The sequence below is a fragment of the Strigops habroptila genome, chromosome 1 (assembly GCF_004027225.2).
Source record: "Strigops habroptila isolate Jane chromosome 1, bStrHab1.2.pri, whole genome shotgun sequence".
Lineage (NCBI taxonomy): Eukaryota > Metazoa > Chordata > Aves > Psittaciformes > Psittacidae > Strigops > Strigops habroptila.
In genome coordinates this window covers 123,764,743-123,827,629 of record NC_044277.2, presented here as the reverse complement: position 1 = coordinate 123,827,629, position 62,887 = coordinate 123,764,743, and the positions used below count along the sequence as shown (strand labels likewise).

Below are 62,887 nucleotides of genomic sequence, written 5' to 3'. Positions count from 1 at the left end.
GCAAATACAGGAGCCATCTACAGAGCAGAACTTGCCATTATATTCCAATGTCATCCCTTATAAAAAAATAATTGCATGACAAAACATCAGCTTAACACTACTCATGGGTCTGGCTGCAGGTGACATACCCATTTCCCACATACCACTCCACACTCATGTTATACATCCTGCTGCTGTTCACTCTCCAAAGCATGCGGAGGAAACTGCCCTACACAAATGAGACTGGGCTCAGGCTGCTGAGCTCCCAGTGCTATGCCTCTAGACTTTCACATTTACCTGACATTTCGCATTGGAATAAGATAATTGAGACTTGCCCCCAGGTAACTTTTTTGATCCACATCAGCTGAGCCATAAATATAAAATAAGAAACATGCATCACTGTCTCGAAAAGCTGTATTCTCAGTTCACTGCTTCCCCATCTGATTCCTCTCAGTCCTGCTCCCTGTCCCACACAGCCAGGGCTTGCTGGCACATTTAGGTGACTGAAAGCACATCAGGAACTTCTCTACTTTCAGGTGCACACTATTTCCAGGCAACCTACCACGTCATTACAGCATGACACTGTTAAACATACACCAAACTTAAAGGAGCAGAAAATAGAGCCCTGGTTTTCTATCTGCCTGAGGACATCCACACACAGGTGGAGACAATGGCATGTACGCTGGTGGGATAGATGTGGGAGCTGACTGTAATCTGGACTCCAGCAAGTCTCTTCTGTCTCATTTTTCCCTCTCAGACAGGGGAGGTAATGCTATTCATTATCTCATTTCACCTGAGGAAAAATGTTATCAGGGTTGGTAAGGCACTTACATACCGCAGAGACTAGAAAATTCCCACTCCTGCAACAGATCATGAAGAAATGACTGACTCTACTTGTTGTACCGAATGCAGTAGCTAAGGGAGAGGATCACTAATTTAAAAATTACAGTGAAAGTACTGACCTATCTCACTTCCTAAGCATGCCTTGGATATCAGCGCCAACACAAACGTTCCAATTAAAAACTTAAAAAAAATAAAAAGGTGGTTGATGATGTAATTAGAACCTGTGTTACAACACACTTCCAGAAGGGAGATGAATGAAGACTTTCTGAATATCATACATTTGGATAAATTCAAGGTTTGCTGTATTTAGAGTGCCACTACCTTAAATAGTCTTTACTTTTTCATGTAACTGTGCATGAGCTCACATATCTTTTCTTGCCTAGAGCAGATCCAAGCATGGGAGCAGTCAGGTGCAGCGGAAGTTTTGCAGCAGGGCTCAAGGAACCAGAGCTTTATCTGTACGGTGAATCACAGAATCATAGAATGGTAGGTTGGAAGGGACTTTAAAGCTCGTCTAGTTCCAGCCCCACTTCTATGGGCAGGGACACCTTCCACTAGACCAGGTTGCTCAAAGCCCCATCCAACCTGTCCAAAATATCAAACTTTGCAACAGCTGAAAATTTAAGCAAGAAAACCTGCTAGTGTTCATGAATAATGATTACTCTTCAGCAGGGTTATTTTGCAATCGTGTTAATAACCTATTTGTTCTAACTGTTCTTAGTATAGTATCATCACAAAACTCTCTTGGTGTGCTCAGTGTGGAAAGTCAGTTGAGATGCTATAATGATGTCGAAATGAAATGCTGTCAGCGCAAATCCATAAAATGACATAACGGTGTCAGAAATGAAAGGGAATCATATCAGAGTGTGTTCCAGCACCACTCAAAAACTTGTGAGAGGAAAGGGTGTCACAATTTGGGGGCAATGTTTGTTATGACAGAATCGCTCAAACAGCTTAAAAGGGAAACTGCGTTTGCCAGCCGCATCACTTTTTAATCCAACAAATTTATCAAGAAATTCTGCTAATTTCCTCTATAAATTTCTCTGTGAGCAGAACGGTGCTTTGTGTTGCATAAAGTGGTTTTTAAGTAGTCACAACTGCAGGTTTCTTTTCTGAAACAGAATAGGAAGGTTCATTGCATTGTTTGCTTAAATAAACAGTCATTTCTCTTTTGAGAGACAGAAAAACAAAGCACTTCTCATCCAGTTATCCTCCTTAAGGAAGCCCACATCCCCATGCCTGTAATACCATCCTAAAGAAGGGACTCTCTAGGCATCACAGGTAGGACAGATCCCTGTACCTATTTTTTCTACTTTGTAATGCTTGCAAGTGTCTAGAAATTCCCACACCCTCGGAAGAAGGATCTGTATTTCACAGCTGTTCACCTCCCTACCCTGTAATATCATGCTCAGCCACAAAACTTGAGGCAGAAGAAGAAGAAGGAGGGGTGGGGAGCTGGCTTCCAAGGTGCCCTATGTTCAGTGACTTGGCTGAGCATCGGTCTGCCCATGGGAGATGGTGAGTGGTTGCCTTTGCTTTGCTTGCTGGTTTTTTTCCTCTTTCTTTCACCTACTAAACTGTCTTAATCTTGATCCAGGAGTTTTCTTGTTTTGCTTTTCCTATTTCTCCCACCATCCCATTGGGGCTGCAGGGGAAGAGAGGTGAACTGGCCAGCTGAGTGAAACACAGACCTCTCAAGCTTCAGAAATACTTTTCATTTACCTTATTAAGTCTGTGACACAGGCTTTCTAAGATATCTCTAAGATATCTCATAACCAAAACTATTTCTAAATACTTCTTATTTAAAGTATTAGTTTTAATTTTTAAGTATTTAAAATTTAAAGTATTTGAATTTTAAGTCCTGTTTAAAGCCAAGTGCTGTGGGAGACGTAGCAAAGGGTGAAATAGCATGCTGCAAGAGCAAGCAGCCAGCCTCATCTGCTGCAGCACACAGACATAAAACTTCAGCTGGTGGTTCCTATCCCCACCCCATTCGGCAACTAAGCTAAAGCACATCACGGTAAGCTGAGAATTTGCAAAGCCTTGGCGTTGACCTGAGTTGGCTTCCGGGGAAGCCCGTGGTAAACCTCCTCCAGCACCAGTGGGAGCAGCCCAATTCCAAAACACTTGATTTGCTGATGGTAATGAATTTGCCATGACCTTTACTATACTGTCTGAGGCTTAATTAACTTCGTTACTAAAAGGAGTGGTATCACTACTGTTGGGAGCACTCTGACTTCAGCTTCTCCAGGAACCACGCTACACTTGTCCCTGTGTTAGAATACCCATCCATAGTGTTAGGAGTGGCAGCAGTGCCAGGGCATGCTCTGGTTACCTACCAGTTTGAAGAGTCAAGCATTAAACTCATGGCGTATGCGCACACACACACAGAGCAAAACCACCTTTATCTGCTGGTTCTTGGTGGATCTCCTGCATGGATTACATGCAGTTACATGCAAAATATTCAGATTGTATTATAGATGGTCTGGAAAGTGCTCCTGAAAGTCAAATTAGTACAGCTTGCAGTGCTTATATTAGCATCTACTTATATCCTAAATACTTGAGTTTGACAGTATTCTTGGTAGAAGCAATAAATCAGGTATGGAGGCACACAGCTGCCTCATAGTGTCTCTCCTAGGAGAGACACATCCATCTTTCTCCACCTCAGCAATGGAGGCTGAGGGTGCTGGCCTAGATTTGAGGCAAGCTGCAAAGATTACATTAGTGGAGCTTGCCGACCAGATTGTGTCTGATGTTCTTGGGTAGAATCTTCAAACAAGACAAAAGAGGTTGCCTAACATTTCAGTTGATGAGAAGAATTTTTCTAAGTGCCTATCTGCTGCAGGGGCTTACACTACATTTGCCAGTGCTTGATGCAAAAAACAAAGTAGGTTCTGATTGTTTCTTTTCAGTCAAAGTTGTGTCTTAACAAAAACTGGAAATTTGGTTACTCAGAAATATTCCATTGCTTGATTTGAGAGGTTTTTATCTTCAACTGCCCATACTGAAAACAAAAAGAAAAAAAAAAGACAAAATAGTATAGAAGTCTAAAACCCATGCTGATGTTTTACAACACAGTTGGTTTTTGCAATCATGATTGCAAAATTTCTTTCATTTCCTTTGTATAAAACCAAAGACCTTAAAGAAACACTCAAAGCTGAAGTAAAATATTTAATTTCAGGTCAAGAAAAATGTATGTTTTACATGACCTGAAAAATTTGTCAGAATTTCTGATTTCTACAACATTCAGAATAATTATTAAGTAATCATTCAAAATAAGTTTTCAAAAGATCCATCAGACTTTTCACTGAAATAAAATCCTACATAAAATGCCTGCAGTTTTTGAAAAGTGGCTACTTCATGTCAGCAATGGCTGAAAATTGGAAAGCAATATTGCTAATTTCAAGGAAAAGGTATTTTTCTGCAATGATTTTCCAACTTATTTTTGCTGTAGGAATGATGGCAAGAAAAATTTCAATTTCATTTCTAAATAGATATTTAAGCAGATTAAAACTCCTCAGGAAATCTCTGAAGGTGCTGCTGATTTCAACTAAATAACATTCTTTGGATATTTGCAGTTTTGACAAAATATTTCCGTTCGACTAAGAATAATAGCTCATTAAGCTTTCATTCCTGTAAAACATGCTCCCCGAAGTAGTAAAGAAAGTAGAAAATCACGTTTCACATTGTGGTAAAATGGGGATATGTTTTAAAGTCTTTCAATTAAAATTTGTATTTCTTCAAGGAAGGTTGAATATTCTTTTTTTCCCTGTATAAACAGGATTTTCACTGAAAGGAACTCTCCAAGATCTTCTGTACATTCATACATTTAAAAAGTAAGTCTATTACTATGTCAAATGTGTCTCACTGGAAAAAGCTATTGACTTTTCCATTCTATTGCTTTAATTTTCCACTACTCTTGTGCGTTGGAATACTCCAGGTGGGTGCTGCGTGTGCTTCTGATTATGCTGTGTTACACAGCAGGGAAACCTCTTATCTCAGACTGGTTGCCTGGTTGAGAAAAAAACACATTTAAGGTAGTAAACACAGCTGTGGAAGAAGTATTTTCTATTTCCTTGCTGTTTGTTTTAATGTACTAAAATGACATAATTATGGAAGTTTGCAAAAATGCCAAAATGTAAAAACACAGTAATAATTCGGTCTATGTGTTTCTATTATAGTCTATATGTCTTCAGATATAGCTTTAAACAGTCCAAGAAAATCTTTAGAAATGTCTTTTCTGCTTTATGCTCTGGTTTGCCCTGATAAATAAAATACAAAATTTCAGAGAAAAGGAATTTAAAAGTAATCTCGTGGTTATGCTGGTATTAAGAAGTGTTCAAATCTTGTTCTTGCCATTTTTCATGCCAGCTTGGAACTCTTGGCTTGAAGATTTGTGTTTCTATTGTTTTCTTTTTGACTCTGTGCAAACACTTTAAAGATAGGAAATTTGCAGATCTGTGAAAAGAAAAGGAAAAAAACTAAAAAAGAATAGAGGTTTTGTAAATCTAACCACTGCAACTTCATTTGAAGAAAATGAAATCTGAACTCTGAAAGAGGACAATGCCTTTTCTTTTTTTCTTTTTTCTTCTTTTTTTTTCCCCATCTTGCAAAGAAATAGAGTAATGCAATCCCTTTTATTTCCTATTTAAATGAGGCTGAAGCGTTTTCATCTGTGGCATGTAAAGTCTGCTTTGCAAAGAATAAATTCGGTGCACACACATTGTTAAGTACTTGCTGAGAGCACCAGGCTTATATTGGTTGAGCAAACAGCACTATATTATTACAATTATAGAAACAAAATGTGCAGAAATATGTGATTGTCACTTTTTTATGACTCTATTAATTTCTGAGTCCTAGTGGGAAAAGATTAAATGTGAAGCCCTCAATAAGGAGCTCTGCTCCATTCGAGCTGCAGCTGCTCTCCGTCGCCTATTATTTCACCAAAAGAAGAGCCAGATTTTGATATTGATCCTCAGTCCAAACTCTGCCCACAAACTCCCGAAGCCATCTCCCCTGAAATCCTATGTAAGGTAACACTAACGATGTCCTGGCCACTTCGGTCTATGGAAGATTTCGTCTTTTATATCACAACGTGTAAGCCAATAAAGGGCTGCATAAAGTTCTTTTGACTGTGGCTGGAAAGACTTGCATTGGCACCATCACGCCTTCGGATCACATTGTACCATCCTTTCACTCTGTCCACAACTATTATTTTGTTGCCCAGAATTGTTGTAATATGACTGCCTCCCTTCATAATCTCTGCATTTTATCTAGCTTCTTTTCCAAAGCCAGAGAGGATAATTGTCATTTCTTGTACAACACAGCAAAAAGGCTGAGGACAGGCTTCGGGGTGATGGCTTCCTCTGACCTCCAGTCTACGCGTACCTTCTCCAGTCTCTAAGTATGTTGAGGAAAACAGCAACAGCAAGCATGACAAGGATTTCTGATCTGCCCAAATTCAGTAACAAGCACCAGAGGAAGAAAAGTTTTTATGCCCAGCCCAACAGAGCAGAGTCCTCCAGCAAAGTGGGCTGGAGAGGGAGGAGGGCAGGTGAAAGTGTCTAAAGTACGGGCATCAAAATGGGTAGGCTAATCCGAAGCTACAGCTCTGTGGTTCCAAGTATTGAACCCGGAGAGAGAGCATGAGCTCACAAAACATCCCCGTACCCCCACTGAATTCAATGGGGACCCTGTCTATTTGTTTTAGCAGGATCTGGATCATGTTGGTGGTTTGTAGCAGGTGTGTTCTCCATGGAGATCAGAGAAAAGGAAGAAGGAGCCATGCACACCTCATTGAAAGAGCTCTAGGGTTAACTGCTGGTCCTTCAAGTGATGAGAAGTCCCAAATCCAAACCCAGGCATCGTCATGCACCCACCATTTCTAATAAAGAAGGATTCTGAAACCAGGGTGTTGGCATATTAACCATGAGGACTTTACTTGGCAGCATGTGAGAGAAAAAAAAGTGGTGTTTTTTATGAAACTGACAAAAGATTACTGAAAATATACAGATATGAAGGCCAGAAGGGACCACAGCAATCATTGCTCTGATTTCCTGCACAGCACAAGCCATGCAACCTCATTTGGTCATGTTTGCATCATTTTACCCTCTACTTAATCCAAGGATCTCACTTGGAAAGGGAGGAATCTTCACGAAAAAGTACGAGTCATGCAGAAGTCGCCAGAGCCCTTTGGGTGGGTTGGTTTGTTTGTTTGTTTGTTTGTTTGTTTTTTCCAAAGGTTAATTTAACCTTTCTGAAAGAAGAAGAAACTAAAAAAAGAAAAAAAAAAAAGAAGAAAAAAAAAAGAAAAAACATCTTATTTTGAATCCAAATGTATTTTCAGCTAAATACTTTTAATGAATTTTTTTTTCCTTCTGTAGGTATTCACCCAGGTGGCATGGTACTTTACCTCAGAATACATGCCTGCCTCAAAGTGTCTCAAGAAAATCACCTTATTTCTCATTCCCAAACCAAGGCATTTTCCTAATAATAAAAGCACTACTGGGCTCACAGAAGTACAAATGATACAGCCCCAAGAGCTATTTTTCAGCCACTGCCTAGAGAACATTGTGATGAAGAAATCTGAGCTGAAGAAGAAAATAACCTCCATTTTTCCAATAAATGAAGATCTTCACAGGAATATAAAATGAATCTTAAAGCAGAGCATCTTGATGCTTCTTGCAGCAGGGCCTCTTTCAAGGACAAAGATGTAATTCAAACATGGAGACCAGAAAAAGAAGAAAAATCTTTTCCTCTATGCTTATGAATATGACGGTGACCTTACAGAGCCCCTTGAAGAGACAGCACTGACAACGCAGCCAGTGACATCCAGCTTCCCTGCAGGGCTGCTCGCAGCTGCAGGCTGGATTGCAAAAGATGAAGGAGCAGAAGGTTCCCCTGTGCTGCACAGGAAACTTTTAGGAGACCAAGTTTGGATTATGGCAGTGTATGTTTTCATGAAGGACATAAAAGCTAAGGCAGAAGATGAAATAGAATAATACAGCCCTGGAACTGCAATCACAGGGAAAGTCTAGCATATATTTGTTTAAATAATAATGATAATAAGGCTAAGCTATAACTGAGGAACTGAACATGAAGAGGGTTTTATGACAGATGCAAGTTATTAAGTCACTTACAGATACTATCTACTGCTAGCAAGCATATATGCTGTCAGTGAGTACATATTGATCATATGTGAGTACATATTGATCATAGGTGAGGCCAGAGAGACCATGTAACATAAGCAATAAGGACAGAACCATATGACAAGAGATGTGCCTTTGCTATTTTGATCTTTAACCTGCAAGGTGTCCTGGCCCCTTGTTCAATGTCACTTCTTATATTCACTGCTTCAGCAGCCTAATTGCTGTGGTTTATTTCTGCATCAATTTGTATGGTTTAATGCCGCCTGATTCGAGCTGATTGCACCGGCATGCCAACCTCGCACTAAACTTAGCATTAGCTAAACAAGAGTTTCCAAGAGTTTCTCCTAAGCCTGCTATCATCTGCAAATCCTTCAAGGTCTAAGTTATAGAAGTTTGGCTGACCTCTGTAGGATAACAACATATTAGATCAGTACTAAAAAAGCAAAAGGGGAATTGCAAGCTTAGTGCTGGAAGTTTGTAGGGAAAAATCCACGCGCGGTGCTGCACCACAGCCCCCATGGGCTGGCTTCCCCGAGCCCCTCCACCACCAGCACTGCCCTGCCCTGCCCTGCCCGCCCTGCCCTGCTCTGCTGAAGACACACCAAAGGGCCTGAAGATCTACGCCTCAAATTCTTTGACAGGTCATCTTTTAACAGGGATGTCAGAGATCTGGGAAAGCATTCCTGCGGCATTGGGATGCAAAGGGATTTATCTCACATCTGAAGTCCCACAGAGAGGCAGCGACCCTGCCCCTATCTGAAAGGCCGAGAAGTGAGTTACAGCTGAAGGAGATGTGACAGGCGGGAGAGAATAAGCAGAGCGAATGGCCATACTGGAGATGAATCAGCCCTCTTCCTTGAGGAGCAACTGCCTTTGGCTACTCGGAGCTAAAAGCTACAGTAATAAATTTTAAGGCCTGAAAAGATCATTACAGTCATCCAGCCCAGCTGCACACTCACCCAGGACTCTGGATTTCCTGAAGTCATTCCCTCCTGCCCCTCCTGCCGACACGGCTGAGGTTCCTTCCTCCTCTGCTCTCAGTTGGAGGCACTTCTCAGCGTGCCACTGCCACCGCCGCTCTGACCACCATGCCAGACCTCTGCAGGGCCTGCCCATGGCACCACAGCCGGGCAACTAGCGCACATATTTTCTCCAGAGTGTTTCTGGCAAAGAGAGCTTTTACATCCAGCTCCCGTGCGGTGCTGGCTCATGCTCTGCATCACAGCAGCACCTCCAGCAGCAGTTTTGCCCATGTGGCTCCAGGTCCATGTTCAAATGTCTGTTATGGAATCCTCAGGCAACTGCCGACCCGAACTGCAGATCTCAGGATGGCTCCACCTGGTTTGTGACTTGTTTCTCTTGTAAACCACTGGGCCTCACATCAGTCAAAGTAACTACACTCCCGGGACACCACCACCCAGCTGCCTGGGGAGCAGGCAGGTAGAACAACTCAGTTGGGAGAAGTTGGGTTTTCTGCTGATGTTTCTCTGCTGGCTTCCATGTCCTTAGAAAGAGGCTGGTGTTAAACTGTGATGGAAGCATGTGGGCCAGAAATGGAAAAAAAAAGACTGGGATGGGCTTTTCCTGAAACGTCCTGCCCAGCCCAGAGCAGACCTCCTTGTTTATAAAGATGGGCCATGTCCATTCCGAGTCCTTGAATTGAAGAACACCACAAGTTCTCCATCTGCCCCATTAGCTCATGTGGACAGAGCTCCAAAAGGAAAGGGAATGAGTGAGTTCATTGAGTATTTCCCGTTATGGAGGTGCAGGCCACAGCAAGGCCAGGCAATGGGAAGGTTGTGGTGTATCAAGAAACAGCGTATCACCCCCTCGGTGACCTTGGCCAGCACACCCCGAGAAAGGAGGGAAGGGGGGCTGCAGGCAGGAGTCTTGTGTCTCCAGGAATCTCTTAACATCATCTTGTCCCTCACATTTGGCTCTGTTAGCTACAGGGAGCCCCGGCTCCTCCCTTCAGTCAGGTCAGTGCAATTTGGGAGAAATAGACACAAGTGTAAGCTTCTCTTGTCAGCTCATTAGCAAGTCGAAGAGACAGCCACAATTTGCCCTAAAAAGCAAATTCTAATACTTAACATTGTACGTCATGGTTTCTATGTGCAGTGCAATTTACAGGCCAGATGAGCGAGGCTGGTGGAGCCCGGGCTGTGGCCAACCCCAGCACTGAGTCCATCAGCCATGGAAATGCCGAAGTGACAGGTCCACTTCGTTAACTAGAGGCTCAGTGTTTCCTGGGCACCCACAAGCAACAGGAAGAGAAAAGGCTGTTCCAGGGGTGGGAGAGAACCGGAGCATGGAGAACGCTTTGGGATGGAGGGCAAAAGCAACACCTGCCCCAGTGCTTGAGAGACCAGGCGGGCTTTAATCCCAAGGTCACAGGTGCATCGTTCCATCAACACCAACAGTGACCTTCATGGGAACACAAAACCTCCTTTTCTTTTGGAGGGGCATAAGCTCTCCAAAGCGGTGCATGTCATGCCTAGGTGGAGAAATGCCCATTTTCCTCTCTCCGTACCCAGAGCCGGAGGCTCTGCAGAGAGCTACTGAAATCTGAACAAAAAGCCTGAAGCTCCCTCCCTGAGTTTGCTGTTGGGTTTATTTCTCCCCCCTGCTCCCAAGTGTTTTCTTCCAAATCCCTTCCTACATATTTCCCTTTTATCACTGCCCTGTGAACATCCTTCTGGGTAGCTCGCCAGCCCTTCCCACTGGATTCCCACCAGCTTTTGCCCATACTAAACATGACAAGATTTTTACTTTGAAGCAGTTGTAGTGTTTGGTTTTGCCCAGCCTTAGGTGAGAATACAAGGACTTCCAGTCCCCTTGCCTCTTCATTCTTGAAACACTCCTCTAGGTAAGTAAACAAGTCCTAAGCTTAAGAGGATGCACTGGGGTGCCAGGAAAGCCCTCAGCTGCTGAAACTGTTTGGAAATCACCATTTTCTGATGCTGTAAAACAAGAGTTAATCCATGTTTCCAGTGTGGAGGGCTGTTTGGGTTTGGTTTTTGTTGGGTTTTTTTGTTTTTTTAAAGAAGGCAAAAAAATTCCTTTCATTCTTTGCCAGCAATTTCCATGGAAATAAAGTTTCCAGCAAAAAACTCTGTGCCCAAACGAGAATATTTTATCCACAAAGTGAAAGATTTTTCTCTGAACAATTGCAAGATTTCATCCAAAACTCTTGAGCGGCTTCATCCGAAATGTTTCGCTCGTTGGCTGGAGACAAAGCACCGCCGAGCGAGTCCCCCGGTCTCCAGGCAGGCCTGGCGCGGGGCGCTCGGCCCGCGGGGATGCTCCCGCGCCAGGGCCGGGGCAGGGCGAGCCGGGGCGGGCACCGGCCGGGGCGCAGCGCCCCGTCCCGCCGTGGGGCTGGGTTGGGGGGCGGCAGCTCCCGGCGCGGGCGGGAACAATCGCCGCGTTGTCCGGCCGCGGCCGCCGGCGCGGCGGCTCCCGCGCCCCGGTCCCCGTGCCCTGCGGGGACAGCGCTGGCGGGGCCGCCCGGCTCCGCGCTCGCCGCCGCCGCTCAGTCTGGCCCCGGCGGCGGGAGGCGGGAGGAGCGGGGGGGCTGCGGGCGGCGCGCAGGTAGCGCGGCGGCGCTGCGCGGCCACGCCGTGGCGCTCTTGTCACGGGCACCGCCGTCGCGACGCCTCCGACGTGTCCGCGCCCGCGGCGGACCCGCGCCCTGTGCGGAGGGACCGGCCGCGACTGCGACCCCCCCCAGCCCCCCTATAGCATCGGGGATGAGCGGGGTCTGGGCCCGAAAGGGCCGCGGGTGGACGCGGGGGCCCCGGGCAGCCGCTGCGGCGGCGCGGCGGGCATGTGCCGGTAAACAATGACCATATTGTGAAATAGAAAACAGACTCCGGCTCCCTCCGAAAGGCTCGCTCCCACCGGATGTGTTAAATAAAAACCGCTGGGGGAAAAAAACAGCAGAAAGTCAAGAAAATCGGGTTCGGGCCGGGAAGGACGGGGGTAGGAAATCTGCGAGCGGGCGGGTTTGTGTGCCCGCCGCTCGGTAGCCCTCGTACGGACTGCAGCGCCTGCGGTGCCCTCAGAGAACCCAGGTCGGAGGGACGGGAGGTCCTACCCGGTGGATTTCTGCCTTTTTTAATGTTTTTATTTTCATATCGAAACTTTTCTTTTTTTCCCTTGCCTTGCCACTGAATAAAGCAAGAGCAAACTTTCCCTGCTGCAGGATCCAGACCCTCTCGGTGAGCTGCAAACGCCAGTCGTGAGGAGGTCGTCTGGGCCGGGACCCGCTCCCATCCCATCGCCCGGTTCCCCCCCTGCGTGCTCCCTTCAAACGGCACCTTCCTGCCCGGACGTGTTGAAGTGCAGCGCCCTGGAATTTATGACACAAATAAGCTTCCCCCCACCATCCCCCTCTCCATCCTTTTAAAATCTCTACCGTCCCCTCCAACTGGATGCAAATTGAGAGCTTTAATAAACTTGCTTTCTCCCCCCCCCAGCCGTAAACATATATGTGGAATATATGAACGTACAGGAACTCTCTCCGGTTTCTTTCTTTAGAGAGAAAAAAATAAAGGGTAGAGGGGAGATTTTTCCAATGGATTTAAGTAAGTGATTGATCTAATGAAATGCTTAGGGATTCGTTTAATGTGATTTTATATGAGCTGTGGACATTTCCAAAGCAAACAATAAGTTCAAGTACAACATGCATGGTTGTGTTACAAGTGTTACCCAGCTGGCTGGGAGATCTTCGGTGAGCAAACAGGCTAAATCTGGAGAGTAAACAACTTCAGAAAAATCTACAACTCCAGGTCACTGAAAACAGCTTTTTATTTGTTTTCTCTCGTGTCTAGTAAAATCTGATCCTTTTTTTTCTCTCTCTCTTCTTTTCCTGCCACGCGGCTGTAAAATCACCAGGGACGGGCATCGGCATCACCAGCCCGCGGTTCGCACCGGCCCAGCCGCGGAGCCCATCGCCTGGGACCTGGGTGCGTAGACAGGCGCGGAAGACCGGGTGCTGGTGAAGGAGGGTGCCGCTGGCCGGGATGCTGCGGGGAGGAGTGAAAGGGGAACATCCCTGCACAGCACCAGCCTCTTCGGGGGATCTGTTACCCGGGAAGTGGCCTCCGAGTGGTCCTGCCCACGCGGGAGCGTGGTTTGGGCTCCCCTCAGACGGGCATTAGACCCTAGGCCGGAGGGTGAGCATGGCCACAGTGCTGTGAGAGCGTGGGGACGAGCGGCCACCGGGGCGCCCGGGGTCTTCCTGCTGCAGCCAGGCCGGTGGGGACCCCCAGGCCCCAGCAGCTCCCCGGTACCCCCCGTGGTGGAGCCTCTCCGGGCCGTGCTGGGTCCTGGACGCAGGAAATGATGTAACTAAAATTCACTATTTTGGGGAGTTAATACGATTTACGTTAACGCGGAGGTCCCGGACGGCGTCCCCCCCGGAAAGGGAGAACGATCCGGGTGAAACGACCCCGGTTAGACGGCGATGGTTACTGCCACCAGACCAGAAATCGCGCTGGGAGCCAGGAGCGCCCGGTGCGTTGTTCCCAAGCCACCAGCGTAGCCAAGAGGGACCGGACGGCTGCCGCCGCCGGGGCGCTGCGGGCTGGAGGTGCGGGGCGGCTGTGCCGGCCGAGCCCCCTCCCCGAGTGGGGTGAGGGGAGCCGGAAACCTCCCTATCGCGGCGCTCCGGCTCGGAGATTGCTGTTGGTATTCACTTTAAAAGAGCCTGAATGGGACTTTTTTTTTTTTTTCTTTTACTTCCCCCCCCCGTCTCTCTCTCTCTCTTTTTTTTTTTTTTTTTTTTTTTTTAAAGCCAAAGCTTTGTTGTGCTAAACTAGTTGGACGAGTTAGGGTGTCGCTGCTCCCGATTGCTCTGGCCAATGGAACCCGATCCACCCTGCTGTGCGTAAGAGCGCAATTAAGGATTTAACCAAGCCTATGCTGCGCCCCAGCCAGCAGTCTGCCGGAGACAGACACAGCGCCGCAGCCTCCTCCCCCAGACATGTCTGCTTAGACCCGAGCAGCCCCACAGCCAGCCCCAGCCAGCCGCCGGCTCCGAGCTATGACAGGAGTATTTGACAGAAGGGTCCCCAACATCAGGTCCGGCGACTTCCAGGCTCCTTTCCAGACGGCCGCAGCCATGCACCACCCGTCCCAGGAATCTCCCACTTTACCCGAGTCCTCGGCTACGGATTCCGACTACTACAGCCCGGCGGGGGGAGCCCCGCACGGCTACTGCTCGCCTACCTCGGCTTCCTACGGCAAAGCGCTCAACCCCTACCAGTATCAGTACCACGGTATGAACGGATCTGCTGGGAACTATCCTGCCAAAGCCTACGCTGACTACAGCTATGCCAGCCCCTACCACCAGTACAGCGGGGCTTACAACCGCGTACAGAGCTCCGCCAGCCAGCCAGGTGAGACCGTGGGGCCAGGGCGTGCGGGAGATCCCGAGGCGACGGTGGGGGGATACACACAGGACCGGGTCGGCGACCCCCGCACATCCCTGCCCTGCGGGGAGGCGGCTTGCCCTGGGCCACCCGGAGAAGTTAAAAAATAGTGATTAAAAGAGAGAAAGAAAAACAAAAAAAATTAAAAAGGGGAAAAAAATGAAAGGGGAAAAAATAAAGGAAAATTACGGGGTGGGGGGGGAAGGTGGAAAGCTGGTCGAGTTTTCCTGCCCAGCCCGCAGGATCTACAACACAAATCCTGGGATAGTACTTTAGGGAAGCAAGCGTCGGTCAGCTGCGCCCCGAACTCCCCCAGCTGCCTCCCTCCTGCTTCCCGTCGCATGAAGAGCGGGGGAAAATAGCTGAGCCTTGTTGCGTCTCAAACTCGGGTTCGTGGTGGCAAAGAAAGTTTCCTTCCCCCTGTGCTGGAGGGGAGGGGAAGGCGGCTGGGAGGGGGAGCCCGGCCGTGGTAAAGCTGCGGAGCCGGGGGGGGTGGCCCAGAAAGCGCCGAGGTTTTAGCGTTTTCCATTTACTTCTTTGTAAGTTGTTGAGGAGGGAAGTGGGGGAAGAAAAACCTAAACCCAGCCGTAGCCAAGCCAGGCGGCCGGGGCTTGGCTGGGACGGTGCGGCCGCGGCAGCGCTTGGGGACACGCCGGCGGCGCGGTGGACGGCGCGGGCGTGCGGGGGAAGGGGCCGGTGCCCCGGGTGGGTCTCGGCTCCGCTCCGGGCCGGCCTCTGCCCAGCGGGGCACCGGTAATCCCCCTAATCCCCACGGCGGCCGCGCATGCCCCGCGCCCCCGTCCGCGCCCGCGCAGTGCTGCGCACCCAGTGGGATGCCCGTGGAGGCCGGGGTGGGCAAGGCCCGGCGCGGAGAGAGCGCGGCCCCCCGCGGTGCAGCGCGAGGAGCCGGCGGAGGGTGCGTGGGGCCGCGTGCCAGCAGCGGGAGCCCCGGGGGGGAGCCGCGGGGGCCCGTCGTGCCGGCGCCTCGGCCCGTCCCGGCCCGCGGGCGAGATGCCGGCGGCGCAGGCTGCGCGGGGCGGAGCGGCGCTGAGCGGAGCCGTGTCCCGCGCCTTAACGTCTGCGTCTGTATCTCTCTCCCGCCCTTGCACCCGTGCAGAGAAGGAGGTGGCGGAGCCCGAGGTGAGGATGGTGAACGGCAAACCAAAGAAAGTGCGCAAACCCCGGACTATTTATTCCAGCTTTCAGCTGGCGGCGTTGCAGAGGCGGTTTCAGAAGACCCAGTACCTCGCCCTGCCCGAGCGGGCCGAGCTGGCCGCCTCCCTGGGGCTCACGCAGACACAGGTACCGCGCTTAGCTTGGTTTGGTTCGCCTCGGCCCGGCCCGGCCGGGCGCAGAGCCCCAGCCCCCCGCGGCGCGGCGGGCAGGGTCGGATCGCGCCCCGCGGAGGGGCCGGGAGGACGGCGGGGAGCGGGTCCCTCGCAGCCGCGGAGCGCCGTATTGCCAGGCAGGCATTAATGGTGTCGGTTTCCCTCCCCCCTCCCTCTTTCCTCCTCTCTCCTCCCGCCCCCCTCCCAGGTGAAAATTTGGTTTCAGAATAAAAGATCCAAGATCAAGAAGATCATGAAGAACGGGGAGATGCCTCCGGAGCACAGCCCCAGCTCCAGCGACCCCATGGCCTGCAACTCTCCACAGTCGCCTGCGGTTTGGGAACCTCAGGGCTCATCCCGCTCCCTCAGCCACCATGCCCATGCACACGCTCACCCTCCAAACTCCAACCCGTCCCCCGCATCCAGCTACCTGGAGAGCTCCGCATCCTGGTACCCCGCTGCCAACTCCATCAACTCCCACCTCCAACCCCACGGCTCCCTACAGCACCCGTTAGCGCTGGCCTCTGGGACAATCTATTAGAGTCTGACCCCTATTATTTTATTTTTTAATATTTTTTTTTTTGTTGTTCCTTGGACTCCCGTGTTTTACTGTTAAGGAATAATAACGAAAGGAATGCATATGGGGAATTTTTAAAAGGGAAAAGAAACAAACAAAAAGATTAAAATGTGTAAAGCTTGTGCATGTAACTTATTGCATTTCAAAGGAACCCCTTTTTTTATACAATACGGACATTTTTTGGCTCAGCTGTGGACACTATCAATGGTGCCTTGAAATCTATGACCTCAACTTTTCCAGAGACTTTTTTTCAATGTTATTTTAACCCTGTAAATAATTGTAGATAGAGGAATTAAACTGTATATTCTGAATAAAATAAAATTATTTCGACCACGAGAAACGTTTCCAAATTACCTCTTCTTCTATCGATAAGAGGGAAAATAATACTAATAATGGTCATAGTGCCAATTTCCTTGCCCAGAGCGAGTGATGAAAGAGGGATTTTGATGGCCCCGATCCTGGGAGCTCCCGTTCAGTTGCTGGGCCAGGCAGGGTCGTGCCAGCGCAGCCCAGGTGTATCGGCAGGATCTGGTCCTTGTAGGTCCCTCCCCAGGGGCGAGCCGATGGCCGGCGGTGCTCTTTCCCTGCTGGAAAAGGTGCTTGTGCCGGACCGCTTACACCTTCTCGCACAGTGATTTAAGCTGAAGCGAAAGCTGCCCATCCTGACGGTAGAAAGCAAATCTCTCGCCTTAAGCCGCCCTGAATCCTTTCCTGAGAGCAATTAGCGTCGAGAGCTGCACACTCCACAGCCCATCAGTCGCCCGTGTGCGCTCGGCTAATTATACAAATTACGTTTCCGTCAAAGGGAGCCACTAAATGTGAGAAAAGGATAAAATGAGGGCCCCGCTCCCTTCACTCCTGGTAAAAGCCTGCGGCGGCTCCGGCTGAAGGAGGCACGTTGCGAGGTACTTGTATTTGATTTCTTTATCTCTATTTACACGATTTAGGGAAGATCCAGCGGCGGAGTCGTGGCTGGCGCTGCCCAGTGCTGGAGCCCCTCTCTCAGCACAACCCCCCCGTTTTCCCCGGCAGCTACCGATCCGCGGGGACCCCACGGCGACCCACGTTCCCGCGGGGCTCCCCCCTCTCCCCAGCCATCAGGGAACCGTGCTGGGAATTCAGGGCCGGTCGGGATAAGGCGGCAGCAGGGAACGTGCCAAAGGCGTCGCTTGAAGGATCCCCGAGATTAAACACCCCTCCACCCCGCTGCCACCGGAGGCTGGCGGGGCTGGGAGGCGAGGCCTGGAAAAGCACCTCCTGCCCTGGGGCGCACTTACCTGTCTCTAGTCTTCCTCCCTGCTGCCCTCCCCCTCCTTTCTTCTCCCTCCGCTCCCGCCTGCCATATTTTGTGAGTGTGCGTGTGCGTGTTTCTCCCCGAAGAAAGAAGCCCGGGGTTGCTGTTTTGTAACAGGTTTGGGGGTTGGTAAATGGCTCGCAGTACAATAGACCAGTTTGTTCGCTAACGCTGCTCTCTGCACGACGGGGAGGGCCGCGTGGGTGCCGGTGGAGGGCGGCGGGGGCAGCTCTGGCTGCCCACCCCTGCCTGCTGCCCGGTAGCGGGCCGCCCCGCTGCTCCCCGTGTCCCCTCCGCGGCTCTGCGGACCGACTCCTGCTCGGTGCACTTGCAAGGTTCTAGGGACTTTCCACGAGGTGAAAAGCTCGGCTTTGTCTCTTCTGCTAACTTCCACCCCGTGCAAAATAAAGCCCGACTTTTTCGTTTTCTTCCGTTCTTTTCCTCGTTTCCCTCTAGACGAGCACTAATATTTTCTTTTCAACCTGCAGTAAGAGCTTCTCCCCTTCCCGAGGTTCCTTCCCTTTGCAGAAAGGCTTGGACACCAGAGGTGGAAGTCTATTTCCCAGGTGGGTCCACCCACCCCTTTCTTTGAGGAGCTGCCGCGGGGCCGGTGGTGTCGGTAACCTGCAGGGCCCGGGAGGGCTCGGGCGGACAGCGCAGGAATAGCTCCGGCGAGGCGGGATGCCGGCAGTCAGGATGCCGGGCAGGAATGGGAATTCACACAGAGCCGCTGGGCCCTGGCGTCGCTCCCCTCTCCAGCCAGCCGAGCCAGCTCGGTTCGGTTTCCATGCTGGTCCCTCTCCCTACTTAATTTCTCCTTCTCCCAGCTCGGGGTGCTGTTGGGCAGGTCGAGGAGAGGCTGGCACCCCTTCCCGGGAAAGGGTAGCCAGGCCCGGTTAGGAAATGCCGGGGGTCCCCGTGGACCCAATGCCCATCCGGGGTCTACAGCCCCCCGCAGTTCGTGAGAGCCCCGGACAGTGCAGGGTGGATGCTTCTGTCTCCCCTGTCCCCTACACGCAGACAGGCGCCTCTCCCCGCCCGGGCGCACCCCCGGGGCTACGGCGGCGGCCGGAGGGAGCCTGGCTTGTCCGGGCCTCCCCCCTTGCCTCTCCGGGAAAGGAATGGGATGAACTGTCCTTTGTCTCAAGCTGGGTTTGGACTCGGCGGATTGCTGGCTTGGGGTTTCTTTTTTTTTTTTCCCTTTTCGACTCCCTCTCTCTTCCCCTCCCTTCTCTTTTCCTGGCGGCCACTTCCATGTGGAGCTGGGGCAGCTCGGGGAGCCGAGAGGAGCCACATTCCTGTGGGTGCCGAGCGGCTCCAGGGCTGAGCCACAGGGCCTGACACACACACATAGACACACAGGCGCACAGACACACAGGCGCACACACAGAGCGGCCTGCAGCCCCGGCTGCCCCAGACCCAGCGCTCCCGGCGTTGCCCACTCCCCTGAGGCTCTTCCACCCACAGCAAATCCAACATCCCCTGCGCTCACCCACAGATGGGGCGCACATCCACAGCACCCACACCCGCACCCACGCACCGACACCGGGGGAACACCTTCTCCCGTTCCCCAAAGAGTCCCCGCTGCTCCCGCCCGGGCATCTCCCTCTCCGTCCGGGGGAGCGCTGCTGCCTCCCCGCCAAGCCACTCGGGTTCCCTCCCCCTTCTCCCCAGGGAAAAGCACCAACCCACCCCTCCAACCTGTCGCCGCCTCAAGGCAGCCCAGCCCGCTCCCGGGCGGTTCTGTCGCCCGCATCTCCCCGCGGTGTCCCCCCTAAATTCGGTCCCCCCGGGCGCTGCCCGCTCCGCCGCCAGCAGCGCTCTATCCCGAACGTGCATCGCACATGTGGCATCCATTAAAGATTTCTACCACGCAATTTTGCGACTGACAGACTTTAGGTGGTTCGGTTGTGGATTACGGAAAGGAGATCTATTGCTTCAGGAAAATCGGAGGGGGGGTGGTGGGGGAGAAGCCCCTCTTTCAGTCATTTGAGCGGCTGCCTGCAGTAACGCAATAACCTGTTTTATAGGTCAGACAAGAGCCGTGAAAATAGGAACCGCGGAGTTTACATTAAACCTCCCTTTCTCTCTCTCTCTCTCTTTTTTAGGGAGAATCTGTGTTGCATCAATAAAATGTTTCTGCTCTTTGTTCGGCGGTGCGCCTATTTACATGCGATTTGGGAGGATAAGCAATGGTTTATCCGCCAGGAATACAGACCCGATAAATCCCGACACGCACCCACGCCCCAGGTGTCTGTGTGAACACCTTCCACGGACACGACCTTCAAAGCCGCGGGAAAAACTCCCAGCCCCCATCGCCTCCTTATTTCCCTTTAGGTGAGGGCCCGGCCAGGAGCCGCGACGGCTCCAGCCCTTGGCACGGAGGAGCCTGGGGACGGCTCCTCGCTCCCTCGTGCCCCTGGGCAGTCCCGGAGAGGTTGCCTAAACCTCAGCCTGGGCTCTGCAGCAGGGATCAGTGAGCCTCGCGGGCCGGATCCTGACCTGGCTCCGTGCTCTGCAGCGGCATCCCCTGCCTGACTGCGGGGCTGTCCCTCCATCCCAGGGAATATTTACCGTCTCCTCCGTATATGCATCATATAACCCGTTTTATAGGGCTTTTGTCTCGCGGTATCCACTGAGCGTTCTTTTCCCTTTCTTCGTGCTATTTTTATTAATTTTATTATTAATATAATTAATTTTATTAATTCCTGTGCAGAGGACGACAGGACTGCAGCGGGGGGGGAGGGTAGGGGGGGACAGTAAGGACCGGGCCGGCTCCCTCCTGCCTGCCCTCCAAGCCCCTGGCCCTGCGGTACCTGCCGGCGGGGCAGCAACACCGCTTTGATGATTTGGGCCATTAAAAATGAAGCGGGTTTGTACATTTCTTGTCCAGGGTTAATAAAAGCTAATCAGGAGTGGAAGGCCAACTAGCCCAATGAGTTAACCTCGCTAGCTGCAGGTAGTCCTGTTAGCCAGGCTCTTTCGGTTAATTAATTACAATTGAGTCGGTTCTGTGATAATTTCCTCAAGGACCCCTGAGGACTGGTCCAGGGGGTGCGCAGGACCGCAAAAGGCCGCGGGCTCCGCAGCTTCCTGCGGAGGGAGCGCGGCCCCCGTGCCCCGCACCCCGCATGCTCCCCGCCCGGCTACGAGGCTACCGAGGCTTCTTCCCCCAAAGTGTGGTTCAGGAACCCGAGAGGAAGCAGAGGACAAGGGGGATCCCGCTTCTGGGGACGGGTGGGGACCCCGCGGGTACCGGGAGAGGCTGCGGGAAGAGTGCAGCCGAGAGGTGGCCTAGGGCAGGGGGAGCCCGGAGCATCCTTCCTCCCCCCCCCCCCCCATCAGGCTCTCCCTCCTCTGGATTTGGACACGTAACGCTTCAGACCACTGATTTGCTATTTTCTTAATTCCCGCTCTTCTCATTCCCTATGAATCAAACAGTCTTTTGTCCTTCAGAGTTTGATTTGATCGCTACTGTTCACATTTCACTTTTGTATTTTTCTCTCCCTATACCATTACTCATTGAGTGCCCCGTGAAATTACAATCGTACATTTTCAACTCAGCAACCCATTTGCAGTGCAAAAATAGGGTCTAAATAATGGCTGAATTAGCCCTACTGGACAGTTTCAGATGTAACACTCTGTAATAATTATATTGCAGGCTGGATTAGGATGCTATTATCATAATCTGGACGTTTACAATTATCTGTAATTTGCAAAGATGCGCCAGGTCTTGATTACAGCAGGTTTTTTTTATCAAGCTAACCATCACTAAACAGTGACAGTAATAACAGCTAATTTTGCTGGCAATATAAGAGGTGCTGGGGTGTGCAAACAATTTCACACCTGGATGTGCTCACTCAACCAAGAATATAGAGAAAGAGCTTCTGCCCTGAGACTCAGAAAAATATTCTCCACTGCTTCTGTGCAGTATAGATTTCTAGACCCCGAGCCTTGCTTAGCAGATTTGCACAGGGGGTAAGTTTTGGGGGTCGCTTGGGTTTGGGGTCGCTTTGTGGCTGCTTCGCGCCTTCCCCGTCGAGGCACGCTCCGTCCCTGCTCGTTCCCCCGCTCCCGCGGTCACTCTTGCGCCGGTCTTTTCCCTCGACGGGCCGGACCCCGACAGCCCCGCGCCGCCTTTTTCCTCTCCGGTGCTGTCGCGGGCGAGGGGGGGTCCCTTCGGAGGGTCGGCGCGGGGCTCGGCGGACGACGGAGAAACCCCGCCAGCTCCGGAGCCGGGCCGGGCTCCCGGACCCGCAGCGGGGCGGCGGCAGCGCTGCTCTCCGTGACGCCCATCCCGCGGTCTCGGGGCGGCGGAGCCCGGCGGCGGGCGGGCGGTGGCGGAGCGGCGGTGGCGGCAGGTTGGGGGCTGTCTTGGGGAGCTGCCGCCGCTCCATCCATAGATGACGCTGTTTCACGAGAGTCTCCCGGGGCGGCAGCCGCGAGTGGGAGCCGGCGCTGCCGCTGCTGCCATTCGCTCCCAGGCAGCTCTGGAGGAAGGCCTGCCTCCCGCACCTTCGCCCACTCTGCGGAGCTAATCCGGCTTTTGTATTATTACGATGATGATCATTAGTTTGTTTGCTTGCTTGCTTGTTGTCTGGGCTTTATTTAAGCCTATCTGAGAAATCACTAGTGGGGGAGGAGGGCACGGCGCTCCCACAGGCTTTTCGCGCCGGCACAGGACGGGCCCCCCGAAAGCTCTCGACAAGCAGCGACCCCCCTCTGCCACCCCCGGGCCCGCCGGCGGAGGGGGGGCTGGTACGGGACCGCCCGCTGCCATCCCCACTCGGGGGCTGCAGCGAAAGGGTTAAGGCGCTGCGGGGCCGTGGGGGCCGGGAGCCGCCGGGCCGGGCTCGGCAGGGCTCGGCTCGGCTGGGCCGGGCTCCCCGGGCTGCGGGGCTCCCGCACCGGGGCGTCCGCCGCCCTCCGGGGGTGCGAGGGTGAGCCCGCACGGGGGCCGGCCTGGGGCGGGGGGGAGTAAGGCAGGGCTCCCTGAAAGATGCACACACACACAGACACACAGACGCACAAATGCTGTTGGTTTAACTGTATGGTAGCTTTCTCTCCAGTGTCATTTGAATAATTCAGTGAGCCCCACTACCAGCTGTACTTCTGAAGCCTCTTCCATTCTTTTCAGCATTATAATTTTGGTTAATTTTCAATTTTAGGCCCTACGTCTCTGCAATTTGTGTATGAATAACAGAATAATTTTCCTCTTTTGTTTCGCCTTTCCTGTTCCTGAATCTAAATAAAGATGGCTTTTTAGTATTAAAAGTGGAAGAAAATTACAGGTAATTATCTTTGACGGTAAAAATGCTGTAATCAGCGGGCTACATGAAAAATTACTCTAATTATGGCTGCATTTAAGAGAATGGAAAAAAACCTTCTTGTGGATAAAAACCTTAAATTGTCCCCAATGTCTGCTTCAAATTGGATGGCACTGCAGCTGGAGGCTTTGTTCAGAATTGATCCTGGGGAGCTCTGAACCCAAAGTTTCACAGTGGGAAGGGGAAAAAAAGAAAAGAAAACATTTTTCCTAATGTAACAATACGAATGGTAGAAAATGACAAGACTGATCGGTTTTAAACCACTCTGAAGACTGACTGAGCGTGGAAGTTGCTCAAAAAAAAAAAACAAAAACACCCCCCAAAAAACTGGTATGTTGGTAAGTAGTCTTTGCTTTGTGTCTAATTATAGTGACTGTCCTTTTGCACGACTGTATGTAGCTGTCATTATATGGAGCACTCTGAGGATCTCTATTGACTTCTGATAAATGGCTCAGTGGTTTCAAGGTTCATAATTTGAAGGATGCCCAGGTCTCTAGCCATTAATTCTCGCAGTATGGGGCACCCAGCTTGGCTGAGGAAAGGGCTTTTCATTGTCAGGCGTTGCTGTGCTTTCCACAAGCCGGTGCGGCTGGGGCTGGCCGGGCAGCGCGGTGTGTGCCTGGGCACCTCTCCGGGCTCTGCAAAACATTCCTCCGCTTGCGTTGTCTGCTCTGGAAAAACAAAGGAGGGCGCCTCCTTTCTTAAGAATTTGGAGGCTCCGAGCTTTGGGAAGAAAGGCAGGGCTCCGGGCTTTGCCTCGGAGAGAAAGCTCAGCTCAGCTGAGCGGCGGAGCAGGGAAGTCGCAGCAGAAATGGCCGGGTGATGGGAAACTTCTTCTAGGCTGATCTTTGCGCTCTCGCTTATCTCCTGTGCTAGTCGCAGCCTTAAACCCAAACCACCAGCTACCCCTCTGTCCTCTCTCTCCATCTTTTCTGTCTGTGCTGGCAGGTGTATACTCAGGTGGGGGGGTCCGGGCGGGCGGGCAAGCAGAGGGCAGCGTCCAGCTGCCCGGGCTGAACTGGTCTGGGTGGGGACACACAGGTTGGGAGGTGGAGAGAGAGAATGAGGAGCCAGGCGGGCGTTTTGTGGCTTTTACTCTATATATGAAAGGAGACAAAACCATACAAAGTATATGTACAACTAAAATTCAACAATATATACAGAAAGGTTGCTCGGGGGGAAGGTCCCTCTCGCTCAGGGGTGAGGCTGCCGGCGGGCAGCGCTGAACCTTCCTGCCCTGCCGCCGCGGCGGGTCCTGCCGCGGATCCCTCGCTCTGTCCGTCCTGCTCGTCTCCGGGAGTCTGTCCGGCTGTGTGCGGGTGTGTGTGCGCGGGTGAGGGGGCTCTTGGCGGGAGAGACGGTGGTTTCTTCGGAGCCGCAGCCCATTGCATTTTGAGAAAGCATGCAGGTTTTGCTTCGTGGTAATGTTCTAATCTTACAGTATGTTTTCATTTTTCAACCAGTTCTCCTTTCTTCCCCTCTTAATTTCTTTTTTTTAATCCCTTCTTCTCTCAGCCTTTTTTTTTTTTTTTTTCCCCAGTCCGGATTTGGTGAATAAAAATGAAGGAGCTTTGACTAGTCCCTCTTTCATCATGTAATGTCTTTAGCTCATTAAACAAGTAAAAACGGCTGCCATGGTAGGTTCAGGTTCTTCTTGTGGGCAAAGTCTGTAAAAAGTTTGTTTTGACGTATACTCCACAGAGAAAGAGGCTGGTGCCTTGGAGTCCAAAGGAAAATATCCTAAAGAGAAGTGTCTTCTGTGCGCCAGAATGAAAATTGTGTCTTTCTGTTGGAGATCAATCGCTGAGGTTACTTAAAAAAAAAAAAAAAAAAAATATAGAAAAGAAAAATAAAGGAAAATGAAGCCACTCTGTCTCTTTGCCGCATCTACAAGTTCACACAGAGCCTGTTAGCTGGCACGGCTTGGCAAAGCAGGGGAACTTCTTGCCATGTCGAGACGAGGCGTTTTTGGGAGATTATTTCTCTTGGACAATTCACATCATTTGTGGTCTCTGCATTGTGTCTTGATGTGGAGAAGAATACCAGTGAGAATAGCCAGGCATGTAGCTGTTGGGAGGCATATTGACTCCCTTGGCAGAAGCTGAAACGTCCCAGACCGGAGGCAGAGCCGGAGAGCGAGGGGAGAGGGCAGCGGAGCCGGGCAGGGGGTCGCTCTCGTGGGGGTTGCTCCCCTGCTTCAGCAGCTTCTTGAACTTGGAGCGCTTGTTCTGAAACCAGATCTTCACCTGTAGAGCAAAACGCAGCGGGTATTAGGCTGCCGTCAGCACCCAGGGCATGGCAGGGGAGCCCCTCGGGGCTGGGGGTTTGCTCTAGAGAAGGTCTGGAGAGCCCACGCCAGCTGGGTGTGAGGTTAGGGATAGGGAGAGGGGAAGGAGGGGTAGCTGCTGCTGCTGCTCTCGGGCTCTGGATGCAGCTTCAGAGAACAGGAGAGGCAGAGCGGAGCTGGAAAGCGGGAGGGATGCAGGTTTTAGCCTGGAACGTTATTTTCCCTGGCAGGCCAGAGTGATCGAGCTGGAGCAGAGTACGTGCTCAGCACTGTCCTGCTTTAACACCTCATTCAGAATTTTGGAGGTCATTTGATCATTTGGGCAAACTGTTGTCAAACACGGGCAATCATATGATTTTGTGCCAGGAGACAGGAGCCAATAGACAAAGGGCATCTTAGAAAGAAAGCGCGCATCGGAAAACATGCACGATCAAGCGGTCCTTGGTGATGTGATGGGGGAGGAGGCGCGATGGAACCAGGATTGTGGCTTTATTTTAGAAGTTGTATTTAAAGGAAGGAAAATGCTCTTTCCTCGGCGAGTAACTGGTTATCGAGAATGCTTTGGGTCTCATCCTGCTCCTAATCCAGTAGAGTTCCCGAGGAGGGAGGCTGCACTCCATGAGGTGTGCAAGGATCGGGCCCATTCTGGCAGATCAGAATTGTTACAGAAATTACATATATATATGTAAGGCATATATAGACGCATACTTCTTAAAATCAGACAAAGAAAACAACTCCCACACGTGTATTTGACCTTGCAAACTTTACAGATGTAATGTTAGGGCACAGGCATGGGTGCTTGTCTAGCTGCATGCTCAGGATCGGGCCCCTAAACCCAAATCTCTGCGAGCGAGAGAGCAAGCGAGACGGCAGTGAGACAGAGCATGCATGCTAAGGATGCTAAAATCCCATTTATAAAACCTTCAGGTCTATTCCCATGATTAATGGTTGCTGAGTATTTAAAAATCGCTGGCTGGAAGCGACTGTTATCAACGACAATGATAAAATCCTGAAGTTATTTGTTAAGCTCATAAATTCCCATGATTACATTTTACCCGAATTGATCCCATCTATCCATGCACTTCCCCGCAAACCCCAGCCTGGGAAGCCTGTAATGCCTCATGTGTCTTTCAAGCTTAAATTAGCCGAATGGCACAGCTACTTCAACCACACTTAACTATGGCTTAACCTGCTATAATTTTGTACACGGCTGTCTTTGATCTTCAGATCTATTATCACCTTTCGTACATTTTGCCCAAGGGTAACCGCTGCATTTGCGTTAGTCATCCAAGGTGAATTAACTATTGATTTTACAGGTATTTCCTAACGTGTTCCTGCTTCCCCTCTGCCTAGAGGTTGCTACGAGGCAGCTTTGCCTTGCTCTCAGCTCTACCTCAGGCCCAGCGATCCCTCGCCTTTGTTTTGTTCTCCTTTTCACAGCTGGGCAGCTGCATCTCGGTGGCTGGAATGATCCGAAAAGACAGGCAGTTTTAAAACGTTATGTGTGGCATCGAAAGGGAGCGCTTGCTCGCCAGACGGCCGAATCCCGCTCCCTCTGCGGCAGACCGGTCTCTCTGTCGTGCATTAGATAAGTCCTGTCACGCATAGATGGGGACCGTGTGCGATACCTTCGCTACCGCTCCCGCACAGAGGCCAAAACGTTTGGGGAGCATCGTACTGTGCTTGGCCTTTATTGCTCGAGCAGGATTTCACTGATTTGGGATTCCCAGTAATTACCTGTGTCTGGGTAAGTCCTAATGAAGCTGCCAGCTCAGCTCTCTCTGGAAGTGCCAGGTACTGAGTCTGCTGAAAGCGATGGTTTAAAGCCTGGAGTTGTAGGCTAGAGTAAATGGTTCGAGGCTTCCGAATCTTTTTCCCTTTTCCATTGAATCTGATTTCACCGTTTTCAATCACTGTGGTTTTTTGCTGATCTGCAAGCGAAACAACACAGCTGAAACATCACCCTCCTTCCCTATTCAACGCGGGCGTTTTGGCTGCCCCACGGCTCCCCTAAGTGCCGCAGCCTGCCCCGGCGCCGGTGCAACATCACAGGGACTGTTGCGGGAGGGGAGGTGGGGGGGTGGACGGACACAACCATCCGGGCAGGGTGGGCAGGCTGCCCTTCCCCGGGGGAGAAAAACTGATAGTATTTAAATAGCTATGTATTAAAATAAAGAGCAGGACTGGCTTCCTGAAGGGATGCCCGGTTCCAGGGCCATCCAGGTTTTACCCAGCTAACTGACTTTCCGTCGCCGGTTTAGTGGTCAGTGAATCACCAGTCCGAGACTGTTAACAATGCTCATCTCCCCCCCCGCCCCGCCGTGCCCCTCCAGATGAATACGTACAACCGAGCGGCTCCCTGAGAAAAATAATACATAAATCAGGCGGCCCCCGAGCGGAATGCGACCCGCTCGCCTGGAAACTTTCACTCCTCAGGTGTTAGCAGGAATTTTGCCTAAAGCCGGTCCCGCCGTAACAAAGGAGCGCCGAGCGCAGCCCCCTGCCCGCTGGCCGAGGGGCGAACGGGGAGGCGCCGGTGCCCAGCGCCGCGGTCCCGCCGGCAGCCGCCGCCGGCGCTGGGGCGGGGAAGCGCGGCGGCCCTGCCGCCGGGCACGGCAAGCAGTAGGCCCGCGGGAACGAGCAGCCCTTGCTTCCCTCCCCGCCGCCCCGCGCACCCCAGGGCCGGCATCGCCCGGTGGGAGCGGGGGGCACGGCGGGGGTCGCTGTGCAGGCGCCCGGGGAGAGGCCCGGGGATGGGGGGGGGGGGGAGGACAAAGGGGGGGCTGGCGGCGGGTCGGGGAAGCGGCGCCGGCTCACCTGCGTCGTCCGCCCGCGTCTGGCTGGCCGCGCTGCTGTTGTGGTAGGACTGGAGGTACGGGCTGTGCTGCGAGTGGCTCACGTAGGGGTAGGCGGCCAGCGAGCGGTGGTTGTAGGAGCCAGCGGTGCCGGAGTAGGGCGAGCTGTGGTGGTGATGCTGGTGGTGCGGGTGCGAGCCGGCGGCGGAGTGCAGGCAGTGCAGCGGGTAGTGGGCTCCGGCCATGGCCGGCGAGCTCTGCTGGGAGTGGGGCGGCGGCGGCGGCTGCGGCGGCGGCGGCTGCTGCTGCCCGAACTCCATGAAGGCGGATTTGGAGGAGTCTTGCGCGTCCAGCCCGTCAGCCATCGTAGTCATGGTCATCATCAAAGTTTGGGAGGGAGAGCGCGGCGCTCCCCGGCTCGCCCCCCGCGCTCTGCCTCCTCTCTGCCCAGCCACCGCCGCTCCCCTTACCCGCCGCGGCACCGCTGGAGAGGCGGCGGGGATTTAATTTAATTTCTTTTCTTTTTTTTTTTTATCCCCCCCCCTTTTTCTTTTTTTTTTTTTCTCTCCTTCTTTTCCGCCTTTTTTTTTTTTTTTCCTCCTTCCCCCCCCCCTCCTCTCCAAGGAGCCGTTGTGCGAGGGGCCTCGTTCACTGAGGGAGGGGAGGAAGGGGAGGGCGGTGTGCGGGGTGTGTGGAGGGGGAGGGCGGGCTACTCCCGCCGCTTTTTTGCGCCGCTCTTTTCCTTCATCCCCCCGGCGCGTGGGGTGGGTTGTGTTGGGGTTTTTTTTTTTTTGGGGGGGGGGTGGGGTGTGGGAAGAGAGAGAGAGAGAGAGGAGGGCCGGGAATAGGGGAGGAAGAAGAAGGAGGGAGGTGGAGGGGAAGGGGGGGGGGGCTGGGAAAGTTGTGGGGCTTCGGCGCTTCGACTTGAAGGGCAGGGACGCGCATAAGTCGAATGGTTCGTCTCCGGAGGGCAGCGCCTCCCTCATTGGTCACTCAACCCCCTGACGTCACCGCCCCGGCAGCGCGCGCGCTGCCCGCCCCCCTTTCTTCCCCCCCCCCTTTTCACCTCCCCTCTTTTCCCCACCCGTGCGCGGGGCGCTGAGCGCGCATGATGCGCGCTCCGCGCCCCGCGCACGGGTGGGGAAAAGGGGAGCGCCTGCCCCTATCCCCCCCCCTTCCCAGCCAAAATCACTCATCCCCCCTCCATTCTCCCCTTTCATCACCCCCCCTTTTCTGTCGTCCCCCCCCTCCTTGCGCGGTATTTTCAGTGCGGCAAAGTGTCGCGCAGCGCGTTTCCACCCCCCCCCACGTTGAAAAGCGGCGGCGGCAGCAGCTCCCCGTAATGGCTTTCAAATATATGCAAATGGCTACGTGCGGTTGGCGGTTTTGGCAAAAGCTTGATTAGGATATAAACGACCCGAGGAAAAAAAAAAAAAAAAAGAAAAAAGAAAGGAGAGGAAAAAAAAAAGTGCCTGCGCCCTAAATTTGTCTTTAGATTACAATTCCAGTTGATTTTATTTTATTGTCAACATTGTTAATGATAAAAATAGAGTCGTTTTACGGTTATTTTTACTTTCTGGAAGGAGGCAATTAGACTTCTAATCAGGAATACACAAAAATCTCCCATGATTAACTGCAGTACTTTGTTCAAATTGCTGCTATAAAATTCAGAACAATTTGCCTGTAATGATTATGGACTGGGTTTATTTTGGGAGGTGGAATAAAAGTGGATATAGCATAAATTATCCTCTAATTATACACCAGTGTCGCCTCAATTATCCTCTTATCAAAATGGTTGTCTAACTGCCGCATTTAGTTTCAATTCTCTCCTTTTTTCTATAAAAAGAACTTCATACCTTGTTATTATTAATCCATTTATTATTTGCAAGGGGATTTATATCCGAACATCCAGGTGGTATTACCACTTCTCTTTCAAAGATGGACTAGGGAAAGACATTAAGTTTGATCCGGCACGGCGGAGGATCTCTCTCCTCTCTCTCCCCTCTCGTCTCTCTCCCCCCTCTCTCTCTCACTCCCTCTCTCTTTTCTTTCCCCCTTTCCCTCGCTTAAATCTCCTGGCGTCCAGCTAAGCATGAACTCCAGAGACAGACCCCACCGCAGAGGACTGAGGTAGGAAGGACCCGGCGGAGCTCGCTAAGACTAGAGAAATCCCGAACTCGCTCTAGATGGGGAAACGGGCTGGAGGCTCCGGGCTTGGAAAACCAACACCGGCAGCTGCCGCTTTCAGAGCCCCGAGACCCCCCCAGCCCGAGCGCGGACCCTGACACTGCCTCTCCCGGCCGCATCGCCTGGGGATCCGCGTCTAGATTTTCCAGATTTTTTTTTTTTTTTTACGCCTCGCTTTTGGAAATATTCAGAGTGTTTCTATATTTCTTTCTGGGATTTCCACCCCCCCCCTCCCCTTCCCTTTCTTCGTTTATTTTGGGGATTTGTCTCTCCGCAGCCCGGTCATTACACCTGGGGAGCCAGAGGATGCGAGCCCCCGTTTGCATACCGCACCGTCCGCGGGGGGCGGGCGGAGGGGAAGGGGGTGCGAAGCGATGCTCGATCGGTGGCAGGGCATAATCCACAGCCTCTCGGTGCTTATAGTTCAGCTGGCTTGTTTCAGGAGGGGGAGGAGGGGGGTGTCTTTTCTCCTCGGCGGCTGGGACGTTTGGAGCCCTCTTACCCACCCTCTCATCGTTGTTTCACTTCTTGAGCCCTCGGAGCCGGTTCAGTAACTCTGAATGCAGTTGTAAGTGTCTTGCCTTGTTCTCCTGCTTTTAACAAGAGTTCCACTTTAACACGCGAAAGGGTAACCCGATCCAGGCGTTTACAAATCTACAATGAATAAAAATATAGAGAAAGGGGAAGAATTCCTACTGGGACTCTTTATGCATAGGTGTAGGTAATGTACTCAATAGGAACAGGTACATTTGGCAGTTTTATTGCTTTATCCCCTCCAGCTTGCTGTTAACATCACGAAGGCGTTTTCTCGCAGGTGCACATGCTAGCATTTTCTCCAGCAGCAAGAGCGTGCAGAACAAAAGGTGTCAGAAAATAGGCTGGGGAGGGTTTGCAACACGTTGCTTTCTGATCTCGAAATAATTCCTGCCGCATAAGGTGTGCTAACCCGGGAATGGGGGAAAGACGGGCAGGAGAGGAGACCGGTTTGAAGTAACACCTATGTGCCGCCCTGGCTAAGGGAATAAGGCATCTGAGTTAGGCAACGCGAAACAAAAAGGAGAAGAAGCAAAGGGAGGGAGAATCTGCAGAAGCTGCTCCCTTCCATAGGCAGCAAACGAGGTTTCATGCGCACCCCTCGCTCAGCCTAGCTGTGGGGCAAGCTGCTGTCGCACCCGGGGCACCGGCAGCGGCTCCAGGTGCGGGTCGTGGGGAGCGGCGTGGTGCGGGGGGGGGGAAGCGCGGGGCACCCGGCGCTACTCTACCCCCGCGATGCTCAGACATCTCCGTCTGTCGGCAGGACAGTTGACTCCAGCCAGCCTCACACCGATAATTTCACCCAGTTTAATTAGGCCCACAGGGGGGCGGAGGGCAAAGGGGGCCGGGAGCAATAGGGGCCCGGGAGCAATAGGGGCACGAGCCATGCCCCGGTAGAGGAGGCAGTTGCAGAGGTATTACTACCCCGGGGAGGGGGGGAGGGGGCAGGCTCCGGGCCTACGCTCTACCGGGGGCTGCCGGAGAGGCCGGGGGGTCTGCGCTGCCGGGCACCGGTGCTCCCCGGCTCCGGCTTGGGTGCAGCCGAGCTCCGCGACCTGCCTCCTTCTGAAGACCTGTTATCAGCAGCTCTGGGCGCACTGGAGCAATAGGGTTCTCATTTCCAGGGGGGTGACTCATGAAAAGGGGGGGGCGCACCTCCTGGTCCCCTTGTACTGAAGTGCTTCTCAAAGCGAGCAGGCAGCAGTCACGAGTGCGAGACGGAGCTCCAGAGGTGGGCACCCGCGAAAGGAGCCTCGGCCAAGCTCCCTCAGGAGCTGCTAGACAGCCGGGCCAGGTGGGACAAGGTGCGAGTTAGGGGGTGGCCTGGGGACTGCCCTGGGGCGGGAGCCCCCCCCCGCCACCTAGGAACACCTCCCCCGGGAAAGGCAGCAGGAGCCCATCGCCTGTGACCCTTCTGCCCGGCTTCTCCCGACGATGGAGGCTGCAGCCCTGGCAGAGGGTGATAGAGATGCTCCGGACCGCGGGCAACACCGCGTCCTACCCGAGCATCCCCGGCCGGGCTTCTCCTCCCCTCACCCCCCGGTTTGATCTCCCCTGGGAATGCGCTCCGCAAGGCACCCTAGCTTGGCTGGAGGGCAGGGAGGCCTCTGCACCCCGGGAGGGATTAAGGCCAGTCCCTGTCCTCCCCCAGGCTGGCTGGGAGCCGCGGGAACAGCGCAGCCTTCCTTCCCCCCTTCTCCTTCCTCCAACTCCGCCCCCCCCCCCCGGTGCTCCTCCGCTCCGCTGCCGCGGTGACGGGCGGAGAGCGTGGCATCGGGTTCCCTGTGCCCCAGGACTGGGTGACTTCGTGCTACTGGTCCTCCGTGTCACCGCGTCGCTTTAATGATGTTTGTGGCTAATACCTTCAAAAGACCAAACCTTGTCTGCGTGGTTTAAAGACACATTTGTGAGTCGAAAGATGTCACACAACAGACACAACAGTTAGAAGGAGCTGACGAACAACAGGAAACGGGGTTCTATTTTTAGGGTATAATAGGAAGTTAATGTAAGCGGCCAGAGGCTTCCTATATGCCTCCGAGCACCTTCTGTTCCATTCATTCATTCATTCATTCGCTCATTCATTCATTCATGCGATCAACAATAACAACAGGGGAAAACAAATATTCCCGTTCCGTTTCTCATCCCCTCCTTCCCGGGAAGTCCCGCTCTGGTGTTTGCACGGGTGGGCTCTGCAAGCCGAGACGCTCTTTCGGGTTGTTTAAGCTGTTTTGTTGGTTTGGGGGAGGTGGTGGTGGGGCTGATGGCATTCCTCAGGCTCCCCCTAGATGCTCTGGCTGGGGGGTTCCCGCCCGCAGAAAGGGTGCGCAGGGGCTCAGGGCTGCTCTCCGGGGGTATGTATCCCCCCTGCCCAGTTCGCTCCAGAGTTCGGGAGAGTGTTTTCTGGCCCACTCCGGCCAGGGTGGCTGGAAAGGTCTTATTTCAGGAATTATGCTAGTGCGCGTGTTTTTCCGCGGGAAGCCCATGTACATGCAAGAAGCGAATCTTGCAACAGCGTTTTTAAAAGGGGCAGAGAAACGCTGGTGAGGAGAGGCAAGGGTTAGTGCGGGATCCCCTGCTTTTTTACCAACCGGATGGAATCCACAAAGCAATTGTAAGGCTCTGGAGAGAGAGCGGGGGTCTCCTGCGGAGTGGTGGTGGTGAAATCTCGGGAGAAGTGGAAAGCCGGAGTATATTCCCGCTAGCGGGGATCCGCTCCAGATGCGATTTTGCGGAGGGGCTCCCCCCGCAGAGGCACGGGGCTCTCCCTGGCTTCCCTGCCAGCGCAGCTCTGCCCGCGCTACTTACAGCTCCCGGAGAAGCTAGAGCGAAATATCTCCCCTTGCATCCGCCTATGGCATTTTTGTAAACCCCCCCCCCCCATCTCTCAAGCCTGTTTACCCCAAAACACATGGCCTCCTCTCTTTCTGCCAGCATGTCATATTGCCATCGCTTAATAGCAGCTGAGTGGTGAGCAAAGGCTCCCGCAAAAGGAGGTCACCTCCTCAAGCTGGAAGCGGGCCATTTTAAGGAGAGACACTGGGGAATTTGAGCGCTGCCAGTGCAAGAGCAAGAGCGGAGCGGAGGCTCCTCTGGATTTCAACCCACTAACATTATAACAGACAGGCAGGCGTCAATGGCTTTCCATACCGCGAGTGTGAAGGAAGTGGCAGGGAGGCGGAGGGGGGGTAAATCCCAGCCCAGCCCCGCAGATGGATCACACACGCCGCTCCCTATATTGTAGCCTGGGTCAAAATAATAGGAGTCAGAAGGGGAAAGATCCAGAGAGAACCAGCCACTGTCTCTTGTACAGATTTGTAGCGAAGCCTTCGCTGTAATTAAAACCTTACAGCCAGATTCATTCAATGTGTGGCTCCGCAGAGGCTCGGGGATTGGGGCTTTTTGTTTTGTTAATGTTTTGTCGTGTTATTGTCGTTGGTTGTTTTCCCCGATGGGGAAGGGGTCTGGGGGGGTTGGAGGGGTGAGGTGTGAATATCTGCATTACAATGGAACTAAGCTTCAGGCGAGGGACTGCCCGGCTGGCGACGGGACCTGGCCGAGGGCCTGGCCGCCTGCCTCTCCCACACCTGGCCAGGTGTGCATCCCCGGCCGCCCTAACCGAGCGCCGGGGATCCGGGATCCCCGTGGGGAGCCAGAGCGGGTGGGTTTGCCTCCGTCGCCCCTCCGCCGGGAGCCTTACGGGGGAGCGGCGGGGGGCGACCTTCCCCTCCGTTGGTCAGGGGGAGCCTCCCCGAAGGCAGCCACAGGTTTGCAGACCTCCGCCTGCGAGGCTTTGGCTTGGCAGGCATCCCCACCGCTCGGGTGCTGCTGAAACAGGGATGTTGGTTTTAGTGGGGACTTCTGTTGTTTTGTTTTCTTTTCAAATGAAAGAAAAAAACAACAACAATTAAAAAAACCCAACAACCCAACTTCTTCTGGCAGAAGAATAAGACGCCATCCAATTAAAAAAAAAAAACCCCAACCAACCCACCACCGCTCCTAAGTGCCCGACTTGGAAGGGCTCAGAGGCGAATGGAAACTCGAGGCTCTTTCAAGTCAGCAGAGAGGCTGCAATTTCTCCTGCGGTAGCGGCCAGTTCCTCCCCCGAGCCAAGCGCCGCGCAGAGCCTCCCTTCCCCTCCCTCCCCAGCCGCGGCTCCCCACGGCCACTCGGGTCCTGCCCCGGTGCCACCCGCGGGGACGTGTCACGCTGCCTGCGCTCGGGAAGCCCACGGTGCCGGCGACCGATAGCAGAGGCTTGAATTGCGGCAAACGAGCGCGATGTCCTCTCCCTTCAGTGTGTTTCGCCTTCGTTTATTTTTAGTACACTTCAAATGCCTACACATTTCCCTTGTTGAGATCAGTGCAATTATTTACTCTACCTTTAGGGATGCATTTACCCAAGCATTGAATGGAAATGTAGTAAACACTGCGCAAAGTCAATGCAGTTATTGAGGTTTATTTAATAGGAAAAGAAGTAAATATCTCGGCTTTGCTTGTTTCTTCAGGCAGCCTCGTTATCTAGAGTAGATTGCAAGGAGAGTTCTTCACTCATTCCCGTGTAATGAGATTGCTTTATATGTTTATCTCGTACCTGTATCTAGCTACAGCCTCTTTTGTCAGGGTCTCAGCGGACTATAAAAACAAATCTAAAAGTTAATTTAGAAAGGTAATCCGGAGGGATTCATTATCTGATCTCTCTATAGAAACTCAGCTTGGTGAAGTCCCCGTGTCTGAGGGCGTAAAAAGAAACAGCCAAACAGAGCATCGCCTCCAGCAACGTGAATCCACCGTCCGGAGCGGGAAAGCTCTTGACACGGAGCGCGGTTTCACTGGCGGGTGAAACCGCTTTGCCCCACTGACTGGTCCCAGTCTCACCACGACGCTGTCCTCCACCTCCACCCCGCCGAGAATGACTTCTGTTTTTCACGAGTGGATATGGCCGCCTTTCTCCACCTGCTTATCCTGACCCCTGTCCCCCACCCCGAGCATCCTTCGCAGGGGATACAGGCAGGAGGAAGGGACGGGGAGGGGGAGGCGGATATCTGCGAGAGCACACCAGATATCCGCAGCGTGAGACGCGGGAGGTATCTCGGGGTTCTGACAACTGGATCTGAAACAAATCAGATCTGGATTAACTTGCCTGTTTTGTGAATTGTCTGCATTTGAGCAAGCAGCCCTCGCCCACTCCGCTGCTGGCAGGTTTTTTACACGTGCCTCTATAAATATATTATCCCAACTCTCTCCCCTCGCTGGAGCTCTCTGCTCAACAAAACAGAAACCAGAATGAGGAGAAACGATTTTCTTCCTTAAATGAAGACATTTATAAGTAACCTAATTTCGTATCGTGAAAGTAAATTTCATGCTAGGATATATTTTGCACAACATGTAATCTTTTAGAGCCGGAAGACATTTAATTAAAGCCATATTCGGAGAAGTACAGCTTCAAAGCAGTCATACAACCACATACCTCATTCATATGCAGGATCTGTCCGCGAATTCATATTGTTTTAACGTGGGACATCGCCTTTACGGCATAACTCTGCGAGGCCTGGGCAGAGTGAGAGGGAGACAACACAAAGGAGAGCGGCCAAGGCGCAGCACCGGTGCTTTACCGGGCGGAGAGGGTCTGTTTAACCCACGGACCATTGCCTTCTGCTTCCCAGCTCTCGCTCGGAGGAGCTCCCAGCAGTGCCCGTGCCGTAGCTGCGGGCTGATGGGAGAGAGAGAAGCCCTCCGCGGGCAGGCCGGGGCTGAGCATCCCAAGCTGGGTGCCCCGCTGTGCTCCCCACGCTGCCGCTCGCTTCACGCCGCCTTGGGAAACATGCGGGTGGAGTCGAGGTGTGATCGCGCCCTTTGCGACCCCGCCGGGAGAGGGGAGCCCTCAGCACCCCCATTCCTGGGCCTGTGGCTGGAAGAGGATCTCTGGAGGAAAAGGGGATTGTGCCCTGCCGGCACCTTCGCGTGTGCCCGTGAACTTTTGCTCGCACCCATGCGGGCTGCTCGGAAAACGCACTTTCCGTTCAAGTGTTTGCCCCATCTCCCGCTCGAACCGATTGTTCGAATGAAGATCAGGGACCCCTCAATGGGGAATCAGGGGAGGATGCAGGAGAGGAAGAGCCCAGCCCCGATGTGGCAGTGGAGCTCTCAACGGGCGCTCAGACGCCGTCCCACGGCTGCGGGCTCCGGGGCCGCCTGCCCCGGTCCTGACCGGCTCCGCCAGCGGGACACTATTCTTTCTTTGACATAACTCGTATAAACTGCCCTGAATTCGGTGCGAGTCGTATCGCCTCCTTCCCTCACTCATTCTATGTTAACTTTTGTCTAAGCTGCTGCTGCTCCCTCCAGCCATTCTCCCGCTGTCCCCGGCCGTCATCCCGGGGGACCTGTGCACCCCGGGGTCTCGCCAGCAAGCGCTTGTATTTTCCTGTTCTCGAAAGGGATGGCAAAATACTCGCAAAGGCTCGGGGAAAAGCAAAGCGAGATAAACCGAAAAGAGTTGGCTCTCCCCACTAGAGAAATAACCCCCCCATCCAGCCCGAGGCGAAATGAACCCGCAGCAAAACTATCCTCCCCTCCTCCCCGGCCGCCCTGCCTGGCGTTGGGGCGGCTCCGCTTCAGAGGGGTTAAAATTCAGCTGCCAAATCAAATCAGAAAGGTTCTGGTTAGTTTCCTTGTAGCGGTAATTAAAAGTATTAATTGGTTGTGTCGACAGCTTAAAAAGACAGGTGTTGCTAAAAAAGCTTCATTAATCTTCCCGTCATTACCGGGCGGCGTTGGGAACTGGGTTGGGAGAAGGAGCCGATTGTTTACAAGGGTCTTTCAGGGTTTAAGAATGGAGATTATAATAACACCACTGCTAATCGGAGGACTTTCTCCATTCCTTTGAAAAATGAAAATAAATCAAACGGTCTGCCTGCAGCCCTCAGCTAGAACAGGGCAAGAAGTCTTCCGTGGAGCTCGCCGCCTTTAAACTAAACTTTAAAGGGTTCCCTTGATTCTACATGGATATGTACGGATAAAAAATGAGGAAAATTAGTCGTGATTTGTGTCTTCGGATTCTTTCCGTCGGGTGGCCTATGGCCCGTCGGTAAAAGAAGTTTTAGACAAGTTTTCAGGACATTGCTCCGAACTTGAGAGGTTCTTGCTGACCCGGGTCAGGGCTAGTTGTGCTGCCTCCTCCACCGTGCCAAGCAGGAGCCAGCGGTACTGCAGCCCCTGTGTGCGTGAGGACGAGGAAGGGAGAAAAATCAGCCCCCAGCGCTGAAACCCGACCCCGGCTTTTTAAATGGGTGATTTGTGGGGTGTTTTGCTAGCGTCTTGAGGGCTGCTCGGCCGTGCGCGGCGAGCAGAGACCTCCGCCAGTGCCCGAGCGAGCTGCGCGAGGGGAGGCAGCGCTGCGGTGCGCACGTCGAGGACGCGGGCAGCCGCTCGGGAGGCCCCGGGGAGCCCGCGGCCCCCCTCTGAAGGCGATGCCCCCCCGCGAGGGGAAACCCGCCCCCCGCAGCCACCGGGCGCTTCGGGGCCTGGTGCCCGCCCTCTGCTGCGGGCAGGGCGGCCGGGCCGAGGGCCGGGGCTCCTCCGACGGGCGGCCCTGCCCGGGCCTGCGCCCGCTTCCCGCCGGACGGGTTGTCGCGGCGGGGCCGCTCGGGGATGGGGAGGGGGAGGATGCCCGGTGCCCTCTCTCCTCACCGCCGGTACTGCCGCCCGCGCGGCACGTGACCGAGGCGCGGGGCATGCGCACGGCGGCGGCGGCGGCCCTTAGCGGCCCTAACGGGGCGGCTGGGGCGGGCGGGGAGAAGCGCCGCGGCGGTCCCCGGGGCTGCCCGGCATGGCCGCCTCTCCCCCCGCTTCCCGTAACGGCGAACCACCCCGTAGAGTGTGTTGTCCCACCCCGACGGGGTATTTGGAGCCCACCCGGTCGGGCTGCTCCCACCCGCCAACCGGCGCAGGTGCCCGGTGCGGGCGGTCGGCGGCTGGCCTCGCTCCTTCCCTCCTCTCCCGGCCCGCTCCTGCCGTCCCCGGTGTGCCGTGTCCCGCCCCATCGACTTGTGACACCTTACGGTGTGTCCGCCCCTTCGGCAGGAGGGGGTCTCGCCACAGCTCCGCACAGCGCAGTTCCCCCTCCCCGGAATAACCTCTGACCGTGGAGGGTTGCTCGGACGAACTGTTCCTGCAGCTTTATTTATTATCGAAGGTCCGTTCACGGCCACACCGCGTCCGCCCCGGCGCTGGCGCCTCCCCGCCGGGTTTGCCGGGGTGTTCTGGGGCGAGGAGCGGAGGCTCCAGCACGGGTGGGGGCACGGAGGGAAGCCCGCGGCTCCAGGGAAGCACCCCGCATCCCTGACAGCCTTCTGGTGGGTCCTGGGGCTCACCCCCCCGCGGGACCGCGGGGAAAGCACATGCACAGCCTCGTCCTACTTCCTATCAGTAATGACTCCCCCCCCTCCTTGCTCTAAAACAACAAAACACAGACTTACCTGAAGTGGTTTTTATTTTCACAACAAGGGATATTCCCTGCGTTACACACACACAGCGCACGCACACGCACACACACATGCGTTAACCAATAGAAGAGCAAGATACGAGGGTTTGATGCTCTGCTGTGACATGAATAATTGTTGCATCGTGTAACTTCCTACATCTTGGTTTTAATTTGCAGTGAACCAAACAAAGATATTTGCAATTTTTAAATAAGCACTCTATGTAATAAATGGGAACATTGTGCATGAATGCTGTTTCTTCCCCTTTTCTTTAGAAGACATTATTAGCTCTGACAGCATGCAGCTCAGGTTTGGAGGAGAGGATTTTGTAAAGGGATGATAGACAGGAAGGGCAGCAATCATGGGCTTCTTGGGCTAAAGCTTTTTTTTTTTTTCTTTTTTTATCAGAATGTTCTGTTCGATGCCATTTATCCTTGATGATAGAAAATTGCTCTGTTGCCAGGACGCTGCTGCTGAAATAGAGGGCAGGAGCCACATTTCCATTTTGCAGCTTGAAAGCTATTCAAATGAATTTGCAGAAAGGGGGAAAAAGCTAGAGATAAACAAATGAGAATAAATCGAGTTCCTCTTTCCTCTCCTTCCTTTCTCTCTTTTTCTCCCTTTCTCCCTTTTTTTTTTTGGGGGGGGGGGGGGGGCGGTGTGTGTGTGCGTATGTGTGTACGTGAGAGGGAACTATTCCTTTCCCACATCAGGATTTTGGTTCATCAGTGTTTACGGTACCTGGGAAGTGCTCTAAATCAGGGAACGCTTATTTTGCTGCTGTTCCAGCCGCAGAACATCTAAACATATTAGAGAAATTTACGTGTGTGTGCAGATACGCAGCCACCTACGGTTTCCTTACGCCCGTGTGTAGGTGCAGGCAGACCCGGGAATGCAGTACTCCGTGTTCCTGCGTGCAAGGCAGAGAGGTATCAGGAACACGCACCTCCCAGCGAGCCCGAGTTCTCCCAGCATGGGTGTCCCTCTCGATTCGGTTGAAACACCTCCTCGCTTAAGAACAATTAAAACCTGAAATGCTCAAGCCACAGCACCGTCCTTCCATCACAACTGACTGAGTGGGAAATCTTAATTTTCCCTCCCAGTCCATTTAGATATTTCCGGAGTCCCAAGGAGAAGTAATAACGCATCTGGCTATAATCCAGCACGTAGCCCGAGGGCTAATTTTTAATCATTATTTTTAAATTAAGCATTGAATAAAATAAAGCCAGAAACATTATTTATAAATCGGAATGAATATAATGACAAGTAATTATGCTCTTCCTTCGCTGGTGATTCAAGGCTCGGCTCCGCTCCTCAGTTCAAATCCAAATAAATGGAACGTGTGAAGCCTGTTAAACACTTCCATTTCGTTTACTTGTTCTGTCTGTAGGCTGCTGCTGTGTCAGGCTGGAAATATCGGACATACCTTGACCGGGGCTGTAAAAACTCCCAGAGGTCTGAGAGCCCGGTTACCACAAAATAACTTGAAAATGAATGCCAACTTCACTTCTCTGAGTAAAAGCTGGTGCCGGTGAGTCATGGGGTTTAGAAGATTATGCATAGGATCTTAAACATAGGATTTTAAGAGACCATAATATATTTGATGACATACTGAATTTGATCAGCTTGGATTTTTTTCCCTATGTCATTTCAACCGAGTTTTACCTCCTATTAATCTATAATTAGCACGTTGGCTTCAAGCATGATGTGTTTCAAAGTGGCACCTTGTTAGATGTGGTTCCCTTCTGCTAGGAAGAAAATTCTGGAGGCGGGAAAGAAACAAACAGGATAGAGAAAGGAGGAGGATTGATTTATTGGCCTTGGCCAACAGCTTTTCCGTAAGTGTCTGGGCAGCCAGGCATGCGACTTTACTATTGATTTTTAAATCTCCCTTCAGCCGAAAAGATCAGCGCGCAAATAATAATAACGTCTAATCACTGCTGCTATTAGATTAGCCTAAACACGACGATCCGCGGGGCCAGTGGTGCACAGCTCTCCCACCCGCCGAGGGGAGCGGCCCCGCACCGTCCTTCCCGAGGGGGCGGCGGGGGCACCGCGACCTGTCCGCGGCCGGGAGCCCCGGGGTGGCGGGCGGGGAATGCCGGTCCCCCGGCCCGTTCCCGGCCAAAGCTCCGGGGCAGCGCAGGTTCCCGGGGAGCTGCGGAGAGACCCGCGGCTTCGCTTCCCCCGCCGCGCTCTGGCGGCGGCCCGGCCCCCGGCGGGGGCGCGGCGGCCGGAGGCGGGCCCCGGGCGGCAGAGCGGAGTCGGCCCAGTCGCCGCGCCGCCAGGCTGCCGGGGAGCGGGCGGGAGCGGCTGCAGAGCCTCCGGGAGCAGCGTACCTGGGGGGACTTCCCGGGCCCGCGGGCTGGCGCCGGGTGGGCGGCGGAAACCCGCCACGCCGGAAAAAGTGCCGCCTTCCCCGCCCGCGGCGGCGGCCGGGCTGCGCCGCCCCTCCTCAGCGCGGCTCCTGCGGCAGGACCCGGACCCGCACGGCCCGGCCCGGCTTTTGGCTGAGGCCTCCTCAGGTCTGTGCATCCCGCCTGGTTACCACGGGCACTCCGAGTTTCGTGGTGCCTGGTGCAGGTTATGGGTGCCTTGTGCAGGAATGGGGAGTCCCGCGGTGGTGCCCGATGCACCATCCCGGCAGAAATAGGTTGCCCGGCCAGGGAAATGGGAGCTTCGCAGAGGAGCTCCGTCGGAAGAGCCCGGGCTTCCCTTGCCAGGTGCCTCACTGGCAATAGAAAGGGATAAACTATTATTCGAGAGGCGAGATTAAAGGTGCTCCGGCCTCGTCGCCTGCTATTATCCTGGAGATGAGAGCCTCTGTCTGGGCTCCCCACCCCCCGCCATCCTTAATGTAGTGACTTGACTTGGGCTCAAGGAAGCCAACGCCTGCACATTGAAGTGATTGTAGAAGTCAAACCAAATGTCTGTAATACCCACCGCGGTTCAGAGGGTGCTAGTGTATTTTCAGGCGGCAGATGATTAGAGTCGGAACAATTATTTGGGGTCATTTTGTTTAAAGAAAACTTCAGGCCTTGGTGAGTCTACAGTTGCTTACAAGACAGTGACTACTTTGTTTGGAGGGCTAGAAAAGCAAAGATAACTAGATCTGGGTATAAAGTTTCAAAGGCACAAGGCTGAACAAAGAAATATTTAGAGAAGAGGTGACAAAAGCCACAGAACTGCCAGCAAATGCCAGAACAACCAAAAAAAACTCAACAGAAACCAACTAACCACCCCAACTTTGTCAGTACTGTACTTTTAATGTGAACCAGATTGCTACAAGAAACAAAACGGGTCATAGGCTAGGGAGCAACCTTGGCTGAAGTCTGCCTCTTTTTGTCAGTGATTCCCTTGATGGTGTGAGGCATGCCACGCTGCTGAAGTCCTAGCCTGCTACCTCCCCTTCTCTCTTTCTGCTCACATGTCTGTGCAGGAGGTTACTGGCACAGGGAGAGAAGGAACCTGTTGACATGGCAGCAGGGCATTTCACAGCCTCCCATCTCCACAGTCCGGGCAGAGCTGGGTTGCTCGACCTGTTTCTTGCCATGCAGACCTGGTAATTCTGTCTTTAGTCAGGACTGTCCAGTACAGCACATGATACTACTCTTTGCTCCTCTAATAAGTCCAGCTCGCACTGCCTTTGTCCTGTGGAAAAAGTGTGTGTGGCCATGTGATTAAAGCATGTCTAATCATGACCTTACATAAGGAACTGAATTTGGGTTGCATATGTAACTTCACGTCTGGCACTTTCTACCTTTAGAGTGACTAACTCCACAATCTTACTGTTCTTTTAGCTTCAAGGAGTGTGTGTGTGAGAAAAATCTTTATGTGAACGAAAGCAAAATAAGCAAACTCGACATTTTTATAAAGGTGTTTTTTTTTTTTTAATCAGAGGTTGTCCATAGGTTGGATTCGTGCCCTGAGAGCAGAAGTGTGCCTGCTGTTTGAATTCTGGCAGGCATAGTACCTCAGAAATATCTTCTCTCCAATTTGGGTTCAAACACAGCCAAAGTCTCATGAGAATAGCTTGAGACACAGACTGGTTATCACTTGATCTTGTCGCCTTCTCTTCCCCGCAAGAGAATTAGAATGCCTCTTTTCTGATTACACTCATTTAAGAGATTAGGTGTTGGAACATTAAAGAGATAAACATTTGAATATGCATTTGTCTCCTTATTACCAATTTCAAATGGCATTCCGCAGGAAGCCATCTCCAGCTTAAAACTGTAAAGTTTTTGCTGTAGAACAATCTTTTTAACAGACTTACATTGTTCCTGCTAAGGGTAAGGAATCCATGAAATCTTTAGTTTACAGAACCCACAAACTCTGTGAGGCTTCTGTCGCTGAGAAAACTACAGACCTGTTTGGTTCAACAAAGTAATGCTGGCTTGAGCAAGCTGGATTTTAGTACCTCAACAGGTTCTTTTCCCTTTTCAAGTCCCAAGCAATTCTAGATTCAAGCAATACTAGTTTATTGCAGCTCCTTCTCGGCATCTTTGCAGCTTCCTCTGGGCATATTCTTCCCTAAGCAGTAGGAATGCTTGGGGGATCAACTCTTAGCATCAGAGTAAGGGCAAGGGCAGGTGCATTCAGACTTGTGAGCTTGAAGGACATTCTGGATCCATCAAATACATACTTTTTACTTCTGCTTGACCCAGATTCATAAGGTCACCTTTGCAGGAGGCCTGTTGTATGAATTTGCTATTGTTACACAAATGGTAAAGCTCCTGGTCTGTAAACGTACCTGTTTGATACTGCGTGATTCCAGAGAACTTTATAAGGTGCTTTTATAGCTGCCCATCACCTACCTTTCCAAACACAGCTCTGTGGTAATCACTGGCATGTAAAGATTCATTTTTTTACAGTCAAGTCATGTGTGGCTCAGATGGACCTTAAGCAAGGTCAGACAACAAAGAAATTTTCATAATAGTTTTATTTGAAAGCATCCACGGCAGAAAGTAGTCAGATTGGCTGCTTCCAGAGAGTCTAAAGTCAGGCCCATGTTTCCCAACTATTTGAAAACTGCAGAGTTAAAGAAAATTAAGCTAGAGTTTGCATTGAAAACTTTATTTTCTTCTATCTGGGTTGCCCAGTAACTCAGTAAACTAAGTAATTTTTCCTAGCCTGTTAATGAGGAACTCTCCCCAACCACCACATGAAAATAACAACTGATTTTACTCATATTTCATAGGAAAAAGCCTATTGGGTACATTTTGTGAAGGCTGATTGCAACATTGAACAGAGTTACTGTACCAGCTGTACAAAAGTGAGAGCTCCTCATACTCGAGGTTAAAATTCTGACGATTATTATCTCTTGACTCAAAGGGAAGAGTCCTCTGCTGAAGACAGCAGGAAAACCTTATGTTGCCTGTACAGGTATTTTCAGATGCTTCCAGATGACTGAACAGTTCCTACCCCACAGCTTAATGTTCCTGCCCCTTGGTGAAGAGGCATTCACTCATCATCCACCATCCACAGCATCCTTTTCTGTTGCAAATGTGAAGGAAAGTGTGAGGTGGCTTTGCTTAAGCCAAACACTGTTGACTATTGGAGGATTAATTACAACTGTTCATTCTACCGATATTATAAATTAGATACAAATTGTAATAATTATGCTTAATTGCTACTTAATTACTGATTAAAAGAAACCTTTTTATGTTTCTTTATTACAATCCCATGCATGCTTTTTTCCAAGGATGTTTAATCAGGCAGACGTTCTGAAGAACAGCCACAAATCATATTTTAGTGGAAGGATTAGAAAGACAGTATTCTATACACCATTTTGAATAAGAGCATTTGCTTAAGACCGAAACTTCAGTACAGTTGGTTCATTTTTGTCCAAGTGTTGCCAAAAAAGCATGCAGCCTTTCAAAACAAAGATGTTTTATTAGAGCATGCTAGCACATTAAATTGGCAATGGATCTTCCCCCACCCTGTATCATAGCCCTTTGTTAGGCAGACAAACTTGCAGGCAGTGAAGAGGGAAAAGAAAATAACTTTTAAAATACACCTGGGATTTTTACTCTTTGCAGTACAGTCCTTACATCAATGAATAAAGAGGAAGAAGAGAAGGAATCTTTTCTTGCTCTGTTGTAGAGAAGGGAAGATAGGTGGAGTTTTTGTAGAGACACAGAACGACAGTCTGCTTGAATTCAAAGAAGAGCCAGGTGAATCATTCATCAAGATCATGCCCAGATATTTGGCTGAAGAGCAACAGCAGGGTTGACCCTACATTTATGGCTTTGAGAGAACAGCTCATGGATATCAAAATAATTGTGACTGTGCAGCAAGTGCTGGTATGGGCCGGTTCTGTATGTGTGAATTGAGTGCCCTTTTTGAAGCCACCTCAGATATGCTGGTAACAACTGCTGAGATCAGACCCTTAGTATTTACAATCTAAAAAATCCTATTGTAGATGTAAAGTCAATTTAAAATAATTTTCCAAGCATTAGAGCGACCAACTGCTGCTAGAGTTTAGAGGGTTGGAGTAATTATGCCCATTGCACTGCACAATATAAAGCACTTATGACTACTATATAGATTGTTTTACTGGGGGGGGGCTTGTCATTTGGAAAGGAAAAATAATCACCTATTCTCCTCTTTCTTTGCTTGTTACAAAGCCCGTTGAAGTCAATGGGAGTGTTGCCATTGATTTGTGTGGGCTTTCGTCAGGCCCTGTATATGGTACTGCAAACTGGAGGGGGAAAAGGAGTGTGGTTAAAGGGAAGAGAAGCAAGAGGGGAGGAGTTAAACATGGGCGAAGAATAGAACCCTTTGTCTCTTTATTAGGGTTTACATGGCTTGTGGAAGGCAGTGTTCCTCCAACACTGGATCACTCTGCCTCGCTATTTCATTTTTACATCTCCCATGCTAGTTGCTTTTCAGATCAGTATAATGCCAATAAACTATGCACTGCACAGCACTAACCATAGCACTCTGCCACACTGGTCCATAGGAGAGGAAGGCATTGACTTGAACAAGCTTCTCTAAGGTCAAAAATGCTTTTTGTTTCTGCAGCTGATGCCCACTCTCCCTTGAAATGTCTTGTCTGGCAGCAACACCTACACATATCACAAGAACTTTTTGCTGAGTTATTCGACAATATCTGATTGATTGTCGTCTTTGGAGAGAGAGGATCTGGTGGAACCATGGAGTTTTCCTGACAAGCCTTGCCAACACACCTCGGTTGAAACTGAAAGGGCTCACTGGACAGTCCCAGTTCATCCCATGTCCATTTTCTCCTGGTTACACCCACCAGAAGACTGTGACAATTGGTCGGAATTAGAGAAGGAAAAGTGCCATTGTATTTGACACTAGGCTGGACTCAGGAGATGTTGTTCAGTCACTGGGTGTGTCTCAAACTGCTGGGTGACCTCGGGTAAGCCATTTGGGACTCAAACTTATGATCAGTTTATGACAATTTAACAAGCTATTGTGTCTCAGTTGAACAGCAGTGACTGTCCTTGTGTGCACTCTTACCCAGGGCAAACACAGGCTGATGTGATCCAAAGTGTAGTTATACGAGCAAATTAAGCCAGTGCAACCATGCTGCCATGAGGCTGTATCCTTGAGAAGGCAACTAATTTGGTTTAAAATATAGGATTTTTTGTTTGAGTGTTTTGCCTTTTTGTTTTTCTGTATTATTTTTAATCTTCAACAGTGCAGGTTACTCTGCAGGAATAGTTTTTTTGTTAGCAATGTTTGGCATATAGTGGCAGTGCTGATTTAACGTGTAGTAAAACAGGTCTTTGCCCTTACTGTGCAGTAAGAGGATGCTCATGGAAACAGCAGGTCAAATGGTGCTTGAAGACATTTTAATGTGGTTATGAGTCTCACCTATTAGATCCAAATCAGCAAAACAGCTAAGTATCTCTGTGGATAATAGCATTTTTTCCCCACGTGAAAAGGAAGGAACCTTTACATCCCTCTTTCTCCTTCTCTGTCCAGACTGTAAACTGTATAGTGGAGATGCTCTCGCTGCATGTTGGTAGAGTCCAACATGATGATGGGCTGATCTTGTCTGAGACTAAGTACAAGTAAAAGTCAATTGCAAGAGTAAGAGGGAGAAGTGTGCTCATCTGTCAGTGGAGAAGAGCAGAAGGCTGTGGTCAGCCTCTGGCTTTGTAAACTTTGTTGTCTGACCTCAGATAAAGGTATATATCCTGAGCCTCCTTTCATTAGGTAATTTCCTTCAGTAGGACTTCTTTTTGTCTTAAGTGCTTTTTTAATAAAGTAATGATTTTGGTAGAGAAACATAATAGTACAGTAGCGTGTGAGTTATTTCACACTACACGCACTTCCTGTTCTTAGGGCAATGTTTTAGCCCAGTTTTCTATCTCTTTTGGTGATCAGACAAAATAACACGTGTATTTGTCTGTGTGAGTGAAGGATGATGTAGGACCTACTTGAGATGGCTGAAGAAGGATGAAGTCAAAGAATAGCTCATGGAGCAGAAGACAGGTATTGGCTACCACAAAAAGGAGCCTGCCCCTCATGGGTTGCAAGGTTATGTTGCAAAGAGTGAGGAAGATAGAGCCCAGGTTGTGAAAATAAACAGCTTCTTGCAGAATTTTACTACATAAGTTTAACTTCATGTCTGTAATTCTGCTGAATTGATATGCATTAGCTCTAGAGAAATTGTTCATTGCTCAGCTAATTTGCACTCAGAAGTAGAGAATTTACAGTTCTTACGTGCTGAGTAAAGACAACTGTGGGTTGGTTCTTATAATTAAGATCGCATTTTACTGTGACAGGAAATATTGGAGATGAAAAGGCTGTGCAAAGAGAAGGATCTGGATGGGTCACAGTCAGGCTGCCACCCAACTCCTCTAACAAGGGCTTCACGCCAGCATGTTCCAAGTGTCTGAAATGATTTTTCTTCTAATATAGTGGCTACTAGCTGGCAATTAAATTTCTGTCTATACAAAATGAGTTCAGCTGGCTCTGCTTCCTCTCCCTTGAGAAACTCTTCAAGGTTCTAGGTTCCCACAGCCAGGCTTCCATGGCTTCAAAGGCATAATTTGGCACATGCCCACTGGGCATGCGTTTGTCAAAGTACACATACAAAATTTCACTGTTGAAGATTTGTGCCCCAGGGAAACTTCCACTCTGAGGTGAAATTACTTCTTTCCAAATGCCATACTTGAACTATGTAAGTATACACCCTTTAACATAAGAATAGTGACTTCCAAATGCAAAGACATAGCCTCTGATTTATAGCAAGCATACCCACCGCAGATTACCTCTTAAGATATCTGAAGGCAAAGTATTATAGCAAGAGCTATTTACCCTAGATTCTGCCTCATTACAAATTATCCTTGTACATTATGCTGGAGGAACAATAAACCAACCTCCTATTACCCTTACAGAGTGGCAGACAGATCAAATGCTCTCGTTTCTTACTACTCCTCATTCAGACAGCCATGGTGCTCAAGTCTAATCTCCCAAACAAGCCACACCTTTTAGAGACAACACAAGTACTTGCTGTTTTTCTTTCCCACCACACACAACTTGTTATGAGGGAGGAATACTGAATGACAAGTAGTACTCCTTCATGGAAAGAAACCATGTGAGGTTTGTTCATCAAGTGAGACTCCCAAGCAGCCTGCCCAGTGGCTGTCTTCTCTGAGAGCTCTTGTCGAATCTTCTGTTCTCATAAGCTTACTCCATTTAACAGTGTCATTTTTGACACACACAAGAAAGGTTACATGAGTAACCAGAGATGTCCTTGAGAAAGATTTGGCAATGTACCATGTCCTGATACACAAGAAGTAATGTTTGTGTCACTTGACTGCTGCTGTCTCAAACTAATGTGTTCAGACTGAGTAGTTGTCTAGCCTCGCACTTCAGTCAAGGGGAAAGATGGGCGGTACTAATTTAGAGATATCTGACTTAGATTTCTTTGTTAGGGTACAGTGACATGTTTCTGGAAGTGAAGATCTACCTCCATAACTATAAAGGAGACATAGACAACTGAGTTATCCTAGATGCCAGATTCTTAGACAGCTAAATCTAAAGAGGTGGACATCATCCAAGCAGATGAAACCAGATGCCTAGAGAACAGCTACATAGGGAAAGCAAAGATATGCAAAAAATTTCCATCTGTGACTGGGTATTTGGCATCCTACAGATTTTCTTCTGTGCCTGATTTATGAAGGATCAGAATAACTCCCAATCAGACCAGTTTTGCTTTTCAGTCACAGCTGTGGAAGTGCAGTACGGTGTTAGCACTAGAGATCCAAATTAACTGCTAATCAGGAGGGTGACATGAACTGCTGTGATGCCACAGAAGAATAGAACATGTATGCTTCAGGTTACTGCAGAGGTCATCCCTGTGCTCACCTCTCCAACTAGTTTTCATCTCGTGTGACGGATTCAGCAGAAAGGCTTGTGCAGGCAGGGTTGAAACCAGCAAAATAGGTAGACCCATCTGTCATTTATGTACCATTTGGTACATAAAATCTGGTTTCATTGATTGTTTCAGGGCAAGGAGGGGATGGGACCATAGGCACCTAATTAGGGCTTAGCTGTCTAAGCCAGCTTTGAAGATGAGACCTAAGCATCTATGTATTGAGCCCAGAGGAGCTTTGTTCTCAGAGAAGGACACTGCTCTGGAACTCACCTCCCACTTTGGTCTCACTGAACCTGAACCTCTTGTCGTGCAGAAGACCACTACTTTCTCAGCCTCATTCCTGAGGGCTTGTTTAAGATTCAGGAGAGTTTCTTTCAATGACAAACGGCTAGTGTCAGTGTTGCTATCTTTTAAAGCATTTTGTATTTGCATTAATGTCTGTAATGTGGCTTTTGATTCATTACAGCAAGTTTTAATTCATTACAACATACTTAGCTTTCACAGGACAGTGTGGGTTTGTCTGTAGACTTCCCTTTAGCCTGTTTTGTTACCTATACTATTCATTCCTTTGACACAGATGGTCACAAATCAGAGCTTGTTCTGGTTAGGAAGCTAAACCATTGATGGAGTTAGGCCTTTCTTGGCTGCAATTCTATGTATTTGCAAAGAACATGCAAACTCCCCTTTCTCTGACTGTAGATGCGATCAAACCACCAAAGACAGTATCTTTGCTTATGGCATCACATTTATTTTTGTTCAGTACCCCCAATAAGCTATCCTTTTAGGCATAGGTTCCTTTTAGCTACTGTATTTAGAGCTTTTTTCTGTTTCAGCTAGCTTGTTTTCTTGTACATGCATACACACAAGTACACCCTTACCCAAAGCAATAACCAGCAGTACCATCTGCCCACATTATTAAGGATTTAGGGTGTACTTTTGCCTTGTCTTAGAAACCTGTATTACCTCATCAAAGAACTTACTTGGCTCTGTTATCTCAAATGAAGGGTGGTGGTTACTTCAGTCACCTTCAATGACTTCTCCCAGTCTTCAACAATAATGCATCGTGTTCATCCTGCTTTTGCCCCTACAGGGTTTTCTACTTGCTTACCTTTCATTTATCTCTGTATTGCTTTATTTGGTATTAAAATACAGAATGGAGGTTCTGGGGCGAGACTTCTCTCCCACTGACACAGTTCCACAATCTTCTATATCCACACATACTAGACAGCGCAGATAACTTTTGATGAGCATATAAATGAAAGAAGAGATAGAGCCTTGGTTTTTCATTACTTTTGTCAACTCCTGCTATTTTTTTTGGTTTGTCTTTGTTTTTGTTTTTAATTTTTTTATTTCTCTGATACCTCAGCTTTTTTCAGTTGACTTTTTATGAGAACTGGTAACTTTAAGCAGCACGAAGGGAGAAGACACAGCTATCTAAGGACTGCAAGGAGATTACATCTAAATTAAGAGAATAGATGTTAAAGCCAGGTTTTTATCTGTCAAACAATCATCTCTGGAATTAGGCAAATAATGCTCTCACAGTTAGGAAGATATTAGCTGCTAAAGCTTTTAGATGCTTCCCTTGTCAAACAACATCCGATGGCCAACAGCCATGCTGACAGGGATTCACTTATGTCATAGATTTTCTTTGGGGAGAAATACAAAGAAGCATATGGGTCAGCATGACCCACCCCTTCATTACGACTGTGGAAATGCAGGTTTTTTACAACAGAATAACATCTCTGTGATACCTTGGTTGTCAAAAACCACAATTATAGTCATTGTTTATGCATTAGGGAAACCTCATCCTAAATCTGGCACCATATGGAGGTGAAAAGAGCAGCTGCTGACATTTCATGATAATCATTATGATCTAGCTGCAGATATGACTCAGCATGATGAGCCTGACAGCAACGGGAAAAAAAGCAAAGCAGCATTGGCAAGTTTCAAATGTCCCTTCAAGGCACTAGCCCAAATGCATTTCCAAGGGGAGAGACTTTCAACACACACAGAGTGGGACAGCTCCTTACGAGCTCCACATGGAAAGCCTGGACAGGACTCCAGGCCAACATAACCAAAAGGGTTGTTGATGTTTGTGTGTGTTGCAATCCAAGGGAGAATAATAATTAATAACTGCCTGGCAAGAGTTTTGGAATATTGTTTTTCCCCTCATTTTTGTGAATGATGAAACTATGCCAAGCAAAACTATGCAAGCAGCCCCACCTCCCTGTTTTCAACCCCTCTCTGAAGCACTAGCTCATCATTTTTCAGAGACTTTGGAGTTCAACTGATTCTTTTTGATCAGAAAATAACAGAGATATTTGGCTGCTTCCGTGGTATTATTGAGAATCCCTGAATTCTTACAACAGGCCACTACCTTCTCCACTTTCAATCTACCCACTTCTTTCCTATGTTGTTTGCAGAAAATCTCACTGTTGATGACCTTCTGAATGTTTTACTTTCTGGACTTTCTTTTGCCTCTCTGTTCTTGGAGTGTTGATTTTCCAAGGCAGGGATGCTCTTTTTCTGCATACATCTGAAGCACGGGTATGCTTTCACTGTCATGGATGAATCATTATGACAGAAAGACACTACTCACAACTTCAGGAAGATGCTAGACTATTGCTAGATATGAAGTTATGGTGCATTAGATCTGACAACAAATAGTAGTTTTCCTTATGCCATAAATATGTACTCCACATACCTTGTGTCAATCTCAGCCTTTTGGTCTGAAAGATTGTGTCATTTTTAAGGAAAAATTCATATACTCTAACATCTGACTTGGTGAGAGGCATGTCCATTAGAAAACCAAAATGCAAGTGCTTCCTTCAGAAAATGCTCATTTTGGCAATAGATGAGGAGGTTCAAGTCTCGCCTGTCTCAAGGCTGAGGTTCACTCATACTTTTATCACAAGGCTGTTCGCATCACCCATTCATCTTGTGGTGGGGATGTGCCTGAGTTAGGATAGATGCAATTCCTGGTTTGTAATGGTATAGGGGCCATGGGGCCTTGGGCAAAAATGATGCTAAGACCAAGCTTCTGGCCACCTTTTTGCCAATTAGCAGTTTGCAATTCATTGCTTCCCTGTGACTGAGGGCCTTAGTGAAGGATGTGACAGCAAAGTGTAGCTAATGGTTGGATAAGTTATCCTGGCCTTTGGAAGCTGGCCTGGAGGCTATTGGTTGGTCATTTCTCTTTTATAAAAAAAAAAAGAGAAAAAAGTATGTAGAGAATCAATAGAATAATAAATTGAGCTCCCTCCCCATTGATTTGTAGGTAGATGCTAAGGTTTTCAAAACACTGCAGGAAATTTAGATGTGTGTCACAAGCTCTCCTGCCCTGTTTTGAAGGAAAGTCTCTGTTGTTTTGGCTATTTTTGTAGATTCTTCCACCGCTCAAATATTCTGTTTGTTTCTAATATTATAGAAATTCTGAGATACAAATTAGAAGTGCAACTCCCCAAATTCCTGTCATGCCAATTCAAAAAGACCATGTTTACCAGCTAATAAATATATTTAATTTATTTTCCTGCCCACTTTTTGCTGTGTAGGAGGGAAATGAAGCTAAAGAGTCTATGACCTGTGCTCTTATAGTAGACAACTGAATATTTATGTGTTTATAATGGATACATGTTCAAGGTTCAGCATTGCTATCTGTACCTATTATTACTGTTGTGTTATCATCATTATTATTTTGCACTGTTATAGATACCCCTAAAGATCAAAGTCCTTTTGTATTAGACTCTGCATGAAGAAAATGAGAGGCCCTGCTCCTGTGCTGATCACATCTGCTCATGCTTCAGCTGCACAACCATTTTACTTATGAAGTAGCCTCTGAATGTATAGTGTTGGTCAGCAGGGATGGAAAATACATATCAGCTGAAGTTCTGTCATACCGTTCACCAAGTTCTTCAGAGGGTATGGCTATGGCTACATCTGTATTTGTATAATTTGACTTGTTTACATACTCTGTTGATCGCTCTACTGGTGGCTCTTTAATGACTTGGACATTTTGCCTAATGTATTCTTGCACAACATTGAGATCTTGTCTCTGTAAAGTCTAAGTATCACATGACTTGCTGTTCTGGAGAGAGTTCTCTGCACTTCATGACAGGGGATATGATTGTTTGATTGGTACTGAAAGTTTAGAGCTATATGGATAGGGAGGGTTTTCATCCTGTGTGGTGTACTGGAATGAGCTGAGGCTTCAGTGTTCTTTTGGGGAACTGCGATGCTAACAGTTTTGGTGCATAATTACAACAAATGTAATATTTCTTGCAGAGAAGCAATATATGAGTCTAATTTAACATGGATAATTCCGCTACATAATTCCTCTTCTTATTACTATTTGAAAACTAATATATGCCCTTCACAGTAAGATCACATCCATCGTGCAGTCAAATGACTATTACTTGCTGGAAAGGCCATTTAGATAAAGCTGTGGCATACATTATAGAACTGTTAACTCAGGACAGAAATGGCTGACACATTTACGGCTGAGGTGTCAAGAATAACTGCTGAGTTGCATTGTCTGTTCATGAGTTTTATTGCTTCATATTTTTAATATTTTTCATATTTCTAGTGTGATCTATTATAATGAACCAGGAAAATTACAAGACATTGGTTAAAACCTCCATATATTTATAACACAGGCAAGATCTAGCATTGTGGCTGGATGACACACTCTGTCAGGCCTATGAAACTGATACAAATAACACATAAGATTTTTATTCACCATCAACAACACTGCCAAAACTGCTGCAGTGTCTTAACTGAACCTTCTTTCCCAATGTGCCTTTGACTCCACAGCCTACAGTGGGACAACTGTGTTCATAGCAGCCACAGTTGGAAGAGACAGCTGTTTTGCCAGCTGCAATGTTGCAATCCTGATTTAGATGCCAAAGCAGAAAAAGTTGTTTTTTTAAACCAACAATGGTAGCAAAAACTGTCCTTCTAACAAATGTATGGTGTTATTCCCCAGTTCATTTTTAAGGTATTATATTTCTCTTCCTACGTAACAGTATACAGAAGGAAACAATAAAACTTGCATCACAGATCTGAAGAGTAGTTTTTGGGCTGTGTCCTCATGCTGGTCTAGAGGAAAATAAGGAGCAGGAGGCTAAGCCAAGAACATGTGTGGAGAGTGGCACCATGAGAATACTCCAAATTCCTGGTCCGATCCCCTCTGCTTTTTGTATGCCCATTCTAGGCAATGTGACAATGTGTTTGCTTACTGGTTATATCACCACTGGAGACAGAATGTCCTCAGGGGCTCCTCCAATGGGAGGATGATTTGTTGGTTTAGCAATCATTAACTCATCCCTATTTTTTTTAACACAAATTAAAATCGGCAGTAGAGTAGGCTCATGCTGCTCAGTGGCAGCTCCTTGGCAGCTCTTCATGCTCTCTGGTTATGTCCCCTATGCCAGCCAACACATGGACTTCAGCAATTGTTTGGAGTGCTTCAGCTGGCTTCTAATCAGACATATTTTCCCAGTGGTGTACTGGCAGGTAACTGAAAGACCTCTCAGAAAACATCTAGGATTTTCATTAAAACCACTAATGCATATATTAGCTAAGTTATTTATAATTGGAAGTAAGAAGCTGGACACCATGTACGCATGTATTTAATTATTTAGTAAAACGAGATTCTTGTTAGATTACCGAGCAGTTAGAACGAGCGTATTTAGGTACATGCAAATAGTTTCAGTTTAGGATGAGGTCACTACTCTCCACTGATTTCTGAGGCATTGATGGGAAGGTATCGGTAACATTCAAAAGGCTGCTGACAAGATCAATCAAAACCTATTATGTGACACATTATTTGCTTGGAGATCTGCTGTATTAAGATGCCATGTGGTTGGAATCAGATAATTTTAATTGTTATCATATGTAATTGTCAGCCACATAATCGTGTCTGACCGATCTTTAACAGTGTTTGTTTTTCAGACTTCTTTCCTGAGGCCTGAGCTCTTTGTAGATTACTTCAGTGGTCTTTTTAATATCAAAAGAAAGAGTTTTCAGAGACCGGACATCACAGTGATCCTACATCTGAACAATAGAGTGTCTGATGTTAAACCAACATTGTAATCTGACTTCCCCAAAAATTTCAGAGCTCATTACAAAATGCTGTAAAAGCAGAAATGGAACCTTTTGTTCAAAACATGCAAAAGCAAACAGACAGATTCTGCTTTTAGTCACATTGTTTTGAATGGATTTACTTTCTGTTTTTGATAATGTATCTGGCTCAGCAAGTTTCCGGAAGATATAATATGCTGCAAAACGGAAGAAGCAGGGGGAGGATGCTGAAGTTATTGATTATTATTATTTGATAGAAGCTGAAAGTATCAGAAGGTATACTGTGGTTCTAATTATTTCAAAAATAACACTAAGGCACACATGTGTTCCAAAGCATATGCAGTGACAGTATTTTCATGATCAGTCTGTTAATGCTTACTAAAATGAGTTCTATTTCTTCACTCTATTTTACTTCAGATTTGCATCTTACAAATAAGGGCTGTTTTCTCCAGCAACTTGTAGTGCTGCAAGACAAGTTGTACTGTAGAATTTACTTTCTAAATGTTTGATAAAATTTTTCTTTCATAATATCCCTTAAGGTAAGATTAAACAATGATAATCCACCTCCTTAGAAGATGGTTCTTAGTAAGCAATTTTCCTAATGAGGCATACCACAGGCAGATGAGGAAATGTTGGCTTTGGTAAATTTGCATACATTTATACTCCGAATATGATCAATTTGTCTGCTTATATGTTTTCACACTATCTCCAGTCATTCTTATGTTAAACAAAAACCTCTAGTTTTAGCTAAAGCATGTCTTCCTCTTGGCCTTAAGAGATCATAACGTGTATCTGGTATATCCCTGGAAAGTTTTTTCCAACAGATAAGCATCATTATTGTTAAAAAGACACCTTACTTTCAATCTCTGGCTTAAGTTTCCAGCCCATGGTTCTCCTGATAGAAGGAAGAGTCCTTTCTTACTTGGAATTTCTGTCCTGTGAATTAGTTATGTGTACAGTTCACCTCTTCTCATCTGCCTTCAGATTAACTAAGCAGATGGAACTGTTTATTTTTTAGGTTTTGGTTTGTTTGTTTGTTTGCTTACTGAAAGGAATTCTCCGTTAAACAACTTTGTGATTCTTTCCTGTACCATTCCCAATTTCTTTTTGACTGCCTAGCCTTTGGCATTGTATACCACCCTGCCAAACTCATGTAATTCACGGATTGTACTTAGGGATATATTTAAATGACCACTGGCAAAGTTGCTAAAGAATATTGAGCCTTACACAGAACTCAAGGGAACATTGGGATCATTCATTCAATTGCAAATCCCTGCCGATGCCTAGTTTTTTGAGATCTGTCAGCCAGTTTTTGATCTGTTTGATACATGTTTTACTGCTATTACACAATGCTAAAATCATAATAGTATGTCAATTTCTGTGGATATTAATTTAACCTTTCCTTTCTCCTTGTTCCTTCTCTTCTGTACTATTGCAGTAGCTGAGTACTTTCTACACAGAATAAATGCAGTTGAAGAAGTCCCACTGAAGAGACTTCATAGTATACCTGGCACTTCCCCTACATCAGGATTTAACAGCAAATAGTTTATTTGACTGTTGTGCACATTTTGTAACTGGTTGAATACCTACTTACTTGACTAAGCTGATATCAATAGAGGATCTGACGGTGTGAAAGCTTAACTGCATATATTAATTGCAAGTTACCTTCCAGTCTTCACTTTGATTTGAACAAAATATTATAGTATATATATAAAATATATATACTTACTATAAAGTATAAAATGAAAAGCCATTAATGACACACACAAACAAAGACAACATTACATTTGATTTTGTGGCTCCAAATTTCAAAGCACTACAAGTTTAGTTTCTCATGCTAAAAGCCGATCCATTGTAAGTGCTAAAACCAGCATATGTACTATTGAAATCAGGAACCTATGTTGTTGGTATGCTTCAAGTTACATAATTGAATGAGACGTGTGTAACCAATTTATCTATAATGCAATGACAAGGAAATTAGCTTCTACAAGCTTTGACTATTCAGTATGTTTAATGTACCTAGAGCCCCCAAATACATGTATTTATTACCAAACCCTGTGGATAAACAGAAGTAAATCGGCCCTGAGAAAACCTGCTGATAACAGCATTTTGTAGTTGGCATTCAAAGAAGTTGTTTTCAGTGCAACTACTGTAGAGTATTTGTACCTACAGTCTGAAAGACATTAAATACAAGACTAAGTAATGCAAAAAACTCAGTCCTGTAGCTAATATATATGAATACTAACAGCATGTATAACATAAATATGCCTAAATGCAGCGAAACTAATATGTAATTAGTATAACAGTATTAGGTAAGTGCAAAAGGAGCTAAGAAGAGTTAGATGTAGACAAGGTAAAGGTCTGTGTATCTCCATGAACTTCCTGAAGCTATTGCAGGTTTTCTGGCCTCCACATTCTATATAGTAGGTGAGGAATCCTTATGGTATCTCCAAGTGCAAGACTTTTTATTTGCATCAGATTTGATTTGCTGGGCAAAGGGAGGAGGATTTTTTAATTTATTTTTTAACATGCATATCTCTGGCAGCTCCTCCGTAGTTACTCATCTGAAGGAGACACTGAAATACATGATTTCATCAAAAATAACAAAGTAAATTAGGACAAAGTCTAGGAAAAGTGGTGTTTTAGTCTAGAAGGAATTTCAGTTGTGGACAAACATCTTCATTCTGCCCAATAAGAAATTCTTTTTGACTGCAGCAACCTCAGAAGTGGACATCAGGCACATCAAATGACTCCTGAACTTTGGAGGGCATTGATGCTCTTCAGGTGTGAAAATAAGTAGACGTATTGTTGCAATAACTTGGGATATTGACTATGAATCGCATGATGGCTCTTGATAATTTTCTTCCAGATCATTAATATGAAAGGGGATTCCCAAAACAGAAACACTTCACCTCCCTCAAACAGTACTAAAAAAATCCAGCAATGCAAACAAGCAGTGTTCACATACATGTGCCATTTCGTGTTCGTAATCAATGAGAAGCTTCTGTATACACCCCAGGGCAAAATCTGGCTCATCATATGTAACACTTTAACATTAATTTAGGATGATTAATGATCAAGTCAGTAGGTGTGTAATATTTGTGAATTCTATTCTACCACTGCTTAACTTTATATTATTTTTAAATTTGCAGCTGCCATGGAAAATGACCAGAAATCTACAATCTGAGAAAACCCATCCATCATCTTCAGGCAGTCTTCCAATCTGTTAACTTTAGCTGCTACTAATAAGTGTCTCAGTCCAGGAAAAGCAATTATTATGATGTTTCACAGAATAGCTTCCAGATAGCATATGATGTAAACTGCTCTTGGGCAACATTTCTTCTAAGGAAGCAGCCCTTTTTTTTTCTTCAGTAAGCAACTTCACCAATGCAAGTGTGATAAAAACAGAGGTAAAGAAGAAGAGCTGTTGAAAATTGGGATTGACTGTTGCTGCTGTGGCCATTTACACCTTCCAAAGAGCTGGGTCACAATGCGTTGTAAAGCCCTTGTTACAGGTTTGATCAGCGTGCAGACTCTTTCAGTAGGGATGAGAGATATTACACGTGATTGATATGTCATCACTGACATGTCACATCACACAGGGCCAAATCAGGCATCCTGTTTGGCTGGAGGTTCACATCTGGAAAGTGATATTTCACCAACTGTCTAACATACACAGCCAGCAATGTAGAACAAGCCCAAACTCAGTGCATTAGCATCTCTGTTTTTGATTCTTGCTATTTTGAGGCCCATAATAAAAATGCAGCATCATTGTAGGTTGCTGCCTGCAGTCAGTGCCCTGATCAGTATGCTTGCATGTGGCAACCACTTTCATTTTTTTCAGTGGTATGTCTCCACAACATGTGGACATGCTGCAGTGGCAGAGGGAGCTGCCGCTGGTGAGCGTCACTGTTAAGATGTTGGCTGGCCTGGAGAGATGGAGGCCTCTCCAAGGTAGTAATGGACCGTTGTTAGGTGACTTAGGTGGATATCCTGCAGATGTGACAGGCCAGTGGATGAACTCAACTGAGCAACAGAGAGCTGCTTCTTAGAGAAGGGGAAACCAAAAGAGGAGAGGGTCAAAGGATCAGTGTATATTTTATCTAGGACTACCTTCACTGCAGCCTGATTTCTGTAATGAGTGACCTCTGGTGAGAGATGGGGAAGGAGAAGTTGACAACTCATCTGTGACAACAAACATACATCAGTAAAGCTCTACTTTAGGATCTTAGAGCCAATGCATTTAGGATCGGTCAGACAATCATATGGTGGCATCTCACAAAACCTCTCTGATAGTTTCAGGTGTTGGTTGATAACACACCTCTTTATTGAAAGTTGCTTACTACTAGTTCCTGGCTGTTCCTCACACATCCTTGTAAGCAGAAGTTAGCTCATGAGTAACTTTGGAATCAATTCAATCTGCCCTGCTAGACTCCTTGATCTTGATGGCTGTTGTTAGCAGGTGACATTCAGCATGCTTCCAGACACCCATCTACCTCATCAGACTGAATGACTTGTCTTTTCAGTTCCACTTCTGTAGCATATTATAGATCGTCTTGACGTGTTTGGATTTCTGATTGCAGGCTTGCTTTCTGATCCTTGAAGAATTTAACACTAAGCGGAAAGCACGGTCTGGATTCCTTCTGAAAATTTCAGATTAATGTGTTAGATCTTTCTTCATAATGTGTAATCCAAACCTAGATATCCATTTACCTCCCAAGCAAAATTTTGGCCTTCAATGTTATAGTTAAGTTGTTTGGTAGGAGAAATAGGATCAACAGGACCATGGTATACATACAATCTTTGCCAGGCTTAAAAGCAGCTGTTCAATATATCAAGGTGTTTGCTTTAAATCATCAAAGCTGTTTTGGCCAGCAGATGTGCATCCATACAAACATATATATATTCTTAAAATATGTGTAGGCATTCAGCCTAACATATATATATATGTGTGTGTGTTCCTTATATATATTACTTGGATATAATTTGTACGTTAATTCCTCCTAATAAATATGTAAAATTCCTTCTTACATATACATATACATACATATATACATGTTCCTCCTCAATATGTCCTCTTGCCTTTAATTGTTGAAGACTGATAGATGCCAGCAAACAATCTGGGTTTGATGTCTAGTAAAAGGGTAAGATACATTGCCGAAAGGTCAGCAGTTGCAGTTTGAGAATTCTTGGCCCCTTGGACACCCTGCAAATAAGTGCCTGGAAAGGCTGATCTTGCCATAAGGCTTGTGAGCTGATCGGAGTTTGGCTACAGGAAGGTTTATGCTCTGTGCAAGTCATAGGCAGTTTAAAATACTCATCGCCTTAGTTACACGTCCTTTGTTCTCTTGGGCAGTAGTTCTACTATAGTGAGATGGAAGATGTTAAAATTAACTATTTTCCCTGGGATAGGGGGAATGAGAGCTGCTGCCTTACCAGGTGTTTTTTTGCTTCATGTGAACTGTTTTTGGGCATAACTGATGTAATGTATTAAAATGTGATCATGAAATTGTGAGCAGGAAACATGTAGTGATAACTGCTTGATTCCTGACAGCATGATGCTATCTGTAATGACGAGAAAGGTGAAAATAAAAATTGCGTTTCCTATGTGACAGATGCTGTGTAGAACTAACAGAAAGTCCAATAGTCAGATGATTTCAAGGCTAGAAATTATTGCAAGCCTAGTGAACTGAAAAAGTGCTACTTCTTACTGTCTATTATAGCAGAAGAGTCTTTTAATTTAATATGTAAATTAAGATGTGCATGAGCAACAAATATTAATTTAAAGTCACGCTTTGCCATTAATTTGAAACCAGAAATCATCACTGCTTTCCCAGAGACATTCATTTTCAGTGAAAGTGACTCTGGTCTCTCCGGCATGTCTCTTTTATGTTATTTTACAGCAATGTGCTCAGCCTGTAAAGTACAAACTATTAATGAATATACATTTTTTTCATCCTGATATTCATTTTTTTGTATAAGACAGTCTTGTTTCCTCAATCTTTTCAGACCTATTACTCAGTTTATGTGCATAACACGTCTTTGACAGTTCTATATCTCTTCCTAAAGCAAAAAGTCAGAGGATAAAAAAAGGTATTCTTATGTCTAAGTGAAAATGGCTCTGATCTAGATGCCACTAAAGCACAAATATAACAGTGCATATTAAAAAATAATAAACAAATCACTCTATGCAGAAGACAACATTCCAGACGTGCCAGATTGTATTCAAGTTCATACGAGCCTTTTATCTGACTAATTTACCCTCCTGAGAGGTATGGGAAAATGGGTGGCATTTTTTCAGTTTTGTACTTTGCAACTTAGTGAGGTCCCCAAATTAATATTTCCTTACATTCTTCCTTTGTACTCACTGTATTTGTCAGAAGAGTTGTGTGAATGAAAATAGATCTGAATTCTGCATTGCTTTTGGGGGTTGGTTCAAAGAGGGTTGGCAGCTAAAGAAAGATCTCACCAGAGACTTCCATGACTTCTAGTCAAATCATTAATGAAGACCTTTAGAACATTTTGGTCTTCTGCCTTTCTGAAGAGAAATAATGATCCTACTTTTGAAAAAGGTTTTGAAATTGCCAGGGATGTAGCTATTAATCACTGTTATACCTCCTTACAAGCAGTAAGAAATGAAATACTGTTTAACAGAAAGACTCTGTTTTATTATATTTACAACAATGGAACTGGAATATAACCTTTTTATTTAAAAATCAAGCCACAGATTAAGTTTTGATTGCAGTATTTTGTACTGAAAATAAGAATAATGGAAGCAATTAAGTATTCATAGTTGGGCTCTCATACAAACACCTTCCATGGTGAGCCTGTTTGTGCAACTGAGTGTGCCATACAATTGTTTTTATTACCTTCTTATAAAACAGCCTGTATAAAACACTTCTTTTTTGATTGTTTCTTTGTGTATTGTTGAGCATGTTTGCATTCTAAAAGGCTTTGCCTCATTAAAGCAATTGCTATAAACTTGCTGTAGTTCGCTGCTTTTTTCCCCTCTTCTCCCTCTGAGCACTAGAAATACCCATAAAGAGCTCTTGCTCAGCCGGGATGTTCTGTGTCTCCCAAAGCTAGTGGTGGGAAGCTTCATTCCCAGGACAAAAAAAAAAAAAAGGAGATTTTCTTTAGCTGGAGCATCAGAACAGCAGTGAGCCTGAACAGAGAGGGGAAAAATGTGGTTGAACTCTGCTGGCTCTAGCAGCCCCTGCCTCCTTCTTCTGATGCAAAC

General features: G+C 48.6%; 2 protein-coding genes and 1 long non-coding RNA gene across 6 annotated transcripts; 2 read left to right on the top strand and 1 right to left on the bottom strand.

Moving 5' to 3' along the window:
* The first annotated feature begins 13,772 nt into the window (after window positions 1-13,772).
* Window positions 13,773-16,645, top strand: DLX5 (distal-less homeobox 5). The gene is made up of 3 exons (XM_030486435.1): window positions 13,773-14,371; window positions 15,522-15,706; window positions 15,941-16,645. The coding sequence occupies exons 1-3, from the start codon at window positions 14,017-14,019 to the stop codon at window positions 16,271-16,273; spliced, it is 873 nt and encodes a 290-aa protein (XP_030342295.1). The 5' UTR covers window positions 13,773-14,016; the 3' UTR covers window positions 16,274-16,645.
* A 6,269-nt stretch (window positions 16,646-22,914) lies between these two features.
* On the top strand, window positions 22,915-62,628 carry LOC115608156. Of its 4 annotated transcripts, none has more exons than XR_003991449.1 (3): window positions 22,915-23,268; window positions 46,236-46,596; window positions 58,800-62,628. It is a non-coding gene; the product is annotated as an uncharacterized LOC115608156 (long non-coding RNA). The 4 variants fall into 4 exon arrangements; XR_003991455.1 differs by lacking the exon at window positions 22,915-23,268 and adding an exon at window positions 29,855-30,142; XR_003991450.1 differs by lacking the exon at window positions 46,236-46,596 and having other exon boundaries at window positions 22,924-23,268.
* Window positions 24,008-28,753, bottom strand: DLX6 (distal-less homeobox 6). The gene is made up of 3 exons (XM_030486447.1): window positions 28,035-28,753; window positions 26,955-27,148; window positions 24,008-25,176 (listed from the first exon to the last, which is right to left on the bottom strand). The coding sequence occupies exons 1-3, from the start codon at window positions 28,393-28,395 to the stop codon at window positions 24,925-24,927; spliced, it is 807 nt and encodes a 268-aa protein (XP_030342307.1). The 5' UTR covers window positions 28,396-28,753; the 3' UTR covers window positions 24,008-24,924.
* Window positions 62,629-62,887: the final 259 nt, after the last annotated feature.

Excerpts from the sequence above, each read along its gene's own strand:
- DLX6 (XM_030486447.1), bottom strand. The coding sequence starts at position 28,395 with ATGATGACCATGACTACGATGGCTGACGGGCTGGACGCGCAAGACTCC. Across the intron at positions 27,149-28,034 it reads GACGCGGGCGGACGACGCAG|ATCAGCAAAAAACCACAGTG; the intron begins GTGAGCCGGCGC and ends TTTCGCTTGCAG. Across the intron at positions 25,177-26,954 it reads TAGGACTTACCCAGACACAG|GTGAAGATCTGGTTTCAGAA; the intron begins GTAATTACTGGG and ends TTTGCTCTACAG.
- DLX5 (XM_030486435.1), top strand. The coding sequence starts at position 14,017 with ATGACAGGAGTATTTGACAGAAGGGTCCCCAACATCAGGTCCGGCGAC. Across the intron at positions 14,372-15,521 it reads GAGCTCCGCCAGCCAGCCAG|AGAAGGAGGTGGCGGAGCCC; the intron begins GTGAGACCGTGG and ends GCACCCGTGCAG. Across the intron at positions 15,707-15,940 it reads TGGGGCTCACGCAGACACAG|GTGAAAATTTGGTTTCAGAA; the intron begins GTACCGCGCTTA and ends CCCCCCTCCCAG.